Here is a 72,089-nt window from a genome sequence, read left to right as displayed (position 1 = left end):
GCTGTCATTTTATTTAGAAAATGAATAGGATTAATCAACAATAGATCTGCATCAGTATGCAAAGGGTTTAAAAAAAAACTTTCTGTGGTACTTGTCTATGTAGTGGTACTATTGTCTTATTTCTTTGTCTCTTAGAAATAGTGAAATAAATTGTTTCCTAATGCTGAGTACTATTTTTGAGCAGAAAATGGCATTATGATGGAAACATGATTGCTGGATTACTATCTGCAATCAAGATAATTAGTCTCATATCCTTGTTGAGAGTTTGGTGTTGATTATCATAATATATTCAAAACAGAGGCTTTGTGAGTGAGACAGGCTGCCTTCTAATGGTAGCAAATTAATGGCTCAGTTTTCAAAACAGAGGGTCTCGCTAATAATTGTTGAACCCAAAACTGGTGATCAAAAATGTTTGTGTGTGTGTATGGGTTTGTAATTGCCACATTATGGGCATTAAATGTCTGCACAATGTGGTAAGACGTTGTAATGACAGTTTCCCGCAAAATAAACATCAGTTAAAAAAAATAATAAAATCTGTGACTGCAATCAAAAAACTTAAACTACCAAAGTCTTGTATTTTGTTTGGTTGCTTATGGTTAAGCTTAGGGCTGAGTAGGGGTTACGTTTGTCATTGTTGGGATTGGGGTTTGTCCCATAGAAATGAATGGACAGTCCACACACAGATATGGATGCAAACATTTGTGTCTACAGTATGTGTGTGTCCTGTGATGGGCATCCTATCCATTCTCTTGAGCTTGGTGCTTCCTGAAGTAACCTTGCAATCCTGTACTTGGTAAGCAGTTAGAAGATCAATGTATGAGTGGATGACTTTCTAAAGGATGGTAAATATAATTTAAATAAGCCAAAAAAGTAACCGTCTTTAACTGCTTGTCCAGTATAAGGTGAGGATGAGCCTGGATGCCATCTCCACAAGCACAGGGTGCACACGTTTCAGAAGCACCAATTCACCCAAACCATGTGTCTACAGGAATAGGCCCAAAGAAACCCTCGTGATCACAGGATAAACATGCAAGTTCTGCACGAAGCTGGCAGAAGGCAAACCCAAGACCTTGGGCTGAGACACCCGGTACTGCCCGCCAAGACCACATGCTGCACTAAAGGAATGAGAGTATCTTATTTTTAGTCATTTAAAATAAATGCTGTTACATACATACATATTTATTTATGCCACCAATGTACTACAGTATATATTTCTTGATTATTTAGAATTCAGCGTGCCTACTGATCTTCAGTGGAGAGCATTTCAGTGTATGCTGGAAATAACACCACTAGTGAAGAAAGAGCCCTTTCATTTTGGATTCTCTCATTTCACAGTAGGTTTCCCTACTATCTAACAGTGTTGTCCTCCTTGCTTGGGAAATGGAAAGCACAGTGCAGCCAGTCCAGTTACATTCTTTTTAATGTTTGCTGTGGGCACTGTACTCTTATTGGGAGATAGTACAAGACTTATGGCATATCACAGTCATAATCTCTTCTGAACTCAAGGACAGAGCTGTAGAGATGCAAACGAGTAAATCACCTGCCTAAGGCTGAGGAATGTGTCCTTGTGTCTTCCCTTTCTATCTCCATCAGGCTACCTTGCCTAGTGAATCACTCTGTTGCTTAGCTCATCGTTTCTACTATGAGCTAATTTAGGCTCACTCTAGAGCCAGCTGAGAATGCTCACAAGGACCTCTGACTGTTTTCAATCAGTCTGATGGAACTGAGCACACGTTTGCTATGGCCGATGCATTTCCAGTCTTGCGCACCAATGCAGGGCTTTAGCAGTAATAGCGAGGAAGCTCATTGGTTGCCTCCCCTTCACAATGAGCATGTACTTGATATTACACAAGTGCACGCCCCGGCCCCTGCTTAATTGATGGTCTCGTTTTGTTTGCTTTCCCCATGCTGTGCGCATTCTCATCTGGAACACTAAAGTCAAATAGATTCTTATGTTGCCATTTGTTATCCTTTACATTTATTTATTCATTCACTTGTTCATTATTTCAGGAATAGAACAGCTTGTGAATCATCTCCAGTAAAATATGGGAAAGATGGAAATTGATTTCCTGTCTTTTATTTACAGTGACAGAAACGAAAACAATGTTACTCGCTGACATAAATGTGCAGATAGAAAAACACTATTAATCAGTCTTGCTTAAATTATCATCTGTGCCGCTACCGCAAGTGACATTTACACATTTAATCAAGAAGTAATATCACCAATATTAAAATGAATAGCTTTCACAAGCAGGTATTAGTTTTGTTGGCATCACTAGTTCTGAACACCAGATGAAGCTGTTTTTAAAATGGGTTTTGTGCATCTAAAAGACGTGTATTAAATCGCTGCCTTTTTCCCTGTGTAATGCAGCTTTTGTATGCCACTGTCCTTGAATCTCAGACTTTATTTACGTGGACGCTTTCTCCTCCAGAAAACTGAATTTCTCTAATGTAAATTATTGACTGTGTTTGCCTCCAACAGCTTTTAAAGTATGATTTTCCATTTTAGTCTGAGAGAATGCAAAAAAGAATAGGCTTGGGTCTGAAGGTGAATTTCAAACAAAAATATCGACCGAAGTAAATTAGGGCTCCAGCTGGTTCTCGTCCGCGGGCCTGACGTCAAAGCCATGTAGCCGGACCTACAGACAGTCAGCCTACAGCTCCTATGAGTACTTATGTTCCCATGCCCTCATGTACACAGTGTGTGTGTACTTTTTCATATGTGTATATATAACATTTCTATCATTTATCTTTCATCTTTGAGAATCCAAACAACCTTTTTACGTTTTAGCAAACTGATTTGGCACCCTTGTCCTTAGGATTTTTCAACCTGAAAATCTAGCAATATACGTTGACTTGGCCCTGATCTATGTTTACTTGTGTTTGATTATATTTGGAGCAAGAATGAACATTTTTAATGGTCTTTTCTGGGTAAAACATACATTGAAACGAGGTGGAGAGAGAAGATGTAATCCGTGGGGAACCTGTTGTGAGATGTTTAATGTAAAAACACATATGCTGCGAATTAACAGGAACCACAATAGTAATAAATACCCCAAAGGATTTCCTGCTGATAGAGAAAGCGCTGGAAGCTGCTGACATGTCGTTGCAAATGAGGTAGAGATGGCTGAACGAGAGCTAAGAGAAACAGAAACACATGGTTGAAGCACACAGAATAAACGCTGCGTGGTTGGGAAATATGCGTATGCCAAGTGCAAAGGCGATTTGCTGGCTTGTGATGCTAGATCGGAGTGAACTGAATCTTTTGGTGATTTTTTGCTGAAGAATTTCAGTGATTTGCACATACGAAATATTGCATTGCTGCTTCTGGTAACAGACCATACCAGACAACCTCCCCAGTACTTTTTAAAATAATCATCCCTCTACCACTATTTCACAGCGTTCCATTTATTTTGGCAGACATAATATTACTGCCATTATAACATTGCAGATTGGGCACTGAAGTGATATGATTATTGTACAAAGGTTTTTGTAGGGCTATAAAAATATTAATCACAATTTTGCAATAGATGGCTAGATGTGTTATTAATCCAGAAGGAAATTGCAAAACAATACAATACAATGGTAATACAAATAGTAATAAATAAATACATGTAATTTATTGAATTGAATAAGAAGCCAAAAAAGTGTAGTATGCAAAGCAGAGTGTGCAATTTCATGGTGATCCACAGTTCACTGCAGGCAGTTTGGCAGGAAAGGGCCAGGAAGGAGAATCATTGTAGAATCTGATGGTAGCTGGCAGAAATGACCTCAGGGAGGTCATTACACCCCCAGGAACAGCTCAGCTGCATGGATCTACTGATGAAGGTGCTTCTTTGTTTGGACAGAGTGGTATGTAGCAGGGAAATATCTCCATAAACAACACAATTACCCTGGCCTTGTTAAGGCATTGATAACTCTGATGTACATTATGATCTAAAATACCTGTCTGAGACTCTTCCTTAATACTCCCTTTTTGGATGTACTTTTTCCTTCTTTATATCCCTCCCCATCCCCGACAATTACAGCATTGACAAGCTAGTCAAAAGTCCTTTAAAGAGAGATAACAATTGGCTGGGAAAACATCCATTTCTTAGACGAGAAAAGAATCTCAATATTTTTAGGAAGCCGTGCTGTTGACAGAGTGAACTGTCACACTGGAGACAATGAGCCTCTTCTCCACTGATGCACCTTGACACATGAATAACATGGTGAATGGTTGCCATGGGAACAGATGTGTAGAATTTATGCGCATTTCCCTGGTAATGCATGCTAGAGCAGCGGTGCAGCGTCAGCGGCGAGGTGCGGCCTAGCGGCATGTCACGCCAAAGCCTCTCTCATCTGGTTTCCCAGACATTTTTGTTCCCTGTTTTGATCGCAAGGAAATGAAAGGCATGTGATCACTGCAGTCGTGGAAACACTGGCCCGTTAAAAGAAGGCAGTGCAGTGGACACTGCAGCAGGCGATGCCAAGTCTCCTCATCTACAGATCAACACAGGGCAGATATTTGACCCGCTGCCCCTGATTTAAGGATAATCAGAGCGAAAGTGATACATCAACATATTATTTTTATTAAAATACATACTAGATATATATACTAGGTTTCATTTTATCCAGGAAGATTAGACATTGGGTCTTGAATATCGCATTGTACCAGGAGACTGTTAGGTAAACGTAATAAAGTGAGATATTGTTACTAATAGCTAGTGTAACCACAGACATCAGAATAGTCTCAGGGATCAGGATACTCCGGAGAGGTTAAAACCGCCACGTGCATTTCTCAGGCCTCGTGTGAGGATTCCACTGGAAGTTCTCTCGCCGCTATGCGGTCACTGGCTACTGCTTGGCAGTTAGCGACAAAATTAATCACAGTGCATTTGGCTACTGCAGAAGGTGAGGGGCCTCAGGGCAACCCCTACAGGGGGGTATTGACCCCTGCACCTTACCCCAAAGGTCATGTAATAAGACAGAAAAGTAATATATACTACATCCACCTTTTCTTAGAAGTATTTATATGCATAAACTGATATTTTATGTATTTCTTCATTCCTTTAGAACACTGTATACACAGATATGATTATTAAAACATGGATGGATATTTGATATACTTGTATCATGAATGTGCCTTACCTACAAGCAAGGACAGACCATCCCGTAAAGTTACCTTTTGTAACCCCCAGACTACTTTTAGAAGTTAGTAAATGTCTGAATGCACTGTGCGACTTAACGTCTTCAAAAAGCCAGCAGATCAAAGAATTCAGACAAAACTGATGGTATTTTTAAGAGTCCTGCTTTCTGTGTAATCCACATTTGCAAACCTGTCAGGCCTGTGGGGAGTTTAACACAATTAAAGGACTGACCTCTTGAATTGAGAGCATTTGAAAGAAAAATCAATGGGCCATTTTCGCGGAGCAGGGAAGTTTATTGTACAGCATGGTGGTTTACTATCATTTCTCTATGGATCATTAAGGTTAATTTGAGCTTAATTTAACAGAAGGTATCGTACGATGGCCATGAACTCAGAGCAACGGCATATACTGATAATCAAAATACACATGCACACACACTCTCACACACACAATCAGATTGTGTTCCTGCCCATTAGAACAAGGGATATTTCTGGTTGTCTGACCAAATCCTTCTTTGACATGTCACGTTGAATTCTGCTCAAAATAAAATGATGTTGGCTTCTTTACACATAAGGTTGACAGTCTGTCTTTGTCACTTGACACTTTTGTAATTTTTCGATTCTAATTTTTATACCGGATACCACCCATAATATTTAAGTTAATGATAGTTTATTATAGTTTAATAATAAAAGGGAAGGTTTTACTGTTTATATTTTTATGTTATGAATATGTTCTTCATGTAATTTGTAGGAGGCCAGAGCTTCTTTTCATCAGTGTATCTTTTTTGTCAGTCCTACTATCATGTGATCATCAATGTCATCATCATGTAATTGATGTGTCTGCCGGCAGTGTGAGTACACAGCTCTGTATCTGAGCTATATCCAAATCATCGATTTTAATGCTGTTCTGAAATATTTTATTATCATCATTCGTACAGAATACCTACAACATTAGTACCATTAAAATCACAGAGCCAGTTACATCCACCAGAAATTGGAGATTGAAGCAAAAATCTGCAGAACTCAGCAAATAACCATGCTGAAAAACCACCATGATATCATTCAGTATTAACCTCTGTAAAACATGATGTCTCTCCTTTACAAGCAAACCACAGTAGATTGTACCTCAGTATAAAAAATAGGAAAAATATATAAAGTTTCTAATCTAGCACAGGGGGCAGTTTTGCAGCTTCACACAGTTCGAATGCGTGTATGAAGACTGCATATCCTCCCTGTGTTGGCTATATTTCCTCCAGCTACATGCTTCCTCAAGCAGTCCAAAGACATGTAGTTATGCTATTTTTTATTGTAAATTGTCCATAGTGTGTGATTATGTGTGCACCCTGTGATGGACTGGCATCCTGTCAAGGGTGCTACCCTGCTTTATGCTCTATGCTGTATGGGACAGCATAGTCCAAGTCCCCTATGACCTTGCATGTATATTGGAAAAATTGTTGGAAGATGGGTGATATGTGGGTATATAAGAAAAATAGAAAATATGAGAAGTTTAAAATGATGTTGTCCATCTATTCATCCATTTTCTGCCGCTTATCCTGGGTTAGGTTGCGGGGGCAGCAGTGTAAGCAGGGATGCCCAAACCTCCCTCTCAGCAGCCACTTCCTCCAGCTCCACCAGGAAAATACCAAGGTGTTCCCAGGCCAGCTGAGAGATATCTCTCAGGCTGAGCCAAGCCACCCTGCGAAGTAAACTCATTTCGGCCACTTCTATCCGCAATCTCATTCTTTCGGCCATTACCCAGAGCTCATGACCATAGGTGAGGGTAGGAACGTAGATCGACCGGTAAACTGAAAGCTTTGCCTTCTGGCTCAGCTCCCATTTACCACAACAGAATGGTACAGTTTCCGCATTACTGCCAACACTGCGCCGATCTATCTGTCAATCTCCTGTTTCCTTCTTCCCTTACTCGTGAAGACCATGAGATATTTGAACTTCTCCACTTGAGGCAGCAACTCATCCACCTCCAGGACAGAGCAATCCACTCTTTTCCTAACGAGAACCATGGCCTTAGATTTGGAGGTGCTGATCCTCATCCCAGCCATCTTACACTCAGCAGCAAACCATCTCAGTGTATGCTGCAGATCACAGCCCGACAACGGCAACAGAACCACATCATCCGCAAAAACCATAGACGCAATCCTGGGGCCTACAAACCGGACCCCCTCTGCCTCTTGGCTATGCCTAGAAATTCTGTCTATAAAAATTATGAACAGAATCGGTGACAAAGGGCAGCCCTAGCACAGTCTGAGAACAAGTCTGACTCAGTGCTGGCAATGCAAACCAAATTCTCGCTCCGTTTGTATAGGGATCTGATGGCCCACAACAGCAGACCCCATACCTTATACTCCCAAGGCATCCCCCACAAGACCCCCTGAGGGACACAATCGTATACCTTTTCCAAGTCTACAAAACACATAAACCCTCCAGTATCCTTGTGAGGGTGAAGAGCTGGTCCAGCGCTCTGTGACAAAGATGGAATCTGCATTATTCCTCCTGGATCCGAGGTTCGACCAACAGACAGACCCTCTTCTCCAGTTCCCCAGCATAGACTTTCCCAGGGAGGCTGAGGAGTATGATCCCCCTGAAGTTGGAACACATCCTCCCGGCCCCATTTCTTAAAAACTGGAACCACTACCCTAGCCTGCCAATCCAAAGACACTGTCTCCAATGTTCATGCGGTGTTGAAGAGGTGTGTCAGCCAAGACAGCCCAACATCATCAAGAGCCTTCAAGAACTCAGGGTGAATCTCATCCACCCCTGGAGACCTGCCACAAAGGAGTGTTTTGACTACTTTGATAACTTCAGCCCTATCAGGGAGTCTTCCAGCTCTACTTCCTCCAAGGAAGGCGCATCAGTGAAATTCAGGAGATCCTTGAAATATTCCTTCCAACGCCTGACTATATCCCCATTTGAGGTCAACAGTTCTCCCTCCCTGCTGTAAATAGCATGGATGAAGCCCTGCTTCCTCCTCCTGAGTTGCCAGAAAGTCCTTCTCCATGGCTTCACCAAACTCCTCCCACAGCCGAGTTTTTTGCTTCAGAAACTGCCAAAGCTGTTTTCTCGTACCCACTGGTACCTGACAGCTACTTCTGGAATCCCACAAGCTAACCAAGTTTGGAAGGCCTCCTTCTTCAGTCTGACAGCTCCCTTTACCGCTGGTGTCCACCTCCGGGTTCAGGGATTGCCACCATGACAGGTACCAACAACCTTACGGTCACAGCTCCGCATCGCCGCCTCAGCAATGGAGTCCTGGAACATGACCAGTTCAGCCTCCATGTCCCCTGACTCCAGGATGCAAGAGAAATTCTGCTGGAGGTGTCAGTTGAAGATCTCCCAGACAGGAGCCGCCGCCAGATGTTCCCAGCATACCCTCACTATGCATTTGAGTCTACCCAGCAACTGCCCCCACCATCAGATCCAGCCCATCACCAGGCTGACAGCTCTTGCCTTGCAGCACTCCCTCCAACAGGCATAATACTCTGAACTGGTGTTTGGCACGTATATACAGACAACAGTTAGAGCCCATTTCATGACGATATGTGGATATACAAGAAAAATATAAAATATGAAGAGTTTTAAATGATGTTACAGTAAATAAAGACATGGTTGCAAACGAAATCCACAATCACGAAAGTGAATGTATACAGGTTGGGTGTGTAAATTTAGCCTGGTTACAGGGGTATTACAGCACGGGGAATGTTGGCTTTGGCTGTGAGGCTGGTCTTGCTGCACGGCAGACTAAACTTCGATGTGAACCAGCTGAGCCTCTTTCAGATGCTTTATTAAACCTGGATAAACATAACCTCTCAGGGAAATTAAATTTTATTTACTTCCAGATAAACGATGACAGATGTGTACCATATCAGGTACTTAAAAAAATATAAACAACAGTGTGCTGTTTACTAGAAATTCTGAGCAATCAGAGTTAATTATCCATTTTATTCTCAGTTGAACATTGAGTCGTTATCAGTGAGGTCCTCTGAGTGGGTGTAGCAGCAGTAGATTACATTCTGAAATGTCTTGACTATTTTTAGGTGTCAGTATTTCCACCACATTTGACTTCAAGTTCGGCAAACTACTGGAAGTTAGATGGATGGATGGATGGATGGATAGAAATTTCCACCTTTGTGGTAGTTTTTCCAAGTATAATGACAAGGAATAGTGCATTGTTTAATTATTTTATTAATATTAATGATACATTTTTCTTGTTCCTCAAATTCATTTCTATGAGTAACTTGGGGGGGGGGGGTTGTTTATATCCCTTATATCCCCAACAAAAATTGTTACCTCAAAAGCGTTGTTAAGTTCAAAATATACATGTGAGGCCTGAAAGCATAGTAGCTGTAGAGGTACCATTAAATCATCACAAACTGTCAGATTTTCCCCGTAACTGTTAATATAAAGATGTTTAGATTCAAATTTTAAACTGAGTATAGCCATGACCAGTGATTTCCATATATCAACAGCACAACGTATTTTACCCTGGAAGAGCCTGACACTAACTCAAACACAGACCACAGTCTGGTTTTGAATTAGTAAAACATTAGCACATAATTATAAGAAAATTTAATGTCCTTTTAAATGCATACAAAACAGATTTTTAAATCGATGTATTCATTATGCCTCTTAGCAACTACCTATGTTTACATATACATTTTGCAAATATATAGTTTGCTAACAACAGTACATTGTTAATTTGAGCGTTGTTTACCGTTCATCGTCTTCTCCTGTGGTTGTTTTGAATTTTTCCATTTCCGCTAAATGCAATTAGTGAAGATGCCTGAATTAGACGGAAGGTTTCCTTGCACTGCTATGGATGACATTCTTCACTTGATGAAACTTTGCAGGTCGTGCAGTTTGCTTTTGTCGGAGAGCAGTATAGGGTAACAGTTTGTCTGACTTGCTCACTAGGTTCCCTTCTGATTTGAGCTCGCCTGGAGGAATGTTACCTCTAAATGTGCCCGCTGAAATATGAAATCACAGAAAATGCTGAAGCGTATAATGTAATTGCTTTTCAATTCACGGAATGTCAATCATTGCCACGTCTCCGCATTGTTTAATAGGATATTGATATATCCCTTTTTCAGCGTGAAACAGAGAGGCCCCCCAACTAATTAATATAAATGGCAAATACTATAATGACTAACGCAGCAGAAGATTTTAATTGAGAGTAATATAACGAAGCATTTAGCCAATTTATAAATGCATGTTAGTGGCCTGTCGTTACTTTCCTGACATGTCGAGAAGTGCGTGGCATTCCTGGCAGCGTGGTATATAACTCCGGGGACCTGCTAACTGCTAGCATTTACACAATCCACTTAAGGCAAAGCGGAGTCCCCAACAGCTTGGTTTCATTAATGGATCATATTGTACCGCTGTCACACTTGATGAATGCCTTTGGCAAGGAGATAACGGTGTGAAGATTCAAGAGATTCGCAAATTACACAGTGTGTAATCCATAACTCATGGAATAATTTATGGCAGTGTTCTGAAGTGCAGAAATATTGCTTTAGACACATTTTGAATCGCTTGTTTTTCGACAATGTAAAATAAAGAACTGAAATCGTAATAAAAAAAAGTTAAATACAAAGCATTTATGAATTTTAGGTGTAAGCCATCTGTCTCACCACTACAATAAATGCTTCATGTTTTTATTAACTCCACTGCAGACTCATACCACTGTGTTTGTTTTGTTAGCAACCATCTGGAATAATGCACTTTTAATTTAAACGAATGCATATTTTCCATATTTGGGACACACAGGAAGGCATTCCTGGGGGAATAACATGTGCTCACAGTTTTTAGTGTGTTCAGGCTGTAGTCAATCCATCCATCCATTTTCTACCCAATCTATGTGTGTCCCCTAACTGCAGAACGACATTAAACTAATAGTACTACAAAATCAAAAAAAGAGGAAAAAAAATGCAGCCCAGACAATTTCCACGCTGCCCAGTGGACCTAAAATAAAACTGTAACATAAGGGCAGAGGAGTGAATGTGTAAAACATTACGTCTGGGGACAATACCGGCCAGTGATTGTCTTTTACGATAAATTCTTACAATCGATTTCCCGTGTCAGCAATGATCTTGCAGACCCTACATTTGTAGCGACTTTGTCATGAGGTGAAGTTAATCACCGAGAAAAGGTGCGATTATTGAATCAGATGATAAAAGACTTTATTTAATTCATATTTCATTTACCTGGTGAATCACATGGACATATGTTTGAATAATCAGAATCAGAACTCTTTATTGCCAGTATGTACCAACATACCATAATTGTGGTCCAGTACCAAACGTGAAGTACATAACAAAACCTCTGTAAAAAAATAATGACATTGCATGTGCAAACTATGTGTTTTTGAGATCTAAAAAAACATCATCCTCAACATCATCTATTCTTAGCATCAGCTTATGCATTCGCTTCCTGATGTCCACCAGCACACTTTCATCCCTGGGACTACCATGCCATGCTGACCATCTGTTTGTCCTGCATAACGACAGTCTCAGTTGCCAGGGTTCATTCGGATGGACACAGTCCTATTTGCCTTGTGACTCCTCCCACCTTGCGAAGGTGCACCCCCCCGACGAAACCTTTGGTGACACCACAGCGTGTGCTAAATGATGCCAGCGTTAGACCCCTACTTTGTTTGACAGCAACTGTTTCCATGTAAACATGCGGCACCTAATTATTGTTCAAATCGACATGCAGGCCATGTGGTGCTGTTGTATGTTATTATTGCTTAGCTGTATTACCCTATGCACAACCCGAATTATGGTAAATAGTGAGAGGATGGATGGATGGATGGATACACATTCAATTTAAAACATAGATAATTATTGATTGTTGAATACTGATAATGTTCCAGTGCTAATGTTCATATCTCACTAACATAACCCTCCATCGGACTCTATATATAGTTAAACCATATGCCAGATCAGTGGGCAGGTTTTTTTTTCATGATAGATTGAATTCTGAATTATGTAATGTACTGTAATTAAATATGAGTATGACTAGAGTCATGCAGCTACACAAATATTACGTTATAAACAACTGGGTCACTGCTACAGTCATAAAGCAATCATTATATTTTTTCGCCTCAACAATATTCAAATGCTGCTCTCTCATTAGTGAGAAGGTGGGCCAGGATATTTCAGAGGAATGAAAAGGGAATTAAACACTGCTCTGAAACGGACAGTGCTGGGAAAAGCGTATAAATGGTGCCGATGTGAGGTTCTCATAAGGACGGAATGTGAGCCGTTCATTCAGTGAATTGAACAACTGCATGAGCCTTAATGTTCTTAAGAGTTGTGGGGCCCTAAAGAAGAGCATGTGAGAGCCATGATTAAGACAGAGAGACAGTACTGTAAACTGAAATGGGAGCAGGAATCACATCAATAGCAGGATGCTTATTACCATCACCGATCTCAATATCACCAAACAATCCGCACACAGCTGTGTGAGTAAAATGTGCCCTATTGTGAAATTGTTCTACACCCTTCCTGCCAGTCTTGTGCTGTTTTTTTTTTCTGTGGGTGGGGCAAGGTCAAAATGTTGCCCAAAATATATTATTTTTTTAGAGTGGGGTGTTATCTTTAGGAAAAATATGTATTATCTAAATGGAAAACAAATGATGACGATTAGGTTAATGAATTCTTTTGCTTTCATCCCCCCAGTGTTGCACCTTGATATAATTACTTTTCACTTGTTTAATTAAATTTGAAACGATGCCGGGGCTTGATAATTTATATTCAAGATGCCAAATGTGTAAAGTGAGAAAACGCAAATGGTTAATGTAACATAATTCAGACAGTTTGTAGTACTGACAGCTCCAACAGAGAGGAAATTAATTCTGGTTATTTGATGTATAGACAAAGGCCGAGAACAATGAATTACCAGCCTCAAACAGAGGTGTCAGTCAATTTAAAATGAAAACAATGCATCTGACCATCAGTTAAATCCATCTTATTTATCAATTTATAGTATCTCTCCAGTTATGTCTAAATAAATAAACATGTGTTTACATTTAGATTTTCTTACTTTGAGGGTGACAGTATTGACAGTTTTGAAAGTATTTACATGAAATCTATTAATATCACAGTGAATTCACTGTGAGTTGAGTACTCTAAATTTCCGTGTCTGTGTAAGTATACGTAGCGGCGCCTATGAGCCCCCTGAAATGAAGTAGGCCTGCCCTGCACACTCCAGTGTAGGTCACTGCAACCCTGACTGGAAAAGCTGTTATTGATGATTGATGGATGTACCAACCCATTTTCTTCAAAGTGCATTAACCACTATTTGCAGTATGGCTACCTATGGTAGGAAATTTCTGGGAAATTGGAGGAAGCAAAAAACTCCAGGAAGTATCTTACTCAGCAAATATAGTGGCTCTGTGTGCATGTATGTTATGCTGATTTAATAAGCAAGATAATTGCTCATCAAGCTTAAGGCTACAATAACATGTGAATAATATTAAAATATATGCACATGAACTTGAGGATTCCTGTATAATATACGTACTGTTCCAGATTAATAGAAGAATTAATATCAGAAATGATCATTTAAAAAGTTATTTTTTAATCATTTTTTAAAACATTCATCCTTCTAAGTGTTTATTTTAGTCAGGATAACAGGGAGACCTGGTGCAGAGGACACAAGGCTGGGATACCACCCTAGGTCAGCGTTTCCCAATCCGGTCCTCAGGGACCTACAAGTCGGTCCATGTTTTTGCTCCCTCCGAGCTCCCTGCCAGACAGTCCACATTTTTGCTCTGGGAACTGGGAGGGAACAAAAACATGGACTGTCTGTGAGTCCCCAAAGACCGGATTGGGAAACACTGCCCTAGATACAGGGCACACACACACACAATTGCACAGTAATGGTAATTTAGAGACAGCAATTAGCCTAAATACATATATTTAAACTGTGTGTAAACTACACACACAGTGGAGGTAATACCCTCACCCCCAACCCAGAACATGTGAGGCTACTGTGCCACACTGGATTATCGTGTTTATGCAACTTGTGTATTACTGAGTCAATAACTTTTTTTGTTGTCACTTAAGTTGTATGTTGCAAGTTAACAGCGGAAACAAAATGTGACAGGATCAGAGGGAATGTAAAGTAACCGATATGAATAAAAGTTCTGTACCTTCACTTCTCATTCTTAGATTTCATTAAGAATCACGAGTCATTTCAGTGACGTGAGGGCAGTGTATGGAATGGAGTTTTGGTTTGGGTTGGCCTCTGCAACAGGCATGGCTATGAGTCTGTCATCCCTACTGTGCAAACTATATTATTTGCTATGTCTGGGTTGGGTAATATAATTACTTTTTATAGATCTGAGTGTTTAGTTTTTCATTTTCAACATATACAAACACCCCAACAGCAAAAACTTACATTACGATAAAACATACACTCGTTGTTAGCGATATATAAGATCAATCAAAGATTGGCTTACTATTTAAATTGATTCAGTAACCTCCAACCTGCTTAAACCTACTAAATATCACAATTTTCTTCATTACCTGGTAAAATGCAGTCTACTTAAAAAAAACGCACTTAAAATGAGCATGTTAATGAATCCTCAACTTTATGTAAACGATCACACAATACCAGCTTTCAAAAAGATAATTTGGATGTAACGAGAAACCTTGTATCCGAAACACGTCTACGTGTGTGTGTACGTGTACGTGTGTGTGCCTGCATGTGTAGTAAACTGTAGGGTGAGGGGAGTGGCGTGCAGCGAACTGGGAGGGACCTAGGCTGCTGAGACATTTTACTTGTTCGATAAGTACAGGAGCCATGCCAGAAAAAAGCGCAGCGCCTCGGTAGTTGGAAACTACAGTAATAACCGATGGGGAGGAGAGCTGTCCGTATCCAGCGTACATACTAATTAATGTTACTCTAGAAAAGGAAGCGATTTGTTTTACTGTGCGAGGCATTTTCCATACAACCAGCGGTACTCAAAACGTCAAAAAAAAAAAAAACAATAATAATAATAACTGAAGCAAGAGGCAGGACTTAAACAAGAAGCTCAGGAGAGCGTAAGAATGGTGCCCACCCTCCGGTGTCCTGCGCGATCAGAGCTTGTATCTGCCCCCTGTTTGGTGTGCCCCCTGCACCGCTGAATTGTGGAAGCTCTGCGTGCCGGACGCGTGGCTTCTTTTGTGTACAATAGCTGCTCATAAATGCATGAGCAAACATTTCGGCTTGGCACAAATGTAATAAGAGCCCTCGGGGGGAAAAAGCTCGAGCGCTGTCCTACCTGTACTTGATTTTCCAAACTGCACACTACAACTACTGCGACGACTACAAGAGGATTATCAAAACTACAGGCTACAGTTCACCCCTTTCCCCATCCTTCCCTGCTACTTTTTTCTGCAGATAAAACTAGCTGATTTTAAACTTATTTTTTATTTTTACTCTTTCTCAGTACAAACTCGGTTTAGCAAATAAGCCGGAGGGGAAACCGCGAGAAGGTTACGCTGAGCTCTGTAAATCATAGTGCTGCAGTGTTTTCCCGAAACATGGATGTAAGGTTTTATCCCTCTCCTAATGGGAATTCTGTTCCTGGAGACCCATCCAACCTGGATTTTTCCCATTGCCTGGGTTACTACAACTACAACAAGGTGAAGTGCCGGCTTATGTTTTTTGTTTGTTTTACAGTGTATTAATGTTGACGTGGTCGTAGCAGTTTTTCGACACCAGGGACTCAAGTTTACTTGGTGCTGATGTTTAAACATTGTGTTACAGAGGCGCCGACAGCAATGAAAATAGTTTAAGGGATCGTTGCGCGACAAATCAAATAACTTGCTGCGAACTTCTCGGCGTGTTTTATGCACATTAAAAATATCTTGTCCCTTCGACCCGGCGTCCTCTTTGCAGGTGTGAGAGCAGCAAGCAACATAAAACTGAAAGTATTATGAACTGGAAGCATAATGTCTCTGAGTTTTATAAATGCCCGAGTGCTTGGTCTGAATGCTTCATCTTCTATATTCTCTTCTCTTTTTTACGGACACAAACTTGATGATCTGTTTCATGTGTTATACCGAGAGCAGGCTTTCCCACGGTCAATCTGGCACATCGTTCATCTAATTAATCAATGTCACTATCCTCACTACACTGGCAGATTTTGGTTAACTGACTCAACGTAACGTTTTTGGCACTCGCATATTACGGCTTTCTGTACTTGATGGAAATGGTTATGTAGGTTAAAACGGGAAAATCTCATGAAAGTGATTTGTCTTTCGTAGTAGTTTAAGGTCCTCTTTGTAAAGCCATGGTATTTTACCTAAAACTCTTGACTACTTTTTTACGTTTCTTTTAATTAAGAGAAGTAATTTTAATACTCAACTTACATCAAAATAGAAGTAATTCTCAACATTTGACAAGTATAGAATGCAGAGTATGTCAAACAATCATTCTTTTAAATATAATCTTTTCCTGGGTCTGTGATAGGTCGCGAGTTTTAGACACATTTCATTTTAATTTTAGATGCATTTTCTCTTCAAAGTGTTACGTGGCGCCTTTGACTGGTGGTGATTAGATATACAAATGTCTTCGGTAAGAAATTAATTTGAAATTGATGTCAGTTGGTATTAATTACCGATGTGTACACATCCCCCCCATATGCTGTTTTGAAGGACTCAGTTGGGGAAACATGATTATTGAATATCCAGGTGGTCTGGCACCTGTTTGTAATCTTATCCACTAGTTAGTCTTTTGTCTGTCTCTGTTTAATTTGGGGAGTTTTTAATGTGTCTGGTTTTAGCAACAATCTAAACAGTGAAGATACCTAGCGCTGATCAGCAAAAAGGGCAGTAGAATTTCTTTTCAGGATTCCAGATGTTGGTGCATCTGTGTGTCCCAGGTAACAACATTTTATATTTCATTTTGGACACTGCACTAATCAAAGCAGTGTGAGGGCAGTAGAACCTAGGATTAATGTGCCAGTAAATACTGAAGGGCAATCCATTACCCGATTGCTTTCAGACTGGATGCTATAGCTGACTCAGTAATGTAAGAATATTAGCTACTCTGCATCCTGGCTAATATTGCAGGTGAATTGAAATGTCCAGGTGTAGAAAATGATTGCGTGTGCTTTTTTACATTATTGAACGGTTTCTCTACAAGCACTACAGCACACAACACTTGTTGCCCCGGCGCTACGGTTTACTCTGTGACAGTCTTGCTCTCAGCACAGCTTGTGGGGAATTTGGCTGCTGTCGTTTGTGTCCCCATAGTCTATGCGGGCAGAGAAAGCCATTGGCTGGAATGGAGTTCCGTGTCGTTGTCCCCCCCCCCCAATCTGGTCTCCTGTTAGGCCTCTGCTCCACAATCGCTCAGCGAGGGGTCACGCTGTGACGAGTGGAGGAGGTGTGATGACTTCCAGAGGGACGGACTTGTCATCAGCCATTAGTGGGAAAATCCTGTAATAAAAAAATAGAACATCTTATGCCTGTTATAAATTCCTGGAGTAGCAATTTGCAAATTGAAATGGAGTTGGTACAGCAGATGGCTCTGCTTTCAGTTTCTAACCTTGGGGAAAAAATAAAAAATAATCAGTTTCAGGGAGAATTTCACTGAAACAAGTTCATTTCTTTGTCATTAGACTGTTTTTATCCACCAAAGGAATTTACCTTTTTCAGAGATCAGAATTAATCAGAATGTTTATGGTATGTTATGCAAATCATTATATGGCATTTGATGTTATGAAAAAGTAGATATGTAAATCATGGTGATATTGTATGCGAATTGCCAGCTCTTGGGTATGATCCATACATTTTTATGCATTTTTTTGCACTTTTTGCAATTGTTTGCACTTTGGAGAAGTTGAATGATTTAAGTAGAATTGTACTTTTTGCTTGTTACCGGTGCATTGATTGTTATTAAAGTCCTCTGTCTAACAAGTGATTTGACACATTTATTTAAATACAGTGGGTGTTGTTTACTGAGAAAAGGTGTGGTCACCATGGATATAACCGTAGTGACATTTCTAAGGTATGTATTTTGTTTCGGACAGTGCTATGTGCCTCATTTGATTTGTCACATTGTTTATAAAGCTAAATTATATATATATTTTTTACTACCTTCAATTTATGGGAAGCAATGTTTCCTACAACTAAATTTGAGATTTTTCAGGACATATTTTGCAACAGAATTTAAGTTTTGACATCTCCTTTTAAAAGGTAGTGGAGTGTGTTTATGAATTTAATGAGATTTAATTAGGATTTATAAGCAATAAAGATGCAGATTTCCAGTGAAATGATTGTGCATCAATGACACTAAAGTCGGTAGCGTTCCAAAGCATGTACAGACATTGCAGAACAACGTGAACAAACAGCTTCATCACTAATTTGCTATCCCCTACCTATGGCACCAACAAGATATGGAAGTTTTAAAAGGTCAGTTATGAGAAAAAAAACGGCAGTCGAGAAAAGAAAATGTCATAAACTTCACAGAGTTCGATGTATTAGTGCAAGTCGGCGTATTGCAAAGAAAAGTAAATTTTGTAATCAGACAGGTCTCAGCAGAGGGGCTACATGGACGGTCCCATAAAGGATTATTGGAAACAGCCTTCTGCCCAGTGCCCTGCTAAAATGCCTTGTAGTGGTGCTTAGGGGAAGCCCACCTGGTATTTTTTTCTGTTTTTGAAATTTAATTGTCTGGATTGTGTTCAGGTGTGTGACAGATTTCTTCTTGCAGTAGGCTGGTCTTTAATATAGAGGTTTCGTATGAGTTCGAAAACAAAGGGAACTGTGTTTAAGGTCTTTCCCACTGTGCCCACTGAAATAATGAATGGTTGGTACTGGGAAATTATATGTAGAGTTATACATTGGAAATGGGAGGTTCGAGGGGATTATAGTCGTGCTTTTGATTTTTATTGTGTGCCGCGGTAAACGGCGACCACATGTTTTATTCATTACAAAAAGTTATGGTGAACCGCTAAAGTTATTAAACGCTTTGCAGTTCGTATGTGTGTCCACTTTGATTGGGATGCAGCTGGCTGCTTTGGGGTAGAAGTTGTGGGATTTGTTTAAGGTCTATTTGATGTTTCGAATGCTCCTATTTCAGATGCCCGGGTTTGTCCAAGAGTCATTGCCGTAATTAGCCTTGGTTTTCTTAGCCCCAGTGCATTTCCACAAGTGCTGGAGCTTCTAGAGAGTTCTCTAACAAACTCTTTTCAACTGCAAGGCAGATGGCATCTTTCATGCTCACCTACATAATGCTCTAGATTTAGTAAAACTTGCAATAATAATTTGGTAAAATGATATTTATGTTACAAAGCCCACTTTCGGGCAGACGCCTGCATTTTACTTTATTTTTTCATGAACAACGATGAGAAGTTACTCTGATGGCTTGGATCTGTCTTCCCCACTACCTGAGTAAATAGGTTTGCAGACTTTGCCGGTTTGTGGCCAAACATTTCTTTTGACTAATGTTCACAACTGGCAGCCCCTGATTTCAGTGCTACTTAAGAGTGATTGACATCACTTCAAAGTGAGGCCGGGAGCAGAGGCAGGCCAAACTATTATATTTCATTTTTCACTTGGAAACCATATTGCTTTTGCCATGTCTAAAAATGTGTTTATGATTTACTTCATACATGGCTTTTATGCCTAATAAGGTATCCGTCTTCTTCCTCTTCTGTTGCCATAGGCTACATTATGCTTGTAATTGGTAGCTACTATTTTTTTTTTAAACTTCATTTTCATTTGGAATTGCACTATCTACTCTGTAAACCCAATCATGTTGTGATTTCTTTCTTCCTCTGCAGCTGTTCCTCTCCTCCGGTTTGTATTTTCACTAATCAAATCTTTATTTAATCAGACACATACTTTTTTGTCTGAGATGACCTTTGAACTCCAGCTTCCATGATGCCTCTCTGGTTGCTGTCACAATGGTCGCTATGGAAGCCATCATGGAGGACTTCCATTTTTTTCTTAGAAAAAATAGCAGACGGGCCAGTAAACTTGCCATCCTAATGGTGCGCTGATCTAAACCCGGATGGTTTATGAAAATCAAGGGCATCTCAAGCTTTGTGTTGTGCTCTTTTCATTCTTTATGTGCTGCCACTCTCAAGTGTTCTCTGTGTCGAAACAACAGGCTGGCCCACAAATGAACGCTTTCATTGTTGTGCCTCTGAATTCTGGCACTTAACGATACAATATGTTTAGACTTGCTATACAGAAGGAAGGTGTGCTTTCACCGTACATCGGCATCAATAAGCTGAAATTGTGTCGTAATGTTATGATTAACCGTTTGAAAAATATACTTCAACTACTCATGAAAATTATCATTCTCAACCGCAGGTTATTTATCTTCCAGATGAGCTTAAACTGTTATGATGACTGTCGGTCAACCGTGATGCATTTCACTGGGAAACCAAAGATTATCAAATCTCTGCTTTGTGTCTGTATGCCTGTACAGGTGTAGAGGTTTCGGGCGGGTGCTTCTTCTTTTTGAACCGCAGCATAAGCTGCATCTACCATCGTGAAAGTGCTGAATATACCTGTTGATGGAGGCCGATTTTCATCTATAGATCTCCAGGTCAGCGTTCATGCACATAAGTTCGCTTCACGGCGTCCCACAGATCATCCTAAATAACACAAACATCTTTATGTCCTGCCTAAAAATCCAATCTCAAACTATACCAGTAATAAATGTTGAGTGAACGCCCTAACAGCCATTTGTCAGAATGGCTCCCGTCTTCCGGGTGGCTACAGGGCAGGGAATCGTAGCTCTTCCTCCCGGGAGATGCTGGCTCAGTGTGGCCCAGAATGTCACAGCTCTGCTTTTACTGTAGTGCTTTTCTTAGCAGAGCTGCTCTGACTGTGTAGTGGTCCTATTCTTGATACCTAGCCTGTCTATATTATATATGCCTTGACATTTATCTATTGACTAATCTAGATAATGCACCCCATCAGGATGAATAATGATTAAGTTGTATCGAAGACCGTAAAGTCACTGCCATGAAGGAGTTTATCATTGCCAGCACTATGTATGCTCAAGAAAAGCACACTAAAAATAATACTCGGTCAATATTCAAGTAATGGAGGATTTTTTTTGTGGAAGGATGAAGCGCTCAAGTGAATCACAATATGTGAAATTTCTGCGAGTAGTATGCTGATATTTATAAAGCAAAGTAGGAGATTAAATTACCCAAAATACACTATAGCCAAGTAGAACATATCTGCCAAGAGAATGTGTTGAATAAGTTGGTGGTGTTGCTGCAAGTTGAGCCAACAGACACAAAGCCGTGCAGACAGATGCGATGTACATGCGCACATCGTAATGATGCTGAAACGATATATCGTGCAGCGCTACATTTTGTATTTTGGAAAGGAACTATTTTTTTTTTCTATCCTGTGCAGGTAGAGGCGTATTAATTCTTCTGTTGAAAAGACAAACTGTGTGTATGATGTGAAAGTAAAGAATTATGGGGCGATCAAACAGGTATCAACTCGTATAAATCATTCAGCAGGGTAACAGAAGTGTTTCATTCATCTGATCAGCTTGGCAGGAGTCAGGCTTTATCGCTAAGTGTCTCTGGGTCTCTGAGCCGCAGGTCCCATGACGTTTCTTCCTCTGTAGGAGAATAAAGCAAAAAAAAATGGTCTTGAACAAATAGTTTTACATTATGACCTTTTGCAAACTGAAGGATGCTGGAAATATGCTGCAAGTACTGAAATACTGCAAATGTGTTTAAAAAAAACGACATTCCTTTCAGGATGGCTCTGCAGCATGGTAGGTGGGCCAGGAATACGGTTAAACGTAGGATTATCGAGAATCACTATTTAAATAAACACAGATGGCTCAGGACACTCATTTCAACTGCAAATCGTTTATGAATTACACACATAAAACAGAACGATGAATTTTCCCTATCAATATTTAATTTAAAATATCAGCAAAGACCCTTGGCTATAATGACCAAAACTCACGCTGGAATTTCCTTATGAAAACATCCCCTCAAAACCGGGCCCTATACCCCAACAGTACGAGACAGGTGTATGTTTTTATATGCCATCTTTTATTTGTATTATGTACCAGAATAATGGAAAATGAACATGGAACTGCTTCTTTTAATTTCTTTTATGACTCTGGAAAGTCTTGGTAAGACCCACAACTAATTTATTTGAATAATTTTAGGGATACGGTGGTTTGGTTGTTTTAATGACCAACTGCATTTTTACTGCAAGTAAGTTAATGGATAAGGTGCTCAAATAAAGCACTAATATGAACAAAAACATCTTCTCAGAGGGGATCCGAAGTGCTGCTTTGGAGTTTCTAAAAGCTTTTTATGAAGAGGAGTAGAAATTGAGGCACTGCCAGTGGTGGTCCCGGTAACCACCAGCCATATGGTTCTCCTCACTGGTGGGCTAGCTGTTTTATATTGCATCTTAACGTGCATGAAAGGGGTGTCTTTGAACACTTAGTTGAGATATTGAATGTTGATTTGCTTCATAACTAATGGAACAGGCGCAATCTGGTGCCATGGTTTCCTTATGCCTTATGCAAGTGTTTCATTTAGGATGCTTTAATAAAGACCTAATTAGAGTTTAGGGTGCAGCTGGCCATAGGTGTGGGTATTATGGGATGTAGCCCTCCCCAGCCCACCTGTTAACAAACCCATTGTTCATGGGTGAGTGATGGTGGCCTTTTTCCATGACCTGCTGAAATGCTGTGTTCCAGCCTTTTGTTTATTTATTTATTTATAATTTTTTTTTACATCGGCCTGTACGCTCCAAACATTGAGTTAACAGTATTTGTTACCGTTATGTCTGGCTTGAATCTCCGTTCAAATGTTCAAACATACAGCAACAGATGTGAACACACCGTCAGTGCTGGACTGAACAGACAGCTTTTACGTATTATGTTAGTGGTGTGAGCCTTTGTTTTTTGTATTGCTGCTGTATGAAATAACAGTCTGACGAAACCCTCAACATTTAAATATGTGACCGTGAATTCCTGGTCCTTTCTGAACATGCTTCTCGGATACCTGAAATGCGTTCACTGTTTGAGATTTATTTCCCACCATATCTTATGGGTGTTGAACCCATAGCTTCTTAGACCCAAGGAGGAATTTATGTACTGAACCAAACGGCAGACGACTTGTGCATTTTGCATTATGTGAATGCCATGCAAGGTAGATCACAGTTTCAGCAGTTCCTGGGGAATTTGCATCTAAATAATACTCAGTTTATTAGTAAAGCTGTTTTACCTGAATATTTTGGGCTTGTAATGTTTCCTGTCAAAAGCCTACAGCAGCTGAAAATGAGCAATGCGTGCAAGGAGAAGTAGTAGTGACTGTTTTATATCTAAGAATCTGAGAATAAGGCACCTTATTTTCAGCATTCATTTGCAGTTGTCCAAGGTTAACCTTCTGAAATGAAAACCTTCGAAAATAATAACAAGCTGCTTGGTTTTTATGAAGGCCTGTGGTTGGTTAACAAGCTGTGTTGACCTTTGCCACTCAGACTTATTGGACTGAACCCTCACCTACATACATTCCCCTTTCTCAGTTTTCCTTCTTTCTGTGTTTCAAGGAAAATCATCTCGCAAAAGGTGCCACGCATAACTGATTATTGAGCAGATTCGCCTTATTATCTTGCTCCTTAGAGCAGATGAGATACAACCCAGACAATTTGTAGTGTGTGTTCAGGGTTGTGTCTCTTTCTGTGGAAACGGTAGTTTGCGCATTATTCTTTCATCGATAATTCTATAGTAAGCAGCTAGAATACCACCACACTGCCAGTGTTTAGTGTCAAATATGTGGTAGGGCTTGGAAACGGTGGCTGGTGGTTTTGAGTTCATAAGAGGGACAATGTTGTCGGACCCTTAACTGATGTTCTTAGCTTGAATTAACTTGTTTCGTGTTTGGCAGGAGGTTGTTGCAGTGTGCCTCGCAGCTGTAAGGGGGACGTCCTGATTAGGACGCTTGCTGACGCGGTACATGATGATGACAAAATGCATATGCAGTTTTGACAACAGATTCAGCTACAGTGGAAATTTTTTACGAGGATGGTGTTTTTTTGAAGCTGAGCATTCGAAATATGCGCAGCCTACTTGACACTACTTGGTGCGCTGCGGGATAGTAGGTCTATTTAAAGAGGCCGTTAAAGTGTTTTGAATTCTGTCTCTCTGTCGAAATCCATTTTGTTCTTTACCTTCCAAGGGCCCCACAACTATAACTGGCTATTGGATCAACAGTGCAGTCATAGCGATGTATTGTCAGTTTCCTCCAATAAAATCCTTGAAGTCCTTCCAGTTAAATTCTTTCAATTGTTTGTTCAAAGAAAAAAAATGGATTAAATAAATTGAGGGAGGTCCATCATAATTTTCCCAAATGAGTGTGATTTCCCCCCCCCAGGAGTTCCCCATTAGCCGTGGGAAGGCTGATTAGTTCTGAAAGCGTATTCCATGCTTGCTGTTGTTTTTAATAGCATTTCATGTGGTATCAAAGTTTTTCATTTTTTTTTTTGCCCCAGCAATCAAATTTAGCACATTATTTTGGTCTTAATTGCATCTAGGTGAAAATTAAAATAATGGAACTGGATTAACTGGACAACTTTTCATTTAGTTTCCTGTTTGGACCCCCCCCCCCCCCCTCCCCCCACCCCCCATGAAAAATATTGAAACTAATTAACAAATGGTATAATTGCATTATCTACATATTATTCAGAAAAAGGCAGGCCTCAAGCAGGAATAACAGCAGAGCATATAAATCAAAGTGGTTCTCTTTACTGAGGCTGGTCCCCTTGGGATTTACCTCAGAGATTAATTAAAATCCAGAAGGACCTTGTTTTAAGTGTAAATGAGATACACTTGAATAACAATGTGTATTCATGCCCCAGAGCCTGTATAATGGATAATCCGGCAATGATGTACACCTGGTATTCTTTTTATGAATCCATACTAGTACATCAGTATCAATGTTTTTGCCTAGAGTCTCATGCAGCATATTAATACATCATTTAACTTATTATTGTTACTTTTTTTGGTGAAGCGTATCATTTCAGCCATTAGAAGAAGTCATACAATATTAGGTCTAAGATTTCTACTGGTACCAAATTTTCAGTGAAACATTGGGATCAGGTTCGTTTCCCTTTTCTCTCCTTAGCCTCCTCTCACTGTAAGTGGCATTGGCGTTTCACCTGGTACAGGTGTGGGTGTGTGGTTCTGCTTAAGCCCAGGGGGTTGGCATTATAAAAGGGTCACGGTTGATAATGGGGTTCGCAGCGATGAAAGCTCAGTGATAGCTAAGGTTAGAATGAAGGTGCAGATTTGTAGCACACGCATACAGCCTGTCGGATTCCCAGCTAGTCCTGGGAGTGTCATCTTCCCCCCAGCTGTATGCTAACACAGTGCTATTGTATGTCCCGTGGAAAAGCCCGCATTTGGGATCATTAATTTGCATTATTCAAGATTCTCCTTTTTTTTTATTGAACTGTCTTATTTTTAAGATTCAGGTTGCTGAATGTGAAATTGCAGCACCCTCCCACAGACTGTACTGAGAGAGGTGTGAAGAAAGCAGGTCAAACAGAATTGAAGATGAATGGGGGTGGGGTGGGGTGGGGTGGAGTGGGGGTGCTGGGAACAGAGCCCAGTTTGAAGAATTCATTGTGATTCCCCAGAGCTTTATTTAACACTGCTAGATTTTGGGCAGGAGTTTCACACCCCTACTGAAGGAAGAGTCTCGGCGTTATAACACACATGCCGCGTTTTCGCCGCATTCGGTATTTTCCAAACGCTCGATTTATGACACAGCTAATAATGTAACTTACCCTCACAGCGTTGCCGTGCCCTAGACCTATAATACATCTGCTGTAACTGTAAATTATTCTATAAACTAATGAACTATACTCTGCTGGAGTTTGGTCTTGGGATTTCTGTAGGTGCTTTGTTTGGCCTGTGTAGTCGTGTTGAATAGTTCATGAACAATATGGAATTATCTGGATTCCTAAAATGTGATGACGGTAATAATAATAATAATAGTAATAAAGACAAACGACATGCAGCATTTCATATCGCTACATTGTTATTAAATTAATGGTTTGAAGAACCTCTAGATCCTTTTGAAAAGAGGGTCGGGGAAGTCAGGCGCTCCAATCGATTTCAGGTTTTGACCTACACACACTCACACGCTCTGTGTGTGTGTGTGTGTGTGTGTGTGTGTGTGTGTGTGTGTGTGTGTGTGTGTGTGTGTGTGTGAGTGTTTTGGTTGGCTATTACTAACAACAGAGTTCTGATCAAGTGCAACATGGCCCAGTCAGAAGTGTTGAGACTCATTGGACTGGATTTCTGAAGACCACAGGAAGGCAGTTAGTTTGGAAGACATTCAGCGACGTTGTTGCTCCTCCATAGGCGTTTCTTTAAACCTAATCCTAGCAGTAGGATCTTCAGACAGGTGACAGAGAACCCTAGGGTGATAGGTAAGCATGTGCAGGCAGCCGCTGAGCGCGATAATGTCTGTATTCCTGAGTGTATTGTAAGAAACCCACTGGTTTCTTACTGACTAGTGCTGGTTAGGGCAAGTACTATGCAGGAAATGTGCATGAAGCAGTTTTGAATGGAAGAATCGTGCAAAATGCTTTCAAACTGCCGTGCAGATCTCATCGGTTGGGGTTATTACCAGTTAGGAAGGTTTCACTGGTTTCTAAGTTTAAGGGTTTGCATACCTTTTCCATGACTTGACCATGGTTGTTCAGTAAAAATATGGTGATGTGAAATGTTGTGTGTTTGTTAAATATGCCTGCGCTTATTATTATGAGTTATGTGAAGATCAGATCATATTTTAGGAGCCATCCGTGCAGAAGTCCAGATAATTCCTACTGGTCTACAAACCTTTTCTGCCAGCTGCAGCACCAACTGCTCTGGGAGACTGTCAGACACATTTACAGTACTTTTTAAAAAGTTTCACTGAATTCACTGTCGGTTTGGAGTTACAGTGAGGAAAGTAATAAAGTAGTCTAGAAGATTCTGTGGTTGTCCCTCTAAAACAAAGATATTATATTGCTCTGGACAGGTCATATATCAGGAACCTGGTTGCTATGTCTTCCTCCTTAGTCGAATTTAAGATTTTGTGTGTTTATTACATAGCCCGTGTTGGTTCATAATGTAAATTGACTTTGTAAAGGAAAACAATTTAACAACGAATATTTTCCGAGCCCTGCTTATTACAGTCATGAATATTCTCAGTAGGGGAACCCTTATTCCCCGCCCCCCCGATTTTATGTGTTCATTTCCCAGTCATATTTTAATGCCTCACGATTCACACAAACCTCCAGAACAGCATGTGTATAAAAGCAGATTCTGTTCTCTTGAATTAAACATTGTAAATACATTAACAATTTGGTGGCACTACACGATTAGGCCAGATAAACTTGCTCACCTTGTATCAAACTGAACGCTGTAGCATAAGTATGAGAATGTTGCATGTTGTTCTACTCAAGGTCTTCATGTTTAGCTTTTCCTAGATGCATATCTGCACACGTTATTGTCAAGGAAATTTTTATAGCTATATTTACACCAGACCTGAGCTATTGCGTTATTCATTGCTGATGGACTGCAGCAAAGTGATCAGCCAATATGTCCTTCATGCATCTTCTAAGGTTTTTCCATGTCTATAAAAGTGCTGGTTCATAGCAATACTTTTTTTCTACTTTTAGAAAAAAAATTATGGTTAAATACTATTTAGACTGGACTTCTGGGTGTAAATAAACAACAAAAACCTGAGCTTTTTATACTGGTTTTATACTCTTTTTTTTTTTTTTTTGTTTTTGTTATTGGTTTCCTTTGGGAGAGTCATGTGGCATGAAAATTGAAGGCCATTTTAATTACACCAGCTTCAAACAGCCGTTTGTCTCTGCTAGAGAGCTTCGTTCCTTACAGTTAGTTTTGGCCCCTTTGCGCTTATATTTGTGTCTGTGAAAAGGTTTCTGATGAAGAAGCTGAGCTACACGGCGGAGTCTGTAGTGGACCATTCTCTTGCTGGAGTTTGAACAAAGCGGAAAATGAGCATCCTCAGCCGTATGTTTTCATAATTTGGACTAATTTGCTCCAGTCATACTGTTAATCTTTGCCGACTTGTTGATTGTCAGCTTCTAGACACATTTCTGGAGATGTGCCCAATCGTATTTGCAGAAGGACCTCTGTCAGTAGCACCCAGCAACCCAGCCTCAAATTGGAGTCTTGTACTGTTCTGGGAAGGAAGCCAAGATTTAAATTGGACAATAACCTCTGCTCCTCCATATTGCCCTTATTTATTTATTTATTTTTTCTTGCGGTAGGCAGATGCATTTCCTTCATACAGTCCACCCTGCAGTCTAAAACAGACTGGTACACGAGTCCTTCCATACAGCACCCGGATTCCCTTGTGCTTTAAAAAAAAAAACCTTCATGTTTCTTGTTGACGGTTTGGGTGAAATGAATTTTTTGGAAAATGATAGGTGCTGAATTTTCATAAAAAATATTGATGCCATGAAATGGAATATGACCAAAAAAATATAAGAACAATTTCAGCTTTCTGTTTATCCTGTATCACTCATAGAGATTATGTCTGTTGCAGTTTAATGGTGATTTAGAAATGGACATTTTTGTTTTTATAACTGTCCCTTTGGTAATGGTATGTTGTTACCATAATAAAATCGATTTTGAAATGGAAACATGGCAAAAAGTCCAAGGTGATCTCGGGGAGGCGACATGCTTTATAAATGGTTATGTTGGATTTTACTCAGATGTGTGCACTAACCCAGGTAGGGTTATGGGAGTTGAGTAATGTGTGTAATGGAGATGAAAGAGTGCTGTGTTCAGCAAACCTCAAACAGGCCGCATTTAACCCAAGTGGCTTAGCCCTTCTCCATCTGTCAAATTAAATATAGGTTTGCAGTAAATGCACTGATATTTCTAAATAAAGGGTCTTTGTCAGGCTGCTGCTTAAAGTGTCCCCAGAACAATGTAGCTGAACTCCACTGCATGGTGATTCTGAAATATAGCTTGGCCTGATTTCTTTTTAAAGCCTCTGAAAGCATCATGAACTTAAATGTAACTTAAAATTTCTTTTAGCAATTTTGTGGAAAATCTTATGTATTTAATTTTAAATATGCATCATATGAATTTCTAATCTGAGGCGTTGTACTTCTCAGAACCAAGCTTCCCATCTCGGAATCAAATGTTTAGTGTTTCTGGTGAGTTGGTACACAGCGCCTGTTAAATTTCTGAGTTTTTAATAATACATAGGTATGGTTTGAGTGCCCTTAAAGGAAATGACACAAATCATAAAAGCCATAAAGGAATGGCAATGAGCTGAACCAAAGAAAGAGAGAAGGAATGAGAGTTTATCATGTAGGAGTAGCTTCACAGTACAGAATTAAACTGCTAGTATATCTGAGCTGAGGTGTGTGGGGAATTTTCCTGAAGCCATCTCAGCAAATGGTAAGAAATAACGACTAGTAGGAACTTTCTCACAGCGACTGTATTTACACAGCACCCCCACCCAGCCAAACCCGCTGTCCACGAGAAAACAAACTTCACATGACACTCGGCCGTTCCTCCCCCACGGGCCAAACCGCAAACTGCAGCTTGACCCGTTGAGGTTCTCTACATGAAGACCTCATCACCGAAGCACCTATTCTCAGACGTCGTTTTCCTAATCTGTTTTATTATTGATCTGCAGTAATGCTTTTGTTTCATCTTTCATGAGGTGGTTATTCAGCCAACAGAAAACGTGGATTACTGATGGCCAGCTACCATTCGTCGCTCCCTTGTCGGCTGTGCCATTTACCTCTCTGCTTGGATCTCCGTTTGCCCATTAAAATGTCTTGGCTACATAAGCAATATAAAATGTTCACAGAACACCAGCCATAAGTCATTAACTAAACAGGAGGGGGAGGGGCTTGGGAGGGATGGTGGTTTCTTATGATGTCAATGAGCCTGTTGGGGCATTAAAATACAGTTGACTGTAAAAGGCAGGCCAGCAAAGCAGGACGCGGCCGAAAGGAAGGAGGCTATGAGCAGCACACTGCAGACACACCCATCTGGCAGAGAAGCGTATGGCACTTTTGAGTACTTTTGCATTAAGTTCCTTATTTTTCAAACGGAAAATTTTCATTTTCTTTGGAAATTTTTCCTGTTCTCTGATTTAGGTTCCCTTGTGCTTAATGTACTCGGGAGAACTCTTTGAAGTGGTCTCTCTGAGTGCAACATTATTGCTGAACAAAGCATTCTGACCCAGTTATCTGTGGGTCTTTTATTATTCTGTCTGTCTGTCTCTCTCTCTCTTTCTCTATGCATTCTGGAATCCTGAGCTTCAGTCTGTCATTGATTATATTCCATCCCAGCTTCTGTGCCATCTTAAAACCTCAATCATGAAATCATTAATTAAGATGAGAAATAGCGTCTTCAGAATTCTGCCGCTGTTAGAAAGGCTAACACTGAAATATTTACGTGTATGTGAATGATCTTAGAGTGATGGACATGCTGTTACAATGGACATGCTGTAGTAAATAATGCATTAACTGTCCAAGCCTGGTTTGCATCATTGCGCAACTAGATTCAACTGCTAAGCATCACTGGTTTTTATTGCATGAAATTTGTATTGCTGTCACATTCAGAAGTCTTCATCTTCAGAATTGTAAATGCAAATAATGATATGAACAATTACTCATCTTAGTGCTGGAGGTCAGATGTAAGGTATATTACAGAATTCTATTAACACTGCCCCCCTCTCCCCTTCAGTTTAAGAGGGAACCCTCCCCAGAATGGAAATGGTGATGTCATTGAAGGGTGGAAGGGGTTTGTTGTGACTTTTTGGAAAGGATAGAGAGATTGTTTTAAGGAAGGGAAGAAAATGTCTCTGTCGATAAATTACACTTTATAATCATGTTACTTCAGATCTCATTCACTAAAACTGGTTTGCACTCCATATGTTGGAAATGGCATTTTGCTAAGCATAATTTTGCATATAAATGTCAGCAGGTGGAACGGTAAGCAAGGGCCTTTTGCGGAGGGTATTAATTACTACAAGCACCTGAAGACGCAGGTGTTCTTTTAATTGCCATTTAAATATCCTAGCAAGACATTAAGCAGGCCCTCTGAATGAGGGAGACAGGCCATCATAGCTGCAGCCACTATAATATGGAGCTGAGTCAATCAAGCTGCCGTCTGGCTGGTGTTTCGTGATGAAGATCAGGGTTGACTTGAACATAAACTTCTTTTTGCATCTGCTTATAGGACAGTAGGCCTTAAAGAATATTTGCTAGCTTTATTTGTTTAATGTGATACAAAGAATACGTATGGGAAACTTAAGCATTAAAAACCAAGTTGGAAACACAAAAGCAAGCCTATGTAGTAAATGTGTGTTTTCCAGCTGAGTTTAAATGATCTTGTCAGAGCAGCTGCCCTGAATGTATAACATGAATTGGGTTGTAATTGACTGTATCTTTTGGCTTCTGGTGCCATGGAAATTGAAAGGTAACTGTGAGACTTCATCAGAGCAGCAGATGGTGAAGAGGACCTAAGTCCTGTTTGTCTTGCCTTGCTTCCTCTGTTGATTGAAGAGATTTCGCTGCACGTTTGTGAAAAGAGGCACGATGATAAGAGTGACAGAAGCATGGCGATCTTCTGGGAGAATGGCAGAGGCATTGCACTGTTTTTGTAAATAGTAACAATCTCATAATCAGTGAATGCAAACAAGATTGGTGGTGTTTTTCTGACAATCTGTACCTTGCTGCCAGATTGAGGGCTTTTGTCTGTATCGGCTAGATTCATATCAGCAATCGGCTGCGAAATGTAGCGTGTCGATATTGTACCTTATCAAAGCATGTCCTGTCTTTCAGAAGAATGCCAGATGTCTTTTTTTTTGGGGGGGAACTTGCCTGTTAGAACAAGTATTGTGTCTTTTGATGCCCCAAATATAAGCACTTTTCAGGATTCATGAGATAGTTGAGTAGTTAAAAAATAAGATTCTGATAGTCAAAAGATTAGAATTTTCAAAAGGGAAGAGTAACATAGAATTGCAGAAGATGCGCTGGTGTTTTGGGGGATCGGAGAGAATTAGCTCTATATTAACAGAGGTAGGTCCAGGTGATTCGACAATGTTAATGCTCTAGTGATTTTTACATAGCATATGATTGTTGCATGTCATTATTGTACGGTGGACATGTGAATGAGTGGACCACTTTATGGGCTGTTTGTGTTTGCCAGTATTGCATGTCTGCATTGTTAAAGAATTTATTCATAGATACTGTGCCTAAGAATAATACTGGCAGAAATACGATTCTGGAGCTCAATGTGCAAATTCTCATTATCTTTCATATTTGTTTGCAGATGCACGATCACCAGTTTAATTTAAAATAAAAAAATTGAGTAAGTGCTCCCCCAAGTGATATGATTATATCATAATTCCATCTAATTATAAAACCAGCAAGTCTTTTGGCAGCTGTGAGGTATTTAAGCCAACCTGGTTACCAGACATAAAACTTAGAGATTTATCCAAAACTGTTAATCTTTGTCATTTCTTTTTCGGCATATTTCTGAAAGTTCGATATGTGTATTTCACATGTAGGTATTCAGCTGCTAATGTTAAAGTCAAACCGTGGACTGTTCTGAAAATCTCCACGGTCATAGTACGCATTTTCATGGTTGATGAATCATTCCAGCTGTATTCAGTTTGAGCTGCATTTGTTTGTTTCGCCACCTTTTTCTATCTGTCTATCTTTCCAGATCCACCAATCACATTACCTGCTCTCGTTCCCGAAACACTTTCCATGGAAATACTGCTTTGTTTGCGCTAATTGACCTAAAGCAGCCGTCATCAATTCCTCATCTCTTTAATTATAGAGCGCCCATTGTGCGGGATGACCCAGTTCTATATAGACCCCTCTGTCAGCAGTGCAGATCATCCAATCACTCTTAATTTCGTTTGGCATTTGGCTCAGTTGGGCAGCCCTTGAACACGGACACAAAATGCATTCACAGAATGAACTGAACTGCTCTAAAAATAAAGACCAGCTGTCTGCAAGCTACTCACACCACACTTTGTTAATATTAGTTTAGTGGTTTAGTATTTCTTTGTTAGCAGTTCTTTATCCCATCTTATTTAAAGCATATCATCACGACTAATGTGCCAATGCATCAATTTGACAACAGCTGAATCGATACAGCTTCTCTATGTCTATATTTTGTTTGTGTTTTTCTATATATCTTGCGTGACTTGCTGATTTAGCACCATTTTTACCTTCTTAATGCTTAAAGAGTGTATCAGCATGGGCTGTTTGCATTGGGCTGCAAATATATTAAAGGGGAAATTAAAAATTTAGAATATAAGCCCCCCCCATGTCAGGATTTTCCAATGCCTTCCAGGCAGAGTATTGTTTACTGTATCCTCTGGTCTCATTCTTAGCCTAAAAATAGGCATAGTGGGAGTATTACCAGGCGCTACTTTCACAGATCACCCTTCTGTGATTTAATACAGAAGATTGATTTTAGTGGCCAAGCTTCTCGTTTCAGCGGTGAAGAAGAAAAGCACAGGCCCGTGTCCCACAGACAGGTCTCTGGCAGGTTAATTAGGCCCAGAGTGTGTTACAGTGTGGATGGTGCTCCCCCAGTGTTAAATTTGAGAGAAATGTTCAGGCCAGTGCTGTTAAAACCCATACAGTGAGACATTACTTCTGGTCTTTTTAAAGCAAGAACTTAAAGCAAAGGTTTGATTTCGGCACTTTTCTCATCAAAGTGCTTTGTTATTACTTGACTTTTTCCCCCTTTCCTCAGGGAATATACTAATTAGCGGATGCCATTCACAGCTGATTGGCTGTTTTCCCCCTGATTTACTGAAAGGCTTTTGAACTGAGGGGAAAAAGAAACATTTTATGTAATGAATAATTGTCCTGATTATGCCACAGATTATTAACCACCCCCCCCCCCCCCCAGCATCCATATGATACTTCTGCTGCGGTTTGGGGCAGAACCCTAGATTTACATTTGTAATGATATGTCAAACCATACATGTCAGCTTTAGCGTAATGGTGTTTGATCGCGTTTCTCCGCGAAGGCCCCTAGTAGATGAAAAACAGAAGCGCTCCCGTTTTCTTGAGTGTACGTCGCAGCTGTGTGAGTTCGCACAGAAACGTGTAAAATTTCCGACTCGGGATGCTGCCGGCGATCCTTCATTCCATGTCCTTTTGCTAATACCTGTCAGTGGGCTCGTCTCGGAAGAATGGAGAGGTCTTCTGTACTCAGCCCCAAGGGATAGATTAGCTAGTCGTCCAGTCTCCTGCACTACTTTTGTACTTTCTGACAGGAATCAAGACAAACATTGTTCTCTCATTTCGAGTGGCGGCCGAATCCTCCCTCTCGGGCATCTGAAAGTTAATGAATTTGTGTTGCGTCTCATTACTTGGCTTTGTGATGCAAACGTGCCATTAATTGTCGCTCCCGATGCGCTGAATAACCGGCCCTCTTTCTCTGTTGCTTCTGTTAAACTGCCTGTGCGTGTTTTTTTCTTTTTTTTTCCTTTGCGGTAACGCAGTAATATAACAGCACTTGCACTCAAGGACGCCGCGAGGTTAATCCAACATCAGAACAGACCGATTGGATTGGACCTTCTTGACCCAGCTAGGCCTGGCTGGATTTACAATGACTTTAAGCTTTCAATGCACTTAATATATTGGATCTTCACATGGTGTGATCTCATATTGTGGTAAAGGTAGATTCTAAAGCACACTAATATAAGCCTATTTTTCTCCCCCTCCCAGCAGTTTGGGAACAATAACGGCTACATGCACATGGCAGAGGCGAACGGCGTGCTCCTAGCAGCTGGTGATGTAAGTACCCTTTCCCCAATGCCCACACACTCTCTCCATCTTCCCATTTGGTTCTTTTATGCTCTGGGCAGGGATGCATGCAAGACAAATGAGGCCGATTCCCAGCTTTCAATGTCTTCTTCCTTTCTATGAAGTGCAGCGTAAGAAAGGGCGGTTTAATTAGACGTAGAAAGACTTCTCCATTACACAGTCCATCAAGCTGTCCTTCAGCTGGCCACGCATGCCCGGTGGTGCCGGGGCAGAGAGGGAGGGAGGCTGTAACAGCTGTGTAAATGGGGGGGATGGCAACGCAGAAAATCCTCCACTGTAACCACAACGGAGATTTATTTTATTCATCTGTTTGATGAGAATGTAGGTCATTTGCATTTTGCAGTCTTTGCAGTTTTTGTGCAATTTCGATATTATTTTAGGTGCCATGCTGCAGCTAAAATGAAGGGAGGCTAATTCTGGGTTTGTGCTGATGATGATTATCATACCGATGTAGTAGGGTAGTATGCTGGGATGTTTGCTGTAAAAATGGACAGATCGGGTTTGGGCTAAGGACAGGCCTCGTTTGCGTGTGGATGCCATTCCCCATGGGGGGGAAAAATGAACAAAACCGTCCCCTTTGAAACCGTCCCCCACCACCACACCTACATTTTTCTGGGTAATTTCACTCCCATGAAGGTACATTTACAACTAGGCTGTATTAGGGATATTCGGCCTGACGCGACACACGATAACTCGGTTATTGGCAAAGAATGATGTTGTATCTTTACTGTTGAGTTATATCATTGCAGGTTCGACTGCTAATCTGTGCATAGAGTAGGGCTGCGGGTCATTAAGGAGCCTTCTCTATCCCTCCCCCCGGATAGCTAACGATGCTATCATCCCCTCCTGATGACATCTTCCTGAAACGAATCCGAACCTGCCGCCTGACCCTGGATACTAAGGCCTCCTTCCACGCCACCGAGAACAGCGGGGGGGTTAGGGATCTGTGACTGGGCTCGGCGAAGCTTGGTTAGGAATTGGGGGTCTCAGTGAGGTGTAACGGATCTCGGGCACCTCGACCCTCGCGGTGCGAATACCGACCGAGAAGGATGATCATTCACACGCAGGTTTTTTTTGCATGGATGTCGGGCGCGTTGGGAGATCACGAGAAACGTCAGCTATTTCAAGGCTCGGTTGGCGAGCGTGAGGCGAGAGCTGGACGGTGCCGCGTGACAGAGTCGTGCTGCGTCAGGAGACCCTCTGCATTTCATTCAGCTGGACCCCCCACCCCCCCCACCCCAAAAACACCTACACCTAGGAGGCCGAGGTTGGGCAGAGCATGGCCAGCCAGCCGGCAGAGGCAGCAGCAGCTGTTCAAAAACAGTTTAATCCCAGCTGTGGAAACGCGGTGTGTCAGGCTGCAGGCTGTTGGGAGTTCATACACCAGCCTCGCAGATTTGCATTTTATCAAAAGGAGCAAATGTTGCCGGTGTTGTGGTGCAGATGGCTCGCCGCTGCAGCGCGCATTTCAGGAGCTGGCAGCGAAGCCGGCAACCACATGTTCCTCTCTCTCTATTTTTGCTTTATTTTAAGCAGGAGTTTTGGCATGTGTCAGTGTTGCTCGTTACATAAACTGAAGAGACATTTAAAAATGCGGTTCTCTAAAGGCAGTCGTGCTTTCACAGTAGATGCATTTTTTTCCTCTCTACCACAGGCCGCATTAATCCTCTGAGTGTCGAGCCCAGGCAGAGGGTGTAATTGTAGGGTTGGCTGTGAGACCTACACTGGTCTCTCATTAGGGGCTTATTATGACACTGGGTGCTAGTTTTTGCTTTTACACTAGATTCAAGGGTTTATGGTCATATGCAGAGTATAGTACAGTCAGCTCCACCATGCGATGAAAATCTTACTCTGTGTCCTTCTGGCCTCTGGGAGACATAAATACATACAAACAAACACAAAATACAGATCACAAATACAAATGAAAATACTTATTGTAAGACGATAAATCCAATTACAATTACAAACATAAATCCCGGCACAAGGTGCAATGTGACGCACAATGCAATCTAAACATAATGCAAATATTGCAAAGTGGATAAGAGAAAGCGATAGATAAGTGGACAGTCCTGTGTGCCAGGCTTTAGCGCAAAAGATGATGAAATAGCACATCATTGGTTGGAGGTGTAGGGAGGAGGGGCAGTAGGCAGGAGTCATTCACAAAGCTGATGCATCTATTTAATAGCAAAGCACTTCAACATACATTTTTTATTAATTATTGCTGACAGGTAGTGTTTCATCCTTCCTTCTATTCATTCATCCATGCTTCCATCCACCCATCCATCCACTTTCTATCTGCTCATCAATCTATCCATCCATCCGCTTATCCATCCATGCATCCATCCATCCCTCTCTCTCTCTCCTATCTGCTTATCTTGGTCAGCGTCACAGGGAGTCTGGCTGAAATGCCAATGTCAATTAATATTTAATGGAGGCTGCAAATTCAGTTACCTTTATATCAGCTGTGGTTTTTCAATCATGGGTCTTTCAGCCTGCTAATCAAGCCTGGATGTTTTTAAAGTGTGGATTCTCAGATGAGGAGTGAGACAAGATGGCCTCCGCCAAAAGAGCTCAAAAGGAAACCGCATAGTTTATGATGAGGGTTCGAGTCGCATTCAGAAAGGAAAAAGGAAACTGCTTCATAGCTTATAAGTAGCAGATTATTTTGGAAGGCTGGTGTGTAATTACTTGGCATTTTGGCAGTGTCACATGACAGAGCCACAGCCTGCTTATGTAATGAAAGTCTCCTTTATTGCTTTCCAAGAGGGGAAAATGGTTTTGGTTTCACACAGGTATCACATGTGTCACTCAGCTTCATCATAAAATCATAATGAAATTAATTTAGTTTGTCAGCTAAGCTGGACTTTGAATAAGTTTCCAATAAATTAAAGAATCTCTGAAAGTATCACTGTTCTAAAGTTTACCTGATATAGAAACGCTGTTGGTCCGGCTGCCAGCGAGCGATGAAGCTGAGTATATAAGCTGTTATTATGCCATTACACCTGAAACTTTAAACCAAGTCTCCCCACCCCCAACCCATGTTTCTCTCTTTCCATTTCTCGGTCATATTTCCATACCATTACCCCATTCAAACACACTCCCTGCACAAACACAGATGTCATACGCATAGTGGTTAGGGTTAGTGGTGGCCCAGTGCATTCTGGGAGCAGCCTTTCTTAAATGAATTGTGTGATGACGTGTGACTGGTCAGTGGAATCCGCACTCTTAAACGGACAGCCCTCCTCCTCCATCCTCAGTCCCCAGGCGGCTACTGAGCTTTGCTGAGCTTTCAGAACAATTTAAATGGATAATCAGGCGGCTGACGTGAATAAAGTGGATTTTGCATCTCTTAATCTGGGATCAGAGACTCATAAGCCTCTTCCAGTCCAAAATTAGGCTAGTTCTGTGTGAAGAGTCTGTAAAGTTTAGTGTGGTGTGAAGTGGACCCTGTCGGGCCATGTGACAGCAGGCCCCAGGATACCATAATGTCAAAAATGGGTCTGTTTTGTGCTCAAGCAGATCCTCACCTCAGCCTGAGCAGTACCCTTCATATATGGGTCTAACACTTAAGTTGGTCTATATTGTATGTCAGCTCATTTAGTATTTGCTTCAATAGAGTCACTGATTTAAGCATTCTTTCTCCTTAATGATGTCTGAGGCAACATTCTGGTTGCAATCTCTGATTCTGACCGAGGCAGGGGGTGTCGGAAGCAGAATGTGGTGGGGAAACACTGGCATAAAACTAATGTGTTGTGTTACATGTGGGGGGGTCCAAACGAATAATTATGAAATGTGGGGGGGACACGTCCCCCTCAGGGTTAATGGCGGTGAAGCCCATGGACCCAGGTCACTTGAATTATGTGATACATCCTTATAAAGATTTTTTTATGCATTTGACTACTGTACAATGTGCCGTCCTAGCATGCAGTATCTAAGTGTGAAGTAATTTGCATGAACAATAGTCTGTGAAATTGCACATTTGGGGATCATTTCAGGACATACATTCAGTGCCACTTTATTGGAATAATTCAAGAAATATTCTTGACCTGTAAAATTTCATGAAAGGGGTATGGCCATCAACATGCAGTATTTTAAAATAATGGCTCGAAATATGAAAACTGCATATAGCGTTCTTAGCACATTTTTGCTGATAACCCTGTCATTGAGAGTAGTTCGCTGTGGTTTCCATGACTCATGCCAACTCTTAAAAATGTGTAAGGACCTTGACATTTTCACCCAGCAAGGATCGTTAAGAAGTGAGGCTGCGTAGTTGTGTTTTCAGAAACAGGAATGCCGTCATTTCTCACACACGAAGCCAGTGGGGGGGTGGGGTGGGGGGTGGAGAGCAGAATTGTCATTTCGGGATGGAAAACCAATTTGATAGCTGTGAAAGAAATTGCTAGAAGGGCGGACGTAGTTACTAAACCAAAGAGAGAGGGAAGATGCTATTATTTGCTTGTGCAGACACATCTCATCGATGCTTATCAGACTCGTGACTTTCAGAGTTTGGAAGTGAATCCACTGGCCAATGTCAGCCCTGTAAAGCGGCACAGGCTACATCAAAGCGCTGCAATAGCAGATATTTTAGCGCATTTCTGCAGCTACTTGCTCTTCTTAAACACCTGCAGACTGAACGGTCGACGGCAATGAGCAGGAAGCAGGAGCTACTGCTGAAGGACAAGCTAAATTTAATTTCAGTCATATGGGACCCAACACATTAGAATCAGATTAACGACCTAACAGAGATTCTGTCTGGCGAAAGCAAACAGCTTCTGTGTAGCTACGTATCGGAGGTAAACTGGGGGTGCCGTTCGAGGCCTTAGTATTTATACAGCTGCGGGAGAGGTCTTGGCTTTCCTAAGGGATCGGTCCAAGGCCCGCTGTGAATCTGCAGACTGCAGACTTGATCGGGGAAGGTGAGAAATTCCATCACAAAGTGACAAAATAAAAGCAATTTAACTGTGACCGAAAGCTTTAATTCCAAGGCGGAGAGATTAAGCTGTCTGATGGGCAGATTTAAGGGCAGGAGCAAAGCGAACAAAGGGAAACACTTCTGGTCAGGGTTAATAAGCTCTGGAAATATCATTCAAAGCAATCTCACTGTCACATGTATTTTCTCCAGTTCTCTCCCAAACACACGTCAGCAGTAGCCAAATGTTTTTCATTTCTTTTCCAGAGATGGCCGGGTGGCTTTCTGGGGGAAGGAAGGGTTTGGGTTATTTAAATATTTTTCTTATAATTTAGATTTTATTTGGTGAATTGTCTGTAAACTTTTGAGGGAAATATGCCGAAATTTAATCAAAACGTAATAGTGGATCCACTGTTACAGCTGCAGTTGAAATGGAAATCATACTTTGAATTGTCATCTTTCCTGTAGCAAACCTTTCACACGCCCAGCCTAGGCGATGAGGAGTTTGAGATCCCACCCATCACCCCCCCTCCTGAGACGGAGCCGGTCTTCGGTGCATCCGAGGGGGACATGACCTTCCCAGGCACGCTGGACGCCCCCCACTCGCAGGGAGGGCAGTTCACCCCGCAGTTCCCCCCTCAGAGTTTGGAACTGCCCTACATCACCATCTCCCGCAGCCTGATGGAGCAGGATGGAACAGTCCACAATAACGTTCTGCAGGGGGTGAGTACTGGGACGATGCAGTAGCAGCCTCAAGTGTGTTTGGGTGCACATTCTCATGGGGATAACAGTTTTTAATGGTTATACTTAGCTTAGATTAAAGCAAGGATGAGATCCTGATGTTTGTGGCATCGTATTATGAAAATAAACAGAACATTAAGTTCAACCCAAGTCTTGTATTTTTTCTGGATTTTTATTGTAGTGTAGATTACAGCACAATAAAATACATTTGCATACAGTCATACAATGACTTGCGTCCTATCGAATAGCATCTGATACTTACATCTGAGGTTTCTTAAGAGCCTTAATAAAAGCAGACGTTGTATACATTAGCGGGTGTTGCTTTACCTCGTGTGTGGCATGCAGTAAGAACCAAAACAAACTGATCGCCCTGCTGTTACAGAGGTTTAGTTAAGTGCGTGTGATATTGTATCAGGCGTGATACAGTATATTTGACCTCTCCCCTATAATGATCAAGATACATCGAGATTGACTTACATCCTCATTTCCAGAACGTAACCCAGACCTCAATAGATACTTGTATACATGTTTAAATGGTATATCTCTGCATACATTTGAAATATATCTGAAAATATAAGATTCAACACACACCCACACACACACACATACACACACACCAGTGTATAATATGCATATATCGTGTATAATATGCATACACAAATGCTTGAGTGTGCATATATATTTCTGTATCTATGGTGCTTCTAGAAGTCTTTTGTAGTGCTGACAGTAGTGTTACTATTTTTGTCTGCACAGCTCTGTATTTGAATGGAGAGCCGTATAGTGCAAAGCCGAGAAAAGCCTTCCCGGTTTTATTGTTACATTGACATAATAGGTGCATTTTATACATACAGGGTCCAGAGCCATAGGCATTGGTATAAACAGCAGGTATGAGAGACTAGCATAGGCAGGGTGGCCATAGTACCTATATGTGGGGCTTTGTTGGGAATATAGACCTTGTGTTTCACTGCACTTAGTTCATTACAACAGTTGCTGTAACAGACGGCCTCTTCTTAATGCAGCTCACGTGGAAAGTGGAATAGCTATCTCTGCTCAAAGGTATAGGCTTGGCTGAAACAGGCAGTGCAGCAAATCACTGTGAGATGAGGACTATAGCATATGAGTTTTTCCTCTGGAGTATTATGTGTGGTAACACTGTCAAACCACTGTATACTCAGTGTGTATGTGTGTGCGTGTTTGTATTGTTTCTATAAATGTACAACTATATTCTGAATACCCAGCGATGTGTGTATGCATCTGTGTGTACTGTGTGTGTGTGTGTATGTATGTGTGTGTGTGTATATATATATATATATATATATATATATATATATATATATATATAAAAAACTATGGTTAACAGAATAAGCTGTAATAAGATTCTGATCTCCTTTCTTTAGCTTAAATTTTTAAAGGGTAGTTGCCTCCAACCAGAGACCAGTTTATCTTCCTGTAATCTTTACAGACCCTCCCAGTAAAGTTCGCTCACTTCATAGCACTGGGATAGTTCTCATTAGAGTCGTTAATGATCTTGCTTCAAATTTCTGGGCCCTTCAACATCCTTCTCCTCCTTGTTCTTGGCCCTGTTTTCCATACAGTTAGCCATGATATCATTCTTACCTGCCTCTCACTACTGTCGCCTGGTTTACTTCTTACAACATGGACAGAAAGCACTTTATCTTACTTCAGAAACACAATCTGCTACTGGTTCTGTACATAAGGTGTCCCCCAGGGTTCAGTTTTGGGCCCTCTCATAATAAGAAACACTGCATTCATTACTGCCCTACCAGCCCCCTCAGTAATGTCCTCTATTCATGACCTGAATCAATGGTGGAATTACAGTTTTATTTATTTTATTTTTTTTGCAATTGATAATATGGAAGTTCTGTTTGTTGGTGTGGGGTGGCGCAGTAGTTAGCACTGTTGCCACATACCTCTAGAACCTGGGTTCAAGTTTCCGCCATGGCTCCATGTGCGGAGTTTGCATGTTCTCCCCGTGTCGGTCTGAGGTTTCCTCCGGGTACTGCAGTTTCTCCCCAGAGTCTAAAAGCATGCTGAGGTTAATTGGAGTTTCCAAATTGCCCATAGGAGTAAATGGAAAGTGAGTGTACCCTGTGATGGTTGGTTCCATGCCTTGTACTCATAACCTCTGGGATAGGCTCCAGACCGGAAGAAGCTTATCAGTCTCTGAGCATTGGGGTGCTGCCTCCTAATCCCGTTCGGGTTACTATATTTATTTAAACGTTATTTTGGTATATTGTTTTCCCTGTTTTTTTTCTTCCTTTGCGTTTGTTTTGCTGATGTTTACCATGTGTAGTGTATGTATCGCTGCTTTGTATTTCTGTTTTTCATCTGGCCCTGTAAAATGTCCATGGGTATTAGAAAGGCAGTATATAAATAAATGTGATATTACAGTCAACCCTACCACATGGCGGGGGTTGGGGGCGCAGGCCCCCTGCAATCTGGAAAAACTGTGTAAAATTATTTGGTCCCCTTGGTGAGCAAGTCGAGCATGCGAACGAAGCAAAGTGAAAAGATATGAGAAACACAAGATCCAAAGATCACTGCAAGATATCACAAACGTGGCTGCAGCAACCATGTCCTCCACACCAGCACTGTATGTATATTTTTATGCCTTTATGAGTCACTAAACTTTGTGTATCGCCTGCTGGCTTTCGGCTGTCATCTGCGGCTTTTGTAAGACACCGAAAAACTCCAAAAGAATTCTCATTTAGTTTCTTATGCCGACTCCACAATATATCAAAGTCACAATGCAGAAAGGTCGACCGCATTAAGAGAAATTGCAGTAGAGTAAGGTCTGCAATGGTCTCTGTTTCCTGTGGTTTACTTCTGTGGGTTTTTGAATCTGTACAGAAATTTTGGAGTGAATTTCAATATTAAACGTGATGTATAATGATTATCCCCCCTTAAATTTAACTGAAAATGTTTATCCGCGGAATAGCACTGCACTAACATAAGGTATTTTTCATTTACATCCCAGTATGAAGTATTATTGCTTTTTCTCTCTGTTTTGCTGGCATGGCCAATAATCGCTGCGCTTAAAACATCTGCACTGCGTAATAAAGCTTCAAGGCTTTTGCCCAAAGAATTTTAATTTCACGGTCAGTTAAGTTTCCCACATCTGGAGGAAATGGAACAATTATAATTTGGGCTGTTCTCATAACTTCATAAAAGATTATAGATTTAATTTTCTGCTGTCTTCCCCCTTAAACATCACATGTTTGGTTTGCAGTTTGGGAACATGACTGGATGTAATGTGGACAAACCAGAGGCGAGTTCCTGCTTCCGGGACACTTCTTAGCCCATCAGCTAATCATATCTTCATCTAAAAATATCTGTGGTGCAATTTATATAAGTAAATGGATTTGACTAATAAATAAGCCTTTTTTGTGCTTGCTTTTCATGCTACCCAGCAGTTTTTTTAAAAAAAAGAAATCTCATTAAATTTAAATTCTCCTTCAGTTATTCACCATGTAGTGTTTGTGTCATTAATTATTGTATGCAGTACAGTGGAGTTTACAGACCGTGCTGCTATTACATTCAGACACCCTAATTGTCATTCGAATTGCCAAACGTCACACTCCATGTGTGTCTTTAAAATAGGCCACAGATACCTTCTGCTTCAGAAATCTCCTGCATGCCTGGGATCTGCAGCCGTTATTTATTTAATCTGCCAGCCTAACAAGCCTCTGACTTTCATTTTTGTTTCCCAGCATGTTTCCCATCCCATCTCATACAGACCAGATTTCTCATTTGGTTTCAGTTGTGCCAAATTCCATTGAAGGTAAACCTGTCACTTTTGCTTTATCTCCAGTCCCCTTCAGGCTTTGCTTGATGTCAAAACACACATTTTTGAGAGCCATGGTTACTCTGTAATGGTTTATGAAGCATACCTGCATGTTACGCTGTGGCGGTGGATAGAGTGACATCTCGCAAAAGATTTTCTTCTATATCAGTACGGTCAGATATGTTACAAATGGGTTTGCATCAACAGGACGGGCTATCTAAACAGTCTCAAAGAAAAACTTTAATACATTATATGCATTAAAATATGAATGCTGCTGGCTGAAGTCAGAAGATGTACAATTATGAAAAATATGAATTGTGGTTGTCGTAAGGCCTTATTAACTACTGCTGGTGTGAATGGAGTCCCTGGATGCGACGTTTCTACAGCCTTTCATTTAGATGTGAATGTCATTGAATATCTATGCTTTTTTTTTTTGGTTACATTTCCCAAATGAAATTGTAGCAGCAGAACTCGTGATCATTTAGGATTTTAAACGAGTTTGTCGTTTAACTATTTTTTTTTTCATTTTATTAAAAATGTAATCCCTGGTAGGTTGTCAGTCTAGATAATCATCTGGTCTTGCGGAGTCACAGAATGGTACATCTCTCTGATACAGAAAATAGAAAATTTGACCAGTGTTGCAGAAACCTTTTTTTTTTATTTTTTACACCTTTACGTTATCTCTCTTCCAAGCTGAGTGGCATTGACATCAGTTGTACATCAATTTCAGAAAGTGCCTTTCTTCCCCCCCGTTCTGTGGTTCTTACCAGAACGCTGGGGTGACATATTGGGTCAGTCAGACATGAAAGATACTCACACAAGCATGCAGTTCTTGTAATGAAGTCTCAGTCTGACCTTCTCTGTGATTGATTTTGTAATTTTGTTTTCTCAGGCAGCGCTCAAAATGAAATGAAATCATGTTGAACAACTTTTAAATACCCACAGTGCACCAGGAGAAATAGTTAAAGGGAGGGGGACATGGAGGGGTAGCAGACTCCAAGACCAAAGTGGGGAAAAAAGTCAGAATGAGGGTGGAGCAGCAGGAGAGTATAAATGAAAAAAAGAGATGAACTATACATTAGAAGATGTATGTGTACACATGAGAAAAAGGCCGAGAAATGCTTTTTATGCTGTTAAATGCACTTACAGCCTTTGCTCACATTCAAAATTGAATTTGTCCCATTTGCCTTAAGTACTGAATTATGCGGGTACCTGTAAATGAGAAAATAAAATAGTGTTCTTGTTTAAAAGCAAAATAGAGGAACTATGCACCAGAGACTGATAAACTCTCTTTATTAGGGCTGACCTTTCATGCTGCTGAAAGCTACTGCCGGATTCATCTTCATAATTACCATATAGATGATTTTGCTCCCCTTCTGGAATGACACATTTCCAAGAGCACTGTTAGTGATTGAATGGAAATTGAACTTGTTAACATTTTATTTTCAGCCAGTTACAGCTTACACAGCACCACGTATTGTGGCTGTAGTGCATTGTGGGAACAGACCTTGAGCTCCTACGTTGGCCGGATTCGCTCCTGTTTACTGTATAGTTGACCGGGTTTCTTTGGATCAGATGTGCATGTGAGATCGGGTCTTGTGGATAGACCTTTGTTCTGTGGTGTTTTAGCAACTATGTAAATGGGATTTCATCCTGAAAACAAGAGTGAATGGGAGGTGCTTTTGGGGAGGTTGCATGCTGGGATTATGCAGAGTGCAGTGAGTCCAGCTCTGTCACGAACTATCATCTTGTCAGTGACATGGTGAATCTGAAGAGAGGACAGACGCCAAAACGCCATACCACTGCTCTTCTCGGTGGCCATCGCGTATCTCTAAAGCCATATATAAGCTGACATCAGTGCTTTAAATTTAAATGGCTGCATCATACTGATAGTCTTGCTATGTTTCATAAAACATACAAATAAACATAATCACAGCCCATGGGACATGGAAGCGTGGCTTATTTACTAACTGAAATTACAATCTGATAATAAGCATTCCATTGTTGACCACTGATCTTTAATTCATTGTCATCTTTCGTAATGCGCTGTCTTGATTGATGACTGTAATAAGCAAAAATCATTTGCCCATGAGACATTTTCGGTTAATCTCTTTTTCGTCTGTATCTTTACATGCTTTTTCGTTTGTTTGTTCCCCTGTCTGAGTTATTTACCATAACTGGAGATGTTCACAGTTACTCTGACTGCTGATAAATTCAGAATTACAAAGTATTGAGAATGGTCAAGCAAAATAAAGGGGAAAAAAAAGTAGTGTTAATATTCATATTTTTTTCTGCCATCATCCATTTTCTAAAGGGTTACTTTAATGGTAATAATAATATGTGTTGAAGTATTGTTCACTAAGTAAGAATGTGTTTATGTGTGTGCCTGAGAAGTAGTGTGCTTTATTGTATGAAATGCAGACTGCTTTTAGCCTGGTCGGTAATGGAGGACTTCGCCTTCCCGATATTGTGTTGATGTTAAAATACATTCTAGTGTGTGGTACTGAATTCAAGATGAATGGACTCATTCGGTTGTTTGACATCGTTCCCCATCTCCGTGTGCATCCTTTTAATCTCTCCTTCCTTTGTAAGCTTTTAAAAACCAAAGCCTTTTAGCACGAGTATTTGTGGAAAGTGGGAAAGATGTTGTTTACGCTTAGATCTCATTTTAGTGGTATTTGTTTGCACGGTCGATCATACTGATTTAGCTTTCTGTCATTTGTTCTGTAGATTTTGAATGCATCTATTTATCCCTAAATATATCAGAGATTTGGTTATGCATTTCTGTAAAGTAGGGCGTGTTATCAGAATGTCACTGATTTGATTGGACTGTAATGTACAATATTTAATTAATTAATATTTAATTAATTACTCTTTACTGAGTAGCCACCTGCATGTTGTTCTGTATATAGCATAGTACAGTGTATAAGTATCGATTAACGGTCAGGTATAATACCATTGAATGCCTGTAGTAGTACTCTGACGTTTGTGTGCTTAACCATAACAAGTTTGATTCAGAATACCTCCTTCAATAAAATGGGATGTTTTTTCTTTCTCTTTTTAATTCAGAACATTGGTCAAGCCCATCTTCGACAGTATCACCCAGACCCCTCCGTGGTCATGAGATCTATCATCAACATGAGTAACTCCTCAGCCATGATGTCACAAAACCACCTGACCACTGTCAGCCAATCTCAGCTCAGTGCGCCGCTGGGCTTAAACATGAGGGGACCAAACGTTCCTCATACCTCACCATCACCTCCTGCCAGCAAGTCTGCCACCCCTTCTCCTTCCAGCTCAATCAATGATGAGGACCCTGAAGATACCAACAGGGTAACTTTTACGATATGTACTTCTTTTCATCAAACATTATTGACTCTTTTCCACATATACTTATGTTTCTTTTTCTTCTAAACCATAATACATTTTAATAAGTCATTCTTTGGTAAATGTTAATACCTTGCACATATTTACTATTGTGTTGGTTGGCATCACAAAGACCTGTCCCATTCCTCCCAGTTCTTGATGAGTGAACGTTGGTATGCAGTAGATGACCTGTTTTTTTCTTTTGTAGGTAACTGGCGAAAAGCGGCCTGCTCCTGATGCAGCGAAGAAGCCCAAGACCCCCAAGAAAAAGAAGAAGAAGGACCCCAACGAGCCGCAGAAGCCGGTCTCTGCCTACGCCTTGTTCTTCCGAGACACGCAAGCAGCCATCAAGGGCCAGAACCCCAATGCCACATTCGGCGAGGTTTCCAAAATAGTGGCGTCCATGTGGGATGGTCTGGGAGAAGAGCAGAAGCAGGTGACCTTAAAATAGACCTTTTGATTGGCTTCTACAGCTCTGCATAACAATGTATATTGTGTTCATTGTCAATGCACTGTTTGAGTCATCCAGCTTTATGTGCATTACTCTCAATGTCATTGTAGGTCTATAAAAGCAAAACGGAAGCTGCCAAAAAGGACTACTTAAAAGCACTCGCCGCCTACCGAGCCAGTCTGGTGTCAAAGGTGAAACACTTTGGATTTTATTAATGAATTTGTGTGTGATTGGCTCTTTTGCACAAAGGGGTTCACGGGCTTGTAAATGACCAGAGTAGTTCACTAAATAGTTCACTACAAAGGGAAAAAGCTGGTGGTGACTGAAGTGTCGGTGTTGCTCTCTCCCACAGGCCGCAGCCGAGTCCGCCGAAGCTCAGACCATTCGCACGGTCCAGCAGACGCTGGCCTCCACGAACCTCTCGGCGTCTCTGATGCTCGGCGCCCCTCTGGCTCAGCACCCCGCCGTGTCTGCAGCTGCGCAGGCCCTGCAGCAGGCCCTGCCGCGTGCCATCGCCCCCAAGCCGCTGCACTTGGGGCTCGCAGGTAGCCAGATCACGGCCTCTGTGCCAGCGGGACCCCAGGGCGTTGCCTCCGCTACGCCCTCGCAGCTGCTGGGCCAGATGGGTGCCGGCGGAGCCCTGGTGTCTGGAGCGCAATCCGTGGCGGTGGGCGGGCAGATGAGCTCGGCTGTGCAGTCGGCCCACATGCGGCACCAGCAGCTTCACCACCAGCCGGTGCACCAGCAGCAGCCCTTCCAGCACCAGCTGCAGCACCATCTCCAGCAGCAGTTGCAGCAGCAACAGCACATGCAACAGCACATGCATCTGCAACACATCCACATGCAGCAGCTGCACCAGCAGCAAATGCAGCAGCTCCAGCAGCAGCAACAGCAGCACCAGTCTCAGTGTTCCCCCCCGCAACGGTCGCCCAGCGCGCCCCAGTCTGTGGGCAGCCCCCAACCCACTCTGCCTCAGCAGCCCCTGTCCCAGATCCAGGCCCACACGCAGGTCCTGTCCCAGGTCAGCATCTACTAAGCCAAAACCCCAGCTCTCGGATAAGAGGAACCTGATATATGCAGCATTGCTGGCTGCTTTCTCCTCAGTTGCACTTAAGAAGTGTGTAAGGACTTGTGCATTTTACAGTGAACTGTATCCTCCTCACATGGGCAGACATACGGACGCGACTCTATCATAGGGTGAGCTAGTGAGCACTCTTTCTGCAGCTCAGCGTTTAGACCGTTCTGTTACCACATTTCTGAACCACCTCGAGACATACAAGGAGGAACCCAGTGCCCCCGCAACAACAAAAAAACACACCCTGCTCCCATTTAACGCCGAAGCTTTATTTATAGGGATGGATTATTGCAGGCTCACGTCTCCCATTGGACAAAGCTGAATTAGCTTAACCAGCGATACTCCTGGCATGGAATCCTTTGTGGACTGGCCTGATGGAAACTTAAAAAAACAACAAACAAAGGTGGAATGACTGTAATGGGTGACTCAGATGACTGCTGACTAGTAACGTAATGCTCAGTGGAAAATGAACCTGTGACTTGCGCATCTTTCCATTTACCCACATGTTCCTCACTCTCTGCTGTGCTCCTGTTACCCCTGGAATTTATGAGATGCATTTGAAAGGAATTCGGCTGGTATTGTAAAGGAACGGCAGGCCTGAAAGTTTACACTTGCTGAATACGAGGGGGGGGGGGGGGGGGCACAAATTATATATATAAAAAAACTGCTGTACACTCATTTTAGTTGACATCTTTAAATTGTAATGTAATCTGCTGTAAGTGTCTAGGGACGAGGCCAAGTCCAACATGCTTCTCCTCACGGAAATATTCCCATGCCGATTCCCTAAAATCCCAAACAGCTCTCCAAAAACACAATGTTTCGTCTTTACCTCAGAGTTTTAAGACTGATAAATTGTTTCTATTTTTTTTATTTTGTGTAAAAAAAAAAAAAAAAAAAGCGAATATTTTATGGCAGATGTAAAATACATGTTCATGATTTACATATTTTAACATTACCCTTTAATACCAGAAACGTGTGGGGCTGGGTTAATTACCATTTGGGTACATTGTCATAGCCAGCTGTAGAAGAATCTATACAGAAGAAGATGTACATGTCAGACCTTATGTAAAGGATTCATATGTGATTAGCTCTTTGGTGAAGTGTGGGTTGGTAAGTCACTTAGTGTGCACTTCTGTTGTTTTATACTTTTTTATGAGTTAAAATAGCAGCAGTAAATATTGTTTGTATTTTACATACAGAGGAAAAAAACTGCCTTTCTGCTCTATCTTTAGAATAAATGTATTTCAGGTAAAAGTCCATCTGGTTTCAGCTCTTAATGAGTGTAGATCATCAATCAGCCTGTTCATTTTAATTTGGTCATAAGGTTAAGAAATGGTGATGAGAGTTCCATTACTAATATATTAACCATAATTTTGTACTGAGTATTATATATTTCATTGTGTCTCACTGTTTGAAATTAAATATAACAATCTGGAACACTTAAAGGAATCGTTTCATTTCCGTGTTTGTTTGAGGTTTATGATTATTACAGTGAGCATTTACATGAAGCATAACAAATGGGGAATTTTATTTTATGCTTCCTTTAAATTGCAGATTGGTTTTCAGTGATCACATTAATGCTAACAGTGTCAGATGTACAAGGGCTCAGAATTATGGAATGATTTCCGCTTACTTCAGTAATCTTGTTTTAGTTATCAGTACAGTACTGGTAGTAATCTAATTCTTGGGTTCTTCTTGGTTTCTTTTTTATATAAATAATCCTCCATTTTCAAGAGCTCCTCTGGGTGTTCATTTTCCCAGGCTAAAGGTTGGGGGATGGGGGTGGGGGTTGTAATCACAAATTATCATAAATCTGCAACATAAAATGTTAAACAACTTCACCCATTTTTCCCTCAATGCAAAAATTTGCCTTTTCTCCCAAACACAGTTACAGAATGTATGCACACATCCTAATCCATCTTGAATATTTTAGTCTTTTATTTGTAATGCTCGTTTGTTTTGTTTATTGCGCTCAGACTTTTTGTTAGGGGTCCCATGGCCGAGGTTTAATTGCGGACTGCCCTGTTAGGGGCCGTCGTGAACAGGTCTGCAGGAAACCACAAATAAAGGCTGGCACCGATCTTAAACTGCTTATGATCAAATGAAAATTTAAAAGGCAAGTGCTGTGCATGACCTGAATGCTGATGTGGGAGGTGGGAGGGGCCTGTTGGGGGGAGGGGGGGGGATGTTGAAGTGGGTGTCCATGGCTACCAAACGCAACATTCGAAAATGGACAGTAGTCCAGCACTGAGAAGTGCATCTCAGACTCCAGGAATTTTACTGCTGCACATTTCCCATGATGCTTCATAATTCCGTACAATAATTCCATGCACTATATAAATACAAATCGGTGGGAATTCCTGCTTAAAACTCGTGCACAAGTTTGTTATATACTATGCAATATGCGGAAATTAGTAGTGATTCAAAATCTGGATCAGCATTTTACAATCTACATCAACCGGGAATTAGATATGATTATGCTCAGTCTGATTTATTTAAATTCCATTGAGATTTCCTCTTATCCTGTTCTTTTTTTAAAAAAAATATTCTTGTGCACCTGTGTTAAAGTTGCCTCAATGTAAAATGCCAAAAATCCCTCCCCCCAGATAGATGCACTTTTTAATAATAATCTGTGTCGACATGTGACCTAGATTTATAGTCTCATTCAGTCAAACATTTACAAGCTGCTTGTTTCCTCCTCTTTATTTGCTTTAAATAAACAGCAATATATTAAGTTAGACAGGGGACCAGTTGTCAGAGCGATATGGATTTTTGATGACTGATTTGGAAAGCTGAGTTTTTTCCTCCTCGTTGGACACACACAATGTCGGCTCGACAATAGAGCTTCTGGCCCTGACCCGTGTCCTGCATGCCCGGAGCCGGTGTGTGGGCCGCAGTCGATGAGCTCCCCAGCCACATTGCCCATCTTTAATTAACATGTGTCCCTTACAAAGCCCATGCAGATGAAGCCATGCCGCTCAGCACCTGCTCCTGCTGAGAGCTTGGGTCATTTCCAAGACAGCCCACCCCCCTCCTTTCTCTTGGTCAATGCTGCCCAAACTCATAAAACAAGAGGGGAGTATATTTATACTTTGTTGACACTGTAAAAACATTGTAATGGAAGTGAGTGATAATAAGACCATTTCATCCTCGGAATGGCCAGTGGGTTGTCATGGAGATGCAGTGCCACGTAACAGCGCACCCAGCCCTTTTAAACATTACAACTAAACAAACTACGAAATGAAGTTTTTAATTCTTCGGGAAGCACTCGCTCACAGCCCAGACCAGGATAAGCAGCTGGGAGATGGATGATGGGTGAAAGCATTTGCACTGTAAAATGTGCAAATACGCTGCCATTACCATATAAGGTTCGCCCCCATTTTATACTATATGTGTTAGAACAGAGCAAGAGTCATAAGGAAGCCACAAGACGTAAAACTTGACAAAGCGCAACTCTCATGCGTACTGCATAACTCATGATTTTAGCTCCCTAAGAATCAGCACATCAATCGCTTCACTATTTTATTTCTTTCTCTCAACAAAACAGAGTTTTAAATATCAACAAAGCATAGCTATTTAACCGGCAGCATCCACAGAGCTAAAACATATTCAAGAGGTTCAGCCCCATGCCTTTCGTTCTTCGTTATTTATGAAATCAGGGGGTCCTTAGTTCTGATCTGCTTTCATTTGATGGTCCTTAGTTCAAGAAAGTTTGAAGACCCCTGGAATAGAGTGTAAGCTACAGCCACTATCATTACCGTTGAATACAGTCATTACCGCTAATGCCAGATACAACCAGTGAGTGCCGTAATTAAAAATGATTAAAAGCATTTCCTGAACAATTCTGCTGAAATCCAATTAATAGAATCAAATGGAATCCAACCAAATGGAACTGATGTTTCTATAAGCCACAGAAATACCCACAGCTATTGATTTCTAATGACTGAAAGCATCAGTCCCTCACTAATCCTGATCAGCTGATTAATGCTGGCAGAAGAGTGCAGATTCCGCAGCTACTTAGCTGATGAATAATGATGTTCGGGCCTTTTCCTTCTTTGGCTGGTGTCAAGCAGAGTTTGCTGCGTACGCCTGGCCTCTCAGGCAATGCTCTGCTCCAAAGGTGAAACCTTGCAGATGGCAGCATCACCTAATAAATGGCAGCAATACCCAGTCTGGGAATTTAACATACCCTTTGGCTGCTGTGCGAGCTAGTCGTGTTCAGCGAACGGGGGATTAATGAGCTTTCCTTCTTTGTTAAGCTCATTGATTGTCTATATTTCCTAAATACCAATAAATTCCTCTTTGTATATTGTATTTAGATCATTAATTAGAAGTAGATTCTATGGCAAATATGTCTGTAGCTTTCATGTATATCTAAAAATAAATTTTTGTGTACATATGGGAAGATATAGATTTTTTAATTCTACATTTGTATACATTTTTTAAAAGATCAAATTTTCTGTTGTTGAAAGACACTTGGCTTAATATAATTGGGCAGGAATCATATGCCTACCAGTTCCTGAAGTCACATCAGGAACTCTAGATGGCCGTTTGCCAGCTCATGTGTCTACAAACCAGGGCCATACGGTGGTTCTTGCTTTGATAAATGAATTGCTTATGGCCCTTAACAGTTTGTGCAAAGAAACATTACCAGGTGCTCCATTGTGTAACCTATTTACGCTGTGTGGCATGCAGTTTAAATGGCTAAACCCTAATTGCCTGGTAGCTATCCGCTTAGTTCAGCAAGATCTTCAGTCCTGTATAATTGCAAGCAAAATGCCTATTCTGTATAACTGCAAACAAAATGCTCATTCACCTGGTCTCTCCAGTCTTCTGCTACAATATGGGGTGTCCAGCCTTTTGATGAAGGCAGACCGACATGCTTTGTGTAAAAAAATCCCTCGGTAGAACTTGTCGACCGAGGGATGGATATATAGCTTATTTCTGGAAAGTGACTCCACCCCCAAAACTCCTAACGTCCTATAGCCCAGTGGGATATTGGCTGTGGACAGGAAGGTGGGCGCTCCCGTGTCACAGCGATGGCTTCGGGCTATGATGTCATAGTTGATTTGGTATACGTCTTTGATCACAAAGGCAGTTGTCACTGGGGTCTCCGAAACTTTTCGTTAAGAGTGTCTGTCCTCCTTAGCTGTTGGATAGCGCTAATTTGTTCTTCCCTTCTAATATGACTGATTACAATGGGACATACTTTGACACCCTTCGGTTAAAGCTATGTGTTTAGTTGGATTTCATAAATCCGACAGCTTGCCTTGAAATGAGACTGAGCAAATCAAACTGGCTTGAAGACAGTTGGTGTAAATCTCGGTAAAGACGTTCACATTCCCATGCTTGCAATCTGTCCATAATCTAATTTTTAGAGTACCTTTTGGAGAGTAGTACACCTTAAGATACAGAAGACATCCTTCATTGTATGTACGTGTCCTGCCGCCCCTGTTTTATTCTAAATGACATATAGTCAGAATCTAAGGGGGGAAATGGGAGGAGATTAAAAATATTTAGGTCAATAAATATTATCTGGTAAAAGTGCTTCTTGGCAAACAAGCTTGAATCCTCATGAGTATTGTAACTTCAGTTCATTCCACGTTCTTCACATCTCTATTTGATTTACTGATGTACTCATTCAGAGAATATAGTGATTATGCTGGTACCTGTCAGAGCTCTCTCTCTCCGCCTCTCTCCCCCTCTCTCTTGCTTTCTCTCGCTCTCTCCCTCACACTTTCTCTCTCTCTCTCTCTCTCTCCTCATTATCAAGCCGCTGGTCAAAATGCAACAAATGAGTGATTTTGGGAACAACGCAAATAATGATGTTGCTGAAGTGAGATGTGGTCCTTTGCTTCAGCACAGCCCCTGAGTGACTTAAAATGATAACTGTTTGAAAGCCTTTTAAAAAGGTCAGCAAAGTATAAATGGTGTTATAGCAGCAGAGTAATGGGCACACTGCTGTGTGTAGATCCCTGCTAAATGCTGACTGGACATTGAAGAGCAATGGATTCCCATATCAAAACAAAGTAACAAAAATGAACAAAAATAAGCCAGATTGGTGAGAAAATTGTATTGCCTTGCAATAAAATGTAATGCAATGATTTTTTACATGAAATAATGAAACTGCAGATTCCCTTTCCTGTATTTTGGGCTCCAGGATCATTTTTATTGAAATTGAGAAGGTGGGTATTTGGAGGGGGTGGGTACAGAGGCTTAAACACTTCGCTCTAATAGGCTCGGGTAAAAGGCTCGGCCGTTTACTGTTTTGGTCGCCACTTTTAAGATCATGCTTATTTAGCCCCTTGTCTTTGTGGAATTCCCCTCGTCCGTGTTTTATTGCCTTTTTTGTTCTTTGCCCGAAATCAGCTCCGAAATTACTCTGTGTGCCAACTTACTTAGCCGATTTATGTAAGCTATTACTTGGGTCGTATGTCGCCATGGCAACAAGGCTGATAAAGCGCACCGAGAGACCAGAATGATAGATTACATGTTCATGCTGTGTCATATCCAATTAACTCAAATTGACTGTACACTACATTATGCCAGTGCTCTTAGAAAGATCAATCAATATGGACAAAATCCAACAAGCCCCCCCCCCCTTATTTCTCCCCATCCGACGGCAGGAAGCAGAAACAGATCATGCTGCCATGATGTGTTCTCACTGCTAAAGGGGGCAGGTGCTACATTGACACCATTCAAACTTGGTCTATTCAGTCCAAGCCCTTCTAACGCTCCATTCATGCATAGCAAAACACCATCTGCTCCTGTGTTGCCTCAAGCAATCACAGCTGACCGAAAAAACCACGGTAACAGCTGTTGCGAAACAAAAGCCAAACAAAGAGGCCAGAGAGAGGGTAGATGCAAGTCCTGCACAGATATATATATATATATATATATATATATATATATATATATATATATATATGTGAGATGGAACTGTATAGTATGTTTGTAGATCCTCTGAGAAAACAGATTTAAGAAAGCATCAGGAAAACATTTAATCATCCTCTCTGGTAGAACATTTTATCTTCAGTTGGCCATGTTTGGATAGATGAAAAAGCTACACGTTGCCTCCCATGGTTTCAGTTCATTGGTGATGTAATGAATAAAGGGTCAGCAAATTAAAGACGATGTTTTCTTTGTGTTTTTGTAGCCAGCATAGATAGCATTACCTGTGCTTTGTTAGGGCTTCCAGTTAATTCATTGATGTGCAGTGAAAGTTAGGCGATCAGAATTAGCATATTCGCTATTACATGTAAATCTTTTTTTAATATAAAAGGTCAAACTGACATCTGAAGCATATAGTAGTCTAACAAGTATCCCTCTGCAATTTTTTGTACAGTATGTGCAAAATCCTTTTTTTAAAAAATGTATTACTTTTCTTCATGGCTTTAAAAAAAATCTCATGATTACAGAAGTCATGGTAGGTGATTATTAATAGATGTGATTTTCATAAAACTGTGATCAACTTAACATATTATACGCATCATACTCTGTGGCTGAACTCAGATTTTGATGGGTACGTTTCATTAATACTCCAGTAGGAGAGAAGTGGTTAAATAGTTAAAAGACGTAGAGTTTGAATCCCTGGATAATCAGAGCCTGTTCTGCTCAACACAAATCCTCTCCTTACAAGGCTCCTGCATTTTCCTTTTGAATCATGTTGCCGATTTTTAGCGACGGCTCTGTCACTTGTGTTAACAGCCGATGTCACTCGGTTGCTTAGCGAACGTGGCACCTCAGAATGGGCCCAGGACTGAGGTACAGAGTTCTTTCTGTAATCAAGGGCTTACTTTCACCGAATCTGTAAATAAGAAGTGGGCATCCGTAGGACACTCAGTGTAAAGCGCCACGGCTCTCTGTCACCGTGTGATAGGATTTGTCTCCCTGAACCCCTGCAGTGTGTAGCGCTGACCCACGAGAACGGGGGCCAGGAGATGTGAGGCTCCCGACAGCTTGCATGCCTTCAGTCGGTGGCAGATTGAGGTCTTGTTACTGCTGTCATTCCTCCTGGGCATTAGGCTGTAGTACGCTCAGCATCAAACAGGCTTCACTTGGAGGGGGGGAACATTAGCTCACTATTCAGCCATCATAGGACCGGTAATTTTGTCATGTGCTGCATAAAATGGTAGCAGTGATCCACACCCTGCTTCCCTCAGATCTTCCAACATAGAGTCACATCTCGTTCAAAAGCTCAGGATGTTTTTTTGAATCTCTGTATGCAGGTAAAGCATTTTTGTTGCAAATTTTTTTATGGTTTTCCAATCTGCATATAGTTCCAATCATGAGCGTTCTGCACCTTTGTGCACGTTAATATTTCGAGCAAAACCCCCTCGGTACGTGCAGCCCCCCGCCCGACGCAAAAGCTGCATTCATTATTGCCATGCCAGGAGGATCAGCCTCTTGAAAAGAACAAGAGTGGGCTGTGTTTCTGTCAAAAGAGATTTAGTGCTTGACCCAAGAATTCATTGAGCGCTCCGAGTGAGCCATTGTTTGTGCTCACTCATTGTTTGTACATTACAGAGAAACGAGGGGCCCCAAACTGGGGATGGAAGCCCAGAGACTCAGTGCCAAGGGGACAGAATTCCTCCTCATCCCCCAACTCATCCTCAAAAGCAGGCCTATGGCCAGTTCCCCGGGCTCTCCCTGACACTATATATTTACCCCCAACTCACACACACATGCAAGCACAGTCACACTCTGCCTGGCCAAAAAGCATCAATCCAGACAGTCTTGGCAATACAACCAATCAAACATGGCCAGTTGAGCCCCTCTCCAAAAGAATCTAAATTAAGAATCCCTCTTGTGCACGGTGACTGTCCCACATCTATCCATCAGCTTTAAAATCAAACTAAAGGAGTGTTGGGAATTATTTGTCATATCTGCATTGACAAACGTAGATGAAGAAATGAGGTATGTTACTGATTTGAAAAAAAAAATGGTGCATGAAACTGTTAATGATATATATATATATATATATACACTAGGAGGTCTCTGATGCAGCTTATAAATGAGCAAAAAAAATGCAAGTAAATTCTTGCCCAAGATGTTTCAGCCTTTTCAGCCTTCTTAAGATCATATTCTTCAGATTAAAGGAGCACACTGCTCATTATTTTTATGCTTTCAGGATGAAAGCCTGAGCACATCAGTGAAGAACTGGATAAAGTATGTCACATGCTGTTTATTATAGTGACATGAATATAGAACTTTGGAAAAAATTAAGAGACCACAGCAAAAATGTCACTTTCACTCATTTCTCAGTTTAAGGGTGTGCGTCTGTGTAAACAGTTTGTAAACTGCAGCCTGCTTCTTCCCTGCTTCTCATTAATGAAGGGCTTCTTCCTGGCTTTATGGATCTTCAGTTCAGCTTATAGGACCCTGTTATGAATTGTCTTACTGTAGCAGTGCATTTCACCCAACCTAATGTTTCTCATTCTTTTTGAAGGTCACTTGAGTTCCTCCCATTTATGAAGCACTGCCTGATTAGTTGACAGTCATCCCTGGCATTAGAAAGTTGCTTCTTTACCTGACTGGTTTTTGGTCGTTCCCAGTATCCCTTGCTTCACTTTGTTCTTGTGTACTGCCGTCTTAGAAACTTTGAGCCTGGAAGCAGCCTGCCTCGCAGTGTAGCCTTCTGCCAGCAGAACCAGGATTAAACCAGGATTTAAAAATGCAGATTTAAAAAAATATATAGTCTCTTAATTTTTTTTCCAAAGCTGTATATATATATAGAAATGTGACTGTTTCCAAGCAGCAAATTGAGTGAACAGTTGAGGAAAATATTGCTACCATTTCTCCTAGTGGCACATTCCAAGGTCGTTCCATAGCCACGGACACCCATTTGTTAAGGGGGACCCTCTACACACACCAAAGTGGTATCTGTACCCCATATTCCTGAAGACGCTCCCTTAGTATGTACCAGGACACACCTTCCCTGGGGCTGTGTTGGCATATTCTCAGAAGTACTAACACAGCGCTGCATAGGAGAGGAGTTGGTGCACTGTTCCATCGCCAAGCTAGAGCCTGCATGGCTCCTCTCAAATTCCAGATTTGACCATTGGGTGGAGTCTCCTCTCTAGAACCTTGGCACAGGGAGAATGAGAAGTGCAGTACCCCCTACAGCTGCAACAGTTCTTCAAAGTGCTCTTCCCACCACTTGATAATATCCCCACAATCAGCCAGTACTTACTCACTCCATCTGAACACAGGTTCCTGCCTCCCCCTCCTGAGATGTTGAATGTTTTCCCAAAATATTCTTCTGATCTCTCTCCAAAGACTCCCCAGTCTTCTCCCATGCAAGAGATTTTAACTTCAAAATTGCTTTAGTTGTATCATTTCTGGCCTGTCCCCACCATTTAGCTGTTTCAGGGGACCTCCATGCAAACACTGCCTCAGAGCTCTACTTCTTTGGATTAAAGGCTTCTATTACTACAGGCGTCCACCAGTAAGTCAGAGGGTTACCATCATGACAGGCATCAACTGCCTACGGGTCACACTGTTTGCAGCTGCTATAACAACTGAGGCCTTAAACACAGTCTCTTCAGACTCAATGTCCCTGGTCTCCCATGGCATGCAGGGGAAATTCTTTTGGAGGTATGAGCATCTAGCACAGAGCATCCATAGCTTGCACAGAAATTCAATAACAGTTCACTACTTAGGTTTAGATCCAGCAGACCATTGATCCCAATCACACTCTTCCAGGTATCTCCAAGGCTTTGGGTAGGAACACAGACTGTTTAGGTGGTTTCCTTTGAGCACTTCAACCAAACAGACTCCAAACTAGTCTTTGGTGCATATGCACAAACTGCTGACAGAGTTTGCCTTGCTCCATCGTTCATGGAGATGCGAGAATCTACAGCTGCACAGTCATGTGAGTTGTGGGTACTCCCCATCACCTTCCTAAGATCCATCACCACGGGAAACTCCAGAGCAGAAGAGATCTCATCCTTGATCAAGATGTCTGGATCGAGGGTCCACTTTGCACATCGAGGTACAGCTGACTCTATCTAGCCAATCCCTTCTCCTGGCTCAGGTTTCTTCCCCACCAGAGAGGTAACAGTCTACGTTTCTCGTGCCAGTGTCCATTGTGAATGTCTAACCCGTCTGAATCCTTCCTGCTTATGCTTGTTACACAAATGGCACTATACCTGACAACACTTTTCTCCTTGTGGTCCATTAAATGAGAATATGGTTCCGCATAGCCATTTGGCCTGAGCCTGGCCAAGCCATGTGGGTGTCCTGGCCACCAGGCTCTCCACAGCAAACACTACTCCAGGTAATCCTCCTGAGAACAGAGTACACTTGGTCTTCTTAGCAACTTTCACTGGCAGTCTTTGTTGGATCATCATTTGTCTGGTCTCTCTCCGCACACCTTTTCTCCAGAGGAGGCCCTACTACTGTAGGTGCTGAAGCTTCAGGTGACATAGTTCTGTGGATTGTTAAGGTCACTGTTCTCAGAGGAAACTCAGTTTTGTGATAAGAAAATAAATCAGGGAAGCCCTCAGCGGTCCCCTGAAAAGAAATGGTGAAACTTCATTGATAGAGTGTGCACTTTGAATTTAAATCTGCAGCTGAAGGTCAGGAACTTGTGGTGATGAAGGTCCACGCTACAGCAACTGCACTATTCTTTACTGTATCATCGTAAATCGTGAGAAGCTTTTAAAGCACATTCTGCATTAAGATGTGAAAGGTGACAAATCAAATTCAACCAGACAGCTGAATATGAGAGTTTGTATTGACCTTTAGTGTGGCTATTAGAACAGGATGACTTATGTGTACCTCGCAACATGAACTACATTAAAAAGTAAATACATGTGCTTTTGAAAAGGTCAAAACTTTTTTTTTCCCTTAAATTAGTTTTTGTCTTTTTGTCAATATTGGTAACACTGGGAAAGCGGAGTCGGAATAAAATCTATCCTACACACAGGTGCAGCTAAGACTACATTCCCAAAGAAAAACCAAACAGACATTGTTTCTCAACCCTGTCCTCAGGCACTCCAGATAGTCCATGTTTTTGCTCCTTCCCATCTCCCAGCACACCCTTACCAGGTATTCTCTGTTCTTGATCGGTAGGAAGCTAGGAAGGAGCAGAAATGTGGACTGTCTAGGGGGGTCTCTGAGGACTGTTTGGGGCTCCTAAATGAGGCAGGCATGTAGCCATGTTCTAAAATAACAAAATTTGTTAGCTACCAATCAGACATGTAGCCAAATTATGATTGTGAGCATTAACCCCCCCAGAAAATTACTTCCACTCCCTGGTTTGACAAAAATATATTGGGAACCCTCATCCAAGATTGGTGAAATCTACTGAGGGGAGCTTTATAGGTTGTTTAGTTTGTGGTTTTAGTTATTATAACAGTAAACATTTTAGCTTGTTTTTGCCATAATATGAAAGCGAATATCAATGAAGATTTAGTCTCTCCACTTCCCATTTCTATGTGCACAGCGTGGTTCGAACGACAAAAGCACCATCTGATAGCTCGTTATTCATCTCTCATAGTGTAATCCGCACTGAAATTCCAATGAAAACACAAGCTGGAATCTGAAAGGACTCTTTATTGTTGCATGAGTGTCCCTTGCAAAGCGGAAATCTGAAACCGTAATCCTTGATTTGCATTTGCTTTTTTTTCAGCCATTTCCCAAAGCCTTCAAACCCAGTGCGTTGCCAACGTATGGAAATATGTGAAGTCCGGTTCCTTAAAATCATCAGCCATGGCCACCTGCGATGGGAATGCACTGATTTTGTGATTTATATCATAAAAATACAATGACAGTACGTTACTCTGAATTTTGTTTGGCTTTTTAACTTCACTGTAGATTTCTGCCTAATAAAGTTTTCTGTTCACTTGTACCACAGATACAGGAAAAGGTGACTGAAATTTTATTAATATAATTCATAAATAATAAAACATAATTTTATTATTTATTGGCTACTATTGGTATAAATTTGATAAGGCTATTATTTTATGAGGTTACCCATCCACAGTGATGCTTTAAGCTCTATGTTTTGACATAATGCACTGTGTCACTTCAGTCAGTGGTATAAACATGGCTACTTTTTAAAGTTGTGCTGCTGGTTTTTGCCCATAAGGAGACCATAACCTTGTCAATCTCTATATGAATCCCTAAAACTCGTTGACCTTTTTTATTAGTCTGTTTGTATAATGATAGAGGTATCGATGAAATGCCCTGGCTTAATATAGCATCATGATGGCTAGTGGGTTGACTTGAGGTTGTCGGCATTTTGATTATGATTTAGAATGCTATTTATCATACTTATGTCGTGCTGAAAGGTAATAATATAATGTTAGATTGCCTGTTGTCACTGTGAATGTTGTGCATTGTACTAGGTCCTGAATATATCGGCTGTGTCAGAGAGATTATGTGTTGCTGAGAAACTACTGATGCATTTGTGTTCATTGTTTTTGTAGGAACCACGGAGATGAAATCACAAGGTGGAGAACGTGATGTTCTGCGGTGGATTCACGGCCCATATGGGGTGTACACTAATGTTCCCCAAGTTTTTTTGGAAAGACTCCTGACTACAGTAATGTGAATTGGATGAGCAGTTGCTGAACCTGGATGGTTTCATGGATGATTGATGTGGCATTGACAGATTTTTGAGCACGCACCTGTTTGTATCGTAGACAAAGAACAAGAATGTTCTAAAACATAAATAACATGCAAATAAATGTGATGCATAAATTTTACTGGGTCATCTATATTTAAACATAAGTACATTAGTAAATATCTAAAGCAAGTACTGTGAAATCCTTTTGTAAAGTACTTTATGTTAAAATCAAAAAAATAACACTGTCCTTTTAAAACCCTGCTTCTGCTTAAAACCACTATTCTGCACGCAATAATGCATTTCTCAAAGTAATGATCCCAATTGGCACATCTTAATTGTGATCTAAAGTGGAGCGGAAACCATTTCAAAATATTTTGCCATGCAGGGAAAGGTCATTGATGCTATGAATTAGTGTCAAAAATTAAAAAGTGAAGTTGACTTCGTTAATCTCATTCCTGATTTCTCTCTTTTTTCCCAGAAATGTTCATACACCACAGATTCTGCAGCTTTATTTTTTTCCCCATTTTAACTGGTGTTTTCATTTCAGTTTTCTCTATAATAACACTTCAGATGAGTCTGGGCCTCGGGCAGGCAGGGATGTCTAGTGAAAAAAAATGAAATTAGGTTTTCAGATCAGAACCACTTCAAACATTTGAGATGGGTATCTGCTCCTGTTGTGAAGAAGCCTTGAACGTTAGCTTGATATATTCACTGCGTGTTTTCTCAGAGCTCCTGCTTCACACAGTGAAAATTGAGGTTCTATATACAGCTGTAAATCTCTTACACTAGAAGTCAAAATCTCTTACAGATGAGGTCAATATATATAGCACCATCTAATAGTCTTAGGCCTCCGACGAAAATTACGTTTGAAGTGATTTATCTGGGCAATGAGTTGATATTTACACTGGGAAAAAAAACCTTTATATGTATACAAATATGTACAATACACAAAACACAGAAAAACACTACCAAAAAATAAGTAGCAAATAATTTCTTCAGTTCTTCAAAAAGTTTCTTGTGTCATGAGTTTTAGATGGACAGTGACAACATCAGTTCTCAAACCTTTCTTTGTTAAGTTTCACCATCTCACATAATTAATTGAATTAATCAGTTAATTAACTTTCAGGTGGTATTCATTAGCCATTACAATGTGAGGATATGTTAGATTGTAACTAACAATACTAGGGGTGACTTGATGAAAGTTTCTGAAATAGCTGACAGGCTTTGATAAACATAAATTCATAGTGTTAGACCAACATCAACTTAATTTATAACAACGTAAAGAGATTTCACTTTCCCCTTTATGCTCTCAGGCTTGGACATGGATCTGGGTCTGAAAGTCTGCTTCAAGGTAAGAAGAAAGTAATTTATTTTAAGAAGTTGCCTTTTTTACTGCTTCATCGTTTCAATGCAAAAAAACAGAAGAAAATGAAGACAGGCATCTTGAATCTAGTTCGTATCTGTAAGTGATGAGATGTCTTTCTGAAAGGTGTTAGAAGTTTTCTTTTTTACCTCTTTCCTTGTTCTTTTTAAAATGCCACTTAACAAGACGGAACATGACCGTCCCGCATGTGATCGTTTTTGGGGACTGAAAATCTACATCTCACCCATTTCCACACGACATGCTGAATATGATGCTAGCTATAGCGCTGCGATATGGTGCCGCATTTTCGGGGGTCAGGGTTAGGGCCCCCGTTTTACGGAAAGCACATTCTGATACGGTGAAGACATCCATTCCTTCGCTTTCTCTTAGCAGCATTATATATGGATCTCCCAGTATTTTCCCCCAACATGGTGTTAATTGACCAAATACTTCTTTGCCATCATTATAACATTCTTTCAAGGCTATTGATAAATGTTTTATTTAGCCAGTGTAATATCTTTCACAATGAAAGGATCTATTCTCTTTTGCCATTAGAGATATTGGGGTTAGACATTTATTATGAGGGTTGTCATGCAGAAGTTCCAAGAGATAATATTCATGTGCGAGACTGAAATAAAGCTTTCTGTGGTTCCCATGTGGCCATTCTCATATTTGCCATTTGACAGGACGGGAGGTAAAGGACCCGACTCTTTTTTTATTATTCCTGCCGTCCTCACTCTGGCATGTAGTGACATTTCATTAATTCGAATGCCTTAAACGGGGAAAGTGGAATATGGAACAAGACTGACAGCAGGCAGAGTGGGTCGCGCTTCTGAAATATCAGTGCGCAGCCAGTTACTTGGCTGTCAGCGGTGGATGTGCATAAGTAGAAAAACAAATGGATGTAGAAGCCCGGGGAGAGAATCGCCGGCGATGAAGCCATCCTGCAGAAAGCCGACTGTAGATGTCAGTGGTACATGGGCTTAAATGAATCGCGTGTCGTCCGAATCTGACTGGCAGCACCGTCGATGATGGTGGTACCTCACAGCTTTGGAACTGTAGCTCGATGCGTGGTTACTTTTGGGCAGAGTCTTTGTATTCTGTACACGTTTCGGGATGATATTCAGGCCTGCTGTATAGGTCAAGTGTGAGTCCGTCTGTCCATGTGCGTGTGTATGTGTGTGTGATGGGATGGTGTCCCATCTGGTACAGTCCCGCTTTACAACCATCTTCAGGTCACATCGTCTGGGGTGCAGAACATCTTAACTCCTCCCCCCCCCCCCCCCACTATTCCACCTGAATGACTGAAGCCCTGCCTGAGAAATGCATTGTGGGTCTAATCTGAAGCAGTGACACTGGGTGTAATCAAAACAGCTCGGTGAGGCACTCCGAGAATGTCATATGAAGCGCAGTGTGAGGCTGACCGTTGCTTTTGATTTTGCAGAACTCACCGGACGACACTAGTTATGCAAAGCTGGGGGTGAGCATTTGCATGATAATGAAAGTGTGTATCAGGTGAAAAGATGGTTTATGTGAGGCGATGCACCAGTCAGGCCAGCCGGGGCAAGCACAGTCCTTCTGGGTACGAGTGTGTGCTGTTTTTCACCAGCTAGAACTCCGTACGCGTCAGTGCCTCCGTCAAAGTGCACAAGTATGTCTCCTGTTGAGAGAGATGTCAAGTCAACAAAATTCTGGATGGCCTGTCAAGGCAGAAAGTGGTGATGGACACATTGTGAGGCTAGATTAGACTTTAGGTTCACTTCACAAGGGTGGGGAATATAGGGCATTGCAAAGTTTAGCATCTTTCCAAATAGACAGGTTAGCATTTTTTGTAGAGTGCTTAATGGATTCTGATGCCTTGCAAATGACTAATGAAATGGAACAATCTACTGAGAGATAAAAAAGGGAAAAAAATAAGAGATTTTTACTTTTAAATAGGTTGAATGCTTTGAACTGTGCATTATGAGAACATATCGATGATACATTGCATATCGAATTCTATATTGCATATTTTAAAGGTGAGGTATAAAAGGCTGGTAATGTCTGTCTAGTTATCATTGTGTTAGAAGCAACCATAAAGATTAAGAGAAAGCAAAAATGAGATCTTTAGTGTTATATGATTCAAATGACGAATAACAGTAGGTTTCTCTTCCAGAATAAGGAAGCTTATTGCACACAGACAGCAAATTCCAGTTCAAAGGTTGCATTTAAATCTGTCTGTTTCTCATATGGTCTTTCTGATATCATAATTGAGCATGTCTAAACCCACTTTTGAAGTGTTTTCAAGTGAGCATAGATGTAGCTTCCTGCCTTTGATATGGCTATTAGCTATTATCCATTTCGTTTATGGTTTTGTGAACTGCATCGAGTCACATCACAATATAGGCTAGCTGTTGAGTCAATAAAAGACATACTACCATTCCAGTGTGCAGTGGTAACTAGATAAGATTTGTTTTATATTCATTTTGCTATTAATGATTTGCTAATCAATGAAGAGGTAGACAGTAGGATAACAAGAAAAATAACCGTAATTGAGATTCCACCTAAGCAGTGACATATGTTTGTTTTAAAGATATTTAAAATGACTCATCATAACCCTCGGTTGGAAAATAAGATAGATGAAGGATGTTTAGACACAAATTTTAAAGGTTGTCAGAGTCCTGCATACCTCTAGTCTCTAGGCAAAGGTTCAAGGCATCTACCTTAACCAGGGACGGATTACGGACCGGGCCAGTGGGGCCGCTGCCCAGGGGCCCTTGGGGTGCAGGGGGCCCATGGGGCCCCTAGCCCAAAACAATTTGCAACGCTTATCAACAATGTATTTTCGTTTGTCTATTTTAGAGGGCCTACATTCTTTGATCCTCTGCCTACAAGGGCCCCTGACCCTATAGGGAGGGCGTTTGGTTGCCAAGGGCCCTTGAATTGTGGTGGTTGTGGTGGTGGTGCTGGTGGTGGTGGGGGGGGGCCCTCGCGAACGTTTTGCCCAGGGGCCACACAACCCATAATCCGTCTCTGACCTTAACCAAGAAAACATGGAACCAACCCTTGGAATGCAATCAGCAGGTCCATACAGTAAGCCCCATTGGAACGCCATGAAAGCTCATCAGTCACTTCATCCTCTGTCAACCATAACCTATTCTTAGCTTTGCCTTTAATGTCTGGATTGTGGGCAACAGTGGCTCTATAATTATGCTCATGAGCCTCTTCGAATTTCTTTGTTAGGCTAAATCCTAACCCAGCAGTTCATTATTACTTCATTTCTCCCCCTGTCCTTTCAGAAATGTATCAGTGGTGAGTCAGTCCTGCAGCTCCACCTCTACACAAAGATAAGCGAGCATGAGGAGACGATACACACCCTCTCAGCAGAAGGACCCGAGGACTCTGCTACAGCTCTCCAAACTCCCTGCATGCTGATGTTTCACAGAAGGATGTCTTGCCTGAACAACAGTACGAGTTTCTCCTAAAGAAGACAGCAGCCCTTCCTGTCATATTAAGGCAGTGAATAGACATAAGGAACAGTAGTTTCTCTGAGGCACTTGTGCATTGTCTCCACCCTTTCAGCTCCATTCTTCTGTTCTCGAATGCTTTATGTTGGGGAAATAAAGACTCCAATGTTTTTTTAGCATTGGAATTGGCTAGTAGCTGGCTGTGGAGCCCTCAGCTGCATCATTCATTGGAATTATTCGGGGGGGGGTGTAACTACCCAGTTCATCCTTAGCTTGACCTTTCCTGCCATCCACCGTGTCTGCTGGAGTGTGGAAATGGGGTGTTTGTCCAGAGTGTCCTCATCGCACTTCTAACCCGACAACTGTAATGGCAGTAACAAGTCCTCATGTGGGAAAACATGAGCCGATGTTACCTCTCGTGTGTGACGTCTAGTCCAGCAGGAAATGGACTCTCTCAGACATGCTTGACCTTGCCTGGGGTTCATTGTAATTTCATATATGGGGCACTAATGAGTCAGGCCCTCTATGGCTCTCAGCGGTGTCAGTGTTTAAACTTTCACTCATTAAAAGAGTTTTTTTTGCCCCCATTCCTGTATTAGGAATTATTTCCGAAAGTAGCCCTTGGTATTAACCAGGCTGCTGGTTATTTGAGCTTTTTTCGGGGGTCTGGGAGCTGTCGCTACACACAGCTGCTCACCTACAGTCCTCACAAAGGCTTTTGTTAAGCTCCGAGTCCCTGCTGTTCTGCTTTTTATACACTGCTGCTTAGCCTTCCTGTGCTACAGCCAGCAGATAAAGCTCATCTCTCTGTGGCAGGCGAAAAGCTATCCTAAAAATCCAGCGTGCATATCTCTATGCATTTTTAGAAATTTCATGGCAAAAGGAACCATTGTCTCGATTTTAATACCTCTGTAGCATATATTCTAAAGCAGATCTTGGTATTGTTCTGTGCATCAGCATTGTTTTTTTTTTTATTTTCTGGTGAAAATTCTGCTCCTGCTCTCCCCCGTGGATGCTTAGATAGAGAGATGACACGGTGAGCGAGCCCAGTGAAGCAAGTGTGCCTCTTTGCTCGGTGCGGGCACCGTGCGAGATCACAGACCGCGGCACAGCAGCAGCGCACAGTAATGGCTGTCAGCAGAGTCAAGTCCGCGCGCGATTTGATCTCTTTCCCAGAAACACGCCTTCTCTGCTGAGAGCCCAGAGGCAGAGGCATTCGCTTGACTAATTAAAGGGAAAGGAGCTGCAGGTGTGTGTCACAAAAACACATCCCCTCCATAACACAATCCCCATGACATTGTACTCTGATGAAGGCATACATTCTAAAAATTTGATTATCCAATGAAATTTTTTATTACAAACATTTTCATATATACAGCCAAGACTCTATAAAGTCAAGGCATGGTCTTTCCTGCCTTATTCACTAACAGTGGCTGATGTCTACTCCGGGTAATATAACAATGTAAAATGGTGGTAATTTTATATCCATCCTTCAGAAATATTATTAAACTAATGTGACACAGAATAGGAATTGCTGCAGATTTTTCAAACAAATCCCTTTGTGACCTAAGATGTTTTAATCACCAGCAACATTTGAATTCCTTTCCACAGAAATGAATGAATTTATGTAATTCTGAAAAAAGTATTAGTTGGACCTTTCCACAGTGAATATCCATTATCTTAATATCCTCATTCTGTTATAATTACTATTTTAACTTTTAATGCATTTCTATTTTTGTTACCTTTAAGAAGATTTAGATGTGATATTTATAGGTCAAGATATCGACGTTACGGCAGGGCAGAAGGGGGGGACAATCCATGGCCACAGCAAAAGGGGCTTATTTAACAAACTGAACGGAACACAAAGGGGAAAACAGAACATAAAGGAACCACAAGGGGTCAATAGCAAAACAGGTAATACAAGACAAACCAAATAATCACAAAGAAAATGAACACAATCAGGTAACCGGAGCAGAACTGCGAGACAAACACACAGTATGACTACAAACATGCAAAACTACTACAAACTCCAGAACAGCGCAAAATACAGGTTACAAGTACAACGACTGACAAACAAACAGAGTGAGGACAGACACTTAAATCAACATAGATAACAAGCACTAACAAGGTGCAGGTGTGGACCATAACAAAATCAACCAATCAGCACAGGCTTGGGACAACAAGAAGCAGGTGGAAAATACTGAAATTAACAATCACAGGAACTAGGAAACATTACCAAACACAGAGGCTAACAACACTAGGCAAAGACTAGGAACAAAAGTACAAGCAGACCAAAATAAAATAAGGCACAAGCAGGGTAAATCGAAACAGGGACACAAAGGTAAACCATAACAGACACTGAGGAAAAACCAGTTATAAAAAAAAACCTATTATAATTAACCCATTGAGCTACATGGCAGTCCAAGGAACAGTGGAAGCAGACTAGAAGTTGATGGACTACAAGACAGAGGAGGAAAGCAGGATGACCAGCGATGTCTGCAGGTCAAAAGGGGGACAAGATACATAGAACAGGGTCAGATGGGCACCAGCCCTGACAATCTAAGCTTTTAATATATAAAAATATAATATTTTTACAATAAGCCTTGTTGAAATCTTCAGTGGTTTCTTCTGGCCAGATGACAGTGTATATAAACAAGTCCATTTCCAACTCATGTCCAACTCAGATTATCAGGATTATGACTTTCAGGTATTAAATTTAAATGCTATTTGCCAAAATGCTGTCATCAGTGGAAATGCTCTTGTATTTAAAGCAACATTTTTAATATATACAATTTTTACTTTATGAAATCTATTCCATTTGTCGCTTACTCTGAGTACAGGAAAACAGGAGGTGAAGAGTAGAAAATAGTTAGTTTAAAAAAGAAAAAAAAACATCATTCATGCATTTATCATTAAATAAATAAATCTTCCATTGAAAATCATGCACACAATCATGCTCAGATGCCTTAGAGAAATAAAAAAATGGAAGGTAGTTCTCTATCAATTAACATATCATAAATGCACTGAAAATTCAATGTTGAATTTCAACTTATAATATCAAATGTGCTTCAAAGAAACATTCTGTTGTACTCTTGAGACGTTTGTGTAGTATTAATCTCAGTGGAGTGGAAGTTCTGAGTGAGATTCTTCCTCTTGATTTTGTGTAACAGGGTTTTAAACGAGCCACTGATGTAACATGGATTCTTCCTGCGATTTGGCTGGACCACATGCTGTGAACATCCCAAAGAAAATGTAATGGAGCTCATCTTCCCTGGATTCAAGCTGCCAGTTGCTGAATGCGAATGCATTTGAAAGTGCTCGAGCTCATTTTTATTGCACTGTCATTTACTGAGAAGGGACGTTCTCAGTTTCAGTGTAGAGATATTGAGTGTATAATAGTGCACACTTGGGCTTCTAGAATTAAATTAACAATATCACTGTATATTTAAACTGGGAAACATTTCTGTCTCCTATGGCAATTCAGTAAATGTATCCATTTTCTAAATAGATCATTTAATCCTAAGAGACACCTGTCATCATGCCATAAAATGCATCCCACATTTTAATTGGTGTATCATGTATCACTGTTATGTTTTCGATATAAGGTTACATTTTAAACACGAGTCTTTTTCAGAACAACCCTCATTGTTGCACAGTAATTAATACTCATAAAAGCCTGAGAAAATAATCTACTGTTTTACAGTGAAAACTACACTAATCAGGTATTTGTTCAAATTAGGTTATTATAAATGACATTACTCTCCTGTTATTGTTTGGGGTCAGTTAAAGATCTGTAGTATTCGCTCTTCAGTGGGTGCTTTTACTAAAATGTTTGTCCTTTTGTTCTACAGAATGTAGATAAAGCGTGGCTATATGTCATCATGTAGTCAAGCCTGGGTTTCGTTTTGCTATTTGCTTCTTTGTTCATTCCCACATTTTGTTTGCTATCCTAATGTTTGTTTGGTATCCGTACTACGTACAATCTGACCACAAACACCTGAATAATGTAGGATTTTCCTATTGTCATGAAATCAAGAGCTTACAACTTAAAATAACTGTAGATTCCATCACCATGTTCGTTTATACTATGGTTCTGTCTTCATATACATTTGTTGCACTTTTGTGCATGGAGCTTAAATTCTCTATTTGTTGTATCTCAAATTCCCAACAAAAGCAAACAGACACTTTCTTTGTCCTAGTGGTACCATCTCCCTGGACCTAAAACAGCTGTGGAGATGGGAAACGCATCTTCATTCAAAGCGATTTAGAAGATCCTTGCTTTTGAACAACATGGTCTCATTATCATTCCTGCTGTATCCAGTTCTCTTTTAAATGATTTATATTTAGACTTTTCCCTTC

The 72,089-nt window shown here is 41.0% G+C and overlaps 1 protein-coding gene across 1 annotated transcript; it reads left to right on the top strand.

The window, feature by feature from the left end:
- Positions 1-14,926: 14,926 nt before the first annotated feature.
- Positions 14,927-49,982, top strand: LOC125705774 (TOX high mobility group box family member 3-like). The gene is made up of 7 exons (XM_048971962.1): positions 14,927-15,777; positions 34,906-34,971; positions 40,379-40,633; positions 47,526-47,789; positions 48,031-48,258; positions 48,384-48,464; positions 48,626-49,982. The coding sequence occupies exons 1-7, from the start codon at positions 15,676-15,678 to the stop codon at positions 49,307-49,309; spliced, it is 1,680 nt and encodes a 559-aa protein (XP_048827919.1). The 5' UTR covers positions 14,927-15,675; the 3' UTR covers positions 49,310-49,982.
- The last annotated feature ends 22,107 nt before the right edge of the window (positions 49,983-72,089 follow it).

Source organism: Brienomyrus brachyistius, chromosome 13 (assembly GCF_023856365.1).
Source record: "Brienomyrus brachyistius isolate T26 chromosome 13, BBRACH_0.4, whole genome shotgun sequence".
Classification (NCBI taxonomy): domain Eukaryota; kingdom Metazoa; phylum Chordata; class Actinopteri; order Osteoglossiformes; family Mormyridae; genus Brienomyrus; species Brienomyrus brachyistius.
Note: the sequence above shows the minus strand (reverse complement) of the source record. Positions and strands in the feature narration are given on the sequence as shown.

Excerpts from the sequence above, each read along its gene's own strand:
- LOC125705774 (XM_048971962.1), top strand. The coding sequence starts at position 15,676 with ATGGATGTAAGGTTTTATCCCTCTCCTAATGGGAATTCTGTTCCTGGA. Across the intron at positions 15,778-34,905 it reads GTTACTACAACTACAACAAG|TTTGGGAACAATAACGGCTA; the intron begins GTGAAGTGCCGG and ends CCCTCCCAGCAG. Across the intron at positions 47,790-48,030 it reads ACCCTGAAGATACCAACAGG|GTAACTGGCGAAAAGCGGCC; the intron begins GTAACTTTTACG and ends TTTCTTTTGTAG.